General features: G+C 46.8%; 1 protein-coding gene across 1 annotated transcript; it reads left to right on the top strand.

Annotated features, from left to right (window-relative positions):
- The first annotated feature begins 27434 nt into the window (after window positions 1-27434).
- Window positions 27435-32705, top strand: LOC119291907 (probable serine acetyltransferase 2). The gene is made up of 10 exons (XM_037570713.1): window positions 27435-27848; window positions 28853-29050; window positions 29156-29215; window positions 29295-29390; window positions 29470-29494; window positions 30068-30162; window positions 31009-31175; window positions 31892-31965; window positions 32160-32219; window positions 32306-32705. Exons 1-10 carry the CDS (start codon window positions 27624-27626, stop codon window positions 32320-32322), a joined length of 1017 nt encoding a protein of 338 aa, XP_037426610.1. The 5' UTR covers window positions 27435-27623; the 3' UTR covers window positions 32323-32705.
- The last annotated feature ends 37878 nt before the right edge of the window (window positions 32706-70583 follow it).

Below are 70583 nucleotides of genomic sequence, written 5' to 3'. Positions count from 1 at the left end.
AGTGTAGGGATCAAGGCAATGGGCGCGGGGAAGTTCGGGGAGGTCCGTTGAGGAGGAGGACGCAGACGACGGGCGACGTGGGAGCAGGCTGGTGGGGAGGAGGAAGCAGGCTGGCGGGGGAGCTCCGGGCGCCGACGCGGTCCACAGGCAGCGGCGGGCGACGATGTCGGGCATCGAGCGAGGGAGAAGGGGATCGGGCTCCCGATCCAGATCCAGCGGGGGTGGGGGAGAGCGAGTGGGGAGTGGGGGGTGTCGATTAGGGTTTCCCCCCTCGTGGGGATAAGGCAGGGGCAGGTGGGTCGGCTGGGCCAGGTGGGCCGGCCTGGCCGGTGAGCTGGGCCGTCTGGCCCAGTTGGCCAGGGGGCCTTTTTATTCTTTTTAGTTTTGCTTTGTTTTCTGTTTTTGTAGTTTCTTTTCTTTTTATTTATTTTCTTTCCTGTTTTAAATCATCTTAAATTATCTAGGCACTTTATAATAATGTGTTTATTACACCATATTTACTTAAGCAAAATATGGCACCGCCCGAACATTTTTGTTTTAACTTTTAAAAACTTTTGTTGTTTGCCATTAATTTAAATTTGAATTTTGAAGCATTTTTGAATTAATGCGAGATTTAAAAACAGTAACCGTGGTGACGTGGCATCGTTAACGTGGGATTACTGTAGCCTAATTATCCGGGTGTCACAATTCTCCTCCACTACAAGAAATCTCGTCCCGAGATTTAAGCGGTGGAGTAACGGGGGAAGGTGCTGGTAGCGAAAAACCTAATGAGTCTTCTCAGTCTTGGCTGCCCTTTTGAAGAGGTTGATCCCTTTCGTTGTTGTCCTCATTTCTCTACTTCAAGTCACCATGATCAAGTCATCATCCTTTCTCCCGGGGTATCCAACGTACTTACGAATAGGTAAGGGGCAGCTCGGCTACGACAGAATGCTTATGAGGGAAAACAATCTGGGGTTAACCCATGAATGAGCACAAGATTATCTCCCGAGTTGAACATATAAAAATACAACGAGAGTAAGGTACGAAGGTACAATAAGAGGTTCCCAGCGGATAGATAGTTGCTCGAAGTCTGAACCAGAGTGAGAAAGGGGTTTAGAGCGGCAAGAGTAAGTATTGCGTCTGATACCAGAACAGATTACTAGGCATGTGGCCCGTGAATTACATACGAAGTCAAGCTCGAGGAATAACTTTGACAACAGGGTGTGTACAGGAGAGTCAGGTTTCGATCCTGTGGAACTTGTGGGTTATGGGCCCACCATGTGGGTTAAAGTAGGAAGGGCGGTGACATCTTGCACGGACATGATAGCAAGGCATGTCAAAGGGTAACCGGTCAGTTATGTTGACTGCATCGTTGGTACCAAGGGCGAGGGACGAAGAGAACCATTTTCCTGCTCGTTGAACAAGGCGGACCAATAGGCAAAGTTCTCATCCATCGGTGGTTACCGGAATGCTATCAACAAATGCAACAGGGTCTTACTGACCCGGTTGTACACCAAGGTGTTTACAAAAGCAGAAGAACATTACTGTTTAGATCATATGGATCACAAGGAAGGTTAAACAAATTAATGGAAAGAAAAATGTGTTTAAACACATATTTCAGGGGTATATCCTTCCCAAGGACAAGTAGAGGATGATATCCATGACATGATATAATGTAGAAAACCCTTTAGGTAAGGGGAGAGAAATTTTATGAAATTACCCATGCAACGGTGTTTGGATAATTGAGCAAGAAACATTTAGCATTGGGCTTCAAATGTTCTTGTTGAAAATCGAAGTACCATAGACAGGCTTCGAGATAGCATTGACATGGTCATCAGGTGAAGATCAAACTTTGGAAACACAAAGGATTCATCGAAAACAACTTATAGGAAAGTCTTACAATTTCCTCATGGAAGAATGGATAGCCTTGCTCAAAAGGACTCTATAACAATAGGGCCTCGGGCCAGGTGTGCTAGGCATGACATCACCTTACCGGGTCATATAAAGGCCAATGTCATATCTCATGGAAATATGTTCCAATCGTCATATCTGGCCGAGATTCAGATCTGATTGGTGTCAGGATAACTCAGACTCAGGATGCTTGAGAAGAAAGGTGCAACACAAATTGTTGAATGACATTGTAATATTCTCAGGAATTGTACTATGGAAGCGAGTTCCGAAACAAGAGGTCATCAGTAAACCAACGAGAGGATGAGGAGGAGGCTGATGGACTCATCGACCATTCATTGAGATTTCCAAAAAGATGGATTGCCACAATTATGAGAACAAGGACATAACATTTGTCAGATCAAGTGATATAATGAGGTATGCTCGAGGAAAACATACACAATTAAATATTGGTTGAAAGGTGCACCCGAAATATGGTTGGGTTGAACGACCAATGTTAGAATGGTGATTCAATAATTAATAGTCTAAGAATGAAATGTCGACCATTAACTTCAAAGCAATAAGGTTGCTAGAAGTTTTTAAAATTACTAGTCCATTTGTCGGTATTACTTTTAGGAACAACAGGGGACCAAGAAAAGAATGGTGATGGTGATAAGTATCACTTAAATCAAGAATTCTCAAGAACTGGTGAAATTCCCACGACATCCTTGACATAAAAGATGGCAATATTCCAAGGTAGAACATGACACAAGCTGGGTAGAAAGGAACTCAAGGTAATACACAAAACATGAGCAAGTTTGTGTTGGAGGGAGGGCATTAACGTTGCCGATGATAATACAAACCATCGAGGGGCAAGGATGGTATTCCCCATCAAGAATTCAATAGATATTTTGGAAGAGCTCAGAATGTTGATGATCACGACACCTTTTTCGGAAGATTCCATGAGGCTGCCATTGAATAACGACGACATCAAGCAAAAGGAATGGTGAAGCAAAAGACCACTGGAACCACGGATACGACACAACCTCGGAATCAAGTATTGTTGTTCAAGACAATAATATATGACAAGGAAGATCGACGTAAGCTTAGCTCAGTGTCAAAAAGTGTGTTCCGGGAAGAAGAAACAGGTAGCACAGTTAAGATTTAGCACGATAATGATATAGCCGATCAGGCTAGGAATGACATGATCGGGTACAAACTCGTAAGTAAAGAATATCAATAGGAGTTGTTGAGCCATAATGCGGACTCGGTTCAGTTATCGGTGTCTTCGAGTGTTTAATAACTCGGAGCCCGTGAAAAATTGGAATCGGTGAGAATGTAGCACTTGATGAAGAACTCATAAGAAGTTATGCAGTTCCATGATAATCTCGAGATACCAGGGGGTAACACTCGACGTCAGATCAAAGTAGAGTTTGGACTAGGGTATTGCTTTGCAGAAGACAAGTGATCAAACTTGCACGAGAAATGGAATCAAGGAGAAACATGGTCGGAACCACGTCCACAGATACAAGATGATCTTATAACAAGGGGATAATTATTTTAAGAGAAGCTTCCATGATCAGGTATACATCATGTCCATGGGCATGAACACATGGTTCAAGGTCGACTCCCACTTGTTCAACGCATAACCTTTCATTCACCTCTCGTATTTCGAAAATGACATTAGTTGTTAAAGGTTTTTACCTGGTGCAATACCAGATAAGTATGACCCGTGAAATCTTTCGGGTTCACACAGATTAAGGAAGGCATAGGTTCAACCCATCGGGGCATCTTAGGAGTATATACCACACATTTCGAGAATAAATAACGCAAACTCGATAGTAGAGTATGCTTGAGAAAGCAAAGGATACAATTTACCAAAGGAATTATGTATCCGAGGAAAGGCTCACAAGCTTATTGAATATGAAGGATGTTGTCGGATAAAATCCGACAAAAGGTTCTGGTGGTCCACAAGGGATCTGATGTGAGCATCGGTACTCAACCAGAGGAAGAAAGAATGCAAGGAGGTCAGATTATAGAAACAATTGTCTAACTCAAAGCTCAATTGCAAAGGAATTATGATTTCCAAATCCAGGGATCAGAAGCAACGCTCTGATCAAGGATGGATAAGTTGAGTAGGCTTAGGGGTACAATCGATGGCAATTTGATTGGTCAAGATCCAGCTCATGTTCGAAAGTAGCCGAAAATATAATTTATAAGGATCAACTGATGATTGCGTGCATTCGCACACATATAGAATCAACGGACACAAAATGATAGTGATAAAGGATGCCAATAAGATTTCTAGACTTATGGGATTAACCATAATGAAAGCAAGCAAGAATTTCAAGAGCAAATGTCCGCCGAAGATTTTCGGAAGATCGAATGGTATTTTCGAGACTATTGTGAAACACATGAACGACTAGGGATGAGGGGATACTCGGCAAGTGCGAGGAATTATCCGTTTGGGTATTCAGGTGACAAAGAACAGCAAGGCAGTAAGCTCAAAGGATTATCGAAACAACGACGAGTGTTTCGGGGTATCTTGTAATAACAAGACCAACTGGGGATGAATGTAAGAATAACAACTGCAAGTAGTTATCCATAAGGGTTGACGGTGGAAGGGAATTGCACACGCGATGAACACAAGTTCTCGGGTTAATAGCGTAGAGTATCTTCAGGGTCTTCACGTGCAACAGACGATCATCAGTAATAAGAGGCTCTCCGGGTGAAAGTGATAACGAGATCCTAATGTTAGATTTAGTAAAATTCATTTAACCCGAATAGAAGAGAGTTCAGAGTCCCAGAGTAAAGGTTGAGGAATAAAAGATCCTACTACCACCCAATGGCGACGTAGGCCCGTAAGCCGCAGAACCATGTTAGTAAAAGTTTTGCAATGACTAGACTCAACTTCGACCAAGGAGTGTGGAAGGGGGATTCCTACAGGCAGTCGGCTCTGAAACCAACTTGTGATGCCCCCGATTCAATCGTACACTAATCATGCATGCAAATGTGTACGATCAAGATCAGGGACTCACGGGAAGATATCACAACACAACTCTAAAAGTAAAATAAGTCATACAAGCATCATATTACAAGCCAGGGGCCTCGAGGGCTCGAATACAAGTGCTCGATCATAGACGAGTCAACGGAAGCAACAATATCTGAGTACAGACATAAGTTAAACAAGTTTGCCTTAAGAAGGCTAGCACAAACTGGGATACAGATCGAAAGAGGCGCAGGCCTCCTGCCTGGGATCCTCCTAACTACTCCTGGTCGTCGTCAGCAGCCTACACGTAGTAGAAGGCACCTCCAGTGTAGTAGGAATCATCGTCGATGGTGGCGTCTGGCTCCTGGGCTCCGACATCTGGTTGCGACAACCAGGTAGAAGGGAAAGGGGGGAAAGATGGAGAAAAGCAACCGTGAGTACTCATCCAAAGTACTCGCAAGTAAGGAGCTACACTACATATGCATGGGTATATGTGTAAAGGGCCATATCGGTGGACTGAACTGCAGAATGCCAGAATACGAGGGGGATAGCTAATCCTGTCGAAGACTACGCTTCTGGTAGCCTCCGTCTTGCAGCATGTAGAAGAGAGTAGAGTGAAGTCCTCCAAGTAGCATCGCATAGCATAATCCTACCCGGCGATCCTCCCCTCGTCGCCCTGTGGAAAAGCGATCACCAGGTTGTCTGTGGAACTTGTTTGCGTGTGTTTTATTAAGTATCCAGTTCTAGTTGTCATAAGGTCAAGGTACAACTCCGGGTCGTCCTTTTACCGAGGGACACGGCTATTCGAATAGATAAACTTCCCTGCAGGGGTGCACCACATAACCCAACACTCTCGATCCCATTTGGCCGGACACACTTTCCTGGGTCATGCCCGGCCTTGGAAGATCAACACGTCGCAGCCCCACCTAGGCCTAACAGAGAGGTCAGCACGCCGGTCTAACTCCTATGGCGCAGGGGTCTGGGCCCATCGCCCATTGCACACCTACATGTTGCATGGGCGGCCGAAAGCAGAACTAGCCCCCTTAATACAAGAGCAGGCTTACGTTCCAATCCGGCGCGTGCCGCTCAGTCGCTGACGTCTAGAAGGCTTCGGCTGATACCACGACATCGAGTGCCCATATCTTTCCCGCGTAGTTGGTTAGTGCGTATAGGCCAGTGGCCAGACTCAGATCAAATACCAAGATCTCGTTAAGCGTGTTATTATGAAGCAACCACGAACGCCAACCAGGGCCAGGCCCGCCTCTCGCCTAGGTGGTCTCAACCTGCCCTGTCGCTCCGCCACATAGTAACAGACGGGGGCCGTCGGGAACCCAGGCCCACCTCTACCAGGATGGAGCCACCTGTCCTTTCAGCCCCCTTATCCGAATCACTTGCGGGTACTCAACGAGCTGACCTGACTTTAGTCACCATCTGTATAGTATGTATGTATAATATATACCCATGATCACCTCCCGAGTGATCACGGCCCGATAGTATAGCAAGGCAGACTGACAAGAATGTAGGCCACAGATGATAAACTAGCATTCTATACTAAGTATTTAGGATTGCGGGTAAGGTATCAACAGATGTAGAAACAATGTCAGGCTATGCATCAGAATAGGATTAACGGAAAGCAGTAACATGCTACACTACTCTAATGCAAGCAGTATAGAGGAGAATAGGCGATATCTGGTGATCAAGGGGGGGGGGGCTTGCCTGGTTGCTCTGGCAAGAAGGACGAGTCACCAAAACCGTAGTCGAACTGGGGGTCGCCGGCAGTCTCGGGGTCTATCAAAAAGAAGTAACAGAGAGGGAACACAATAAATAACAGAGCAATCAAAGCATCACAAAGCGTAACAAGACAATACACGGTGTTTTGTGTGCCCTAACGCGGTAGTAGGTGATACCGGTGAAGGGGGGAAACATCCGGGAAAGTATCCCCGGTGTTTCGCGTTTTCGGACAGATGAACCGGAGGGGGAAAGTTGCGAGTTCGATAGGTTAGGGATGTGTGGCGGACGAACGGGCTATGTATCCGGATTCGTCTCGTCATTCTGAGCAACTTTCATGTTGAAAATAATTTAGTCCGAGTTACGGATAAAAAGATATGATTTTCTAAAGATTTACTAATTTCTGGAATTTAATTAATCCTTAATTTAATTCGAAATTGGATTAATGACATCAGCATGATGTCATGTTGACATCAGCAGTCAACAGAGATTGACTGAGTCAAACTGACAAATGGGGCCATTGACTGGGTCAACAGCACATTCAGCAGGTCCAGTCAGCAGTCAACAGTCCTGTTAACTTAGTCAAACTTACGCGTGGGTCCCACTTGTCATATTCTATTAGTTAATGAGCAGTAGTTAATTAGGTTAATTAGTCATTAGGTTAATTAATCATAATTAGTTAATTTAATCAGACTTAATTAAGTTAATTATTTATTTATTTTTGTATATATTTTAATTCTTTTTTTATAAACGTTCTGGGGCGGGGCCCATATGTCATAGGCCCAGGGGGCCTTAACGGGTTTTGGGCGCTGGGGCGACGGTTGTCGCCCGAACGGGCGCGGTTGCGGGCGCCGGGTCGCTTGGACCCGGGCGCGCTGGCTTGTCGACAGCCATGGCGGAGGGGCTCCGGCGAGCCACCTCAGCAGCGGCGGATGGAGCCACGGCGGCCGTTTGAGCAGAGGCGAGGCAAAGCAGCAGTGCAGGCGAGGCCACGTGCAGCCGACAATGGGTGCGAGGCAGTAGCAGCAACACGCACACGGGAGGGACAAGGCGCGACCGGGCGGCAGTGGGCGCACGGGAGGGAGAGTAAGCGGCCGCGCGGGAGGGAGGGCGCGGTCGCCACGGGCGTTGGGCGCCAGTGAGGCGCCGGTGCGGGCGGCAGAGCACGGCTAAGCGCACACGCGCGTGAGCAGAGGCAGGGGGGTCGCGGTGGCCAGCGAAGGGTGGCCGTGGGCGCAGTCCCGAGCGGCGCAGCGAGTGCGGGTCGGGCGCGCGCGCGCGAAGGCACGGGCATGGGCGCGACGGGGTCAGGGCGATCGCGGGGCGAGGGAGAGAGAGGAGGCCTGGGCCTCACCGGGAGTGTAGGGATCGAGGCAATGGGCGCGGGGAAGTTCGGGGAGGTCCGTTGTGGAGGAGGACGGGGATGACGGGCGACGTGGGAGCAGGCCGGTGGGGAGGAGGAAGCAGGCCGGCGGGGGAGCTTCGGGCGCCGACGCGGTCCACTGGCGGCGACGGGCGACGGCGTCGGGCATCGAGCGAGGGAGAAGGGGATCGGGCTCCCGATCCAGATCCAGCGAGGGTGGGGGAGAGCGAGTGGGGAGTGGGGGGTGTCGGTTAGGGTTTCCCCCCTCGTGGGAATAAGGCAGGGGCGGGTCGGCCGGCTGCGCCAGGTGGGCCGGCCTGGCCGGTGAGCTGGGCCGTCTGGCCCAGTTGGCCAGGGGGCCTTTTTATTCTTTTTAGTTTTGCTTTGTTTTCTGTTTTTGTAGTTTCTTTTCTTTTTATTTATTTTCTTTCGTGTTTTAAATCATCTTAAATTATCTAGGCACTTTATAAAAATGTGTTTATTACACCATATTTACTTAAGCAAAATATGGCACCGCCCGAACATTTTTGTTTTAACTTTTAAAAACTTTTGTTGTTTGCCATTAATTTAAATTTGAATTTTGAAGCATTTTCGAATTAATGTGAGATTTAACAACAGTAACCGTGGTGACGTGGCATCGTTAACGTGGGATTACTGTAGCCTAATTATCCGGGCGTCACACATGGTGTCATGCCGGTGACGAAGGTGATCATGCCGCGCCTCGAAGATGGAGATCAAAGGAGCAAGATGATATTGGCCATATCATGTCACTCTATGATTTGCATGTGATGTTTGTCATGTTTACATCTTATTTGCTTAGAACGACGGTAGCATAAATAAGATGATCCCTCATAAAATTTCAAGAAAGTGTTCCCCCTAACTGTGCACCATTGCGAAGGTTCGTTGTTTCAAAGCACCACGTGATGATCGAGTGTGATAGATTCTAACGTTCGCATACAACGGGTGTAAGCCAGATTTACACATGCAAAACACTTAGGTTGACTTGACGAGCCTAGCATGTACAGACATGGCCTCGGAGCACAAGAGACCGAAAGGTCGAACATGAGTCGTATAGCAGATACGATCAACATGAAGATGTTCACCGATGATGACTAGTCCGTCTCACGTGATGATCGGACACGGCCTAATTGACTCGGATCATGTATCACTTAGATGACTAGAGGGATGTCTATCTAACTGGGAGTTCATTAAATAATCAGATGAACTTAATTATCATGAACATAGTCAAAAGATCTTTGCAAATTATGTCGTAGCTTACGCTTTAGTTCTACTATTTAGATATGATCCTAGAGAAAATTTAGTTGAAAGTTGACAGTAGCAATTATGCGGACTAGGTCCGTATACTGAGGATTGTCCTCATTGCTACACAGAAGGCTTATGTCCTTAATGCACCGCTCGGTGTGCTGAACCTCGAGCGTTGTTTGTGGATGTTGCGAACATCTGACATACACGTTTTGATGACTACGTGATAGTTCAGTGCGTAATGTTAAACAGTTTAGAATTGGGGCACCGAAGACATTTTTGAAACATCGCAGAACATATGAGATGTTCTAAGAGCTGAAATTAGGATTTCAGGCTCATGCCCACGTCAAGAGGTATGAGACCTCCGACAAGTTTCTTAACCTACAAACTAAGGGAGAAAAGCTCAATAATTGAGCATGTGCTCAGATATTCTGAGTACTACAATCACTTGATTCGAGTGGGAGTTAATCTTCCAGATGAGATAGTGATGGTTCTCCATAGTCATTGCCACCAAGCTATTAGAGCTTCGTGATGAACTATAACATATCAGGGATAGACATGATGATCCTTGAGCAATTTGTGATGTTTGACACCGCGAAAGTAGAAATCGAGTAGGAGCATCAATTGTTGATGGTTAGTAAAACCACTAGTTTCAAGAAGGGCATGGGCAAGAAGGGATACTTCATGAAACGGCAAATCAGTTGCTGATCTAGTGAAGAAACCCAGGGTTGAACCCAAACCCGAGACTAAGTGCTTCTATAATGAGGGAACGGTCACTGAAGCAGAACTACCCTAGATACTTGGTAGATGAGAAGGCTAGCAAGGTTGATAGAAGTATATTGGATATACATTGTATTAAATGTGTACTTTACTAGTACTCCTAGTAGCACCAGGGTATTAAGATATCGGTTCGGTTGCTAAGTGTTAGTAACTCGAAATAAAAGAGCTACCGAATAAACGGAGACTAGCTGAAGGCGAGGTGACGATATGTGTTGGAAGTATTTCCAAGGTTGATATTATAAAACATCGCACGCTCCCTCTACCATCGGGATTGGTGTTAAACCTAAATAATTGTTATTTGGTGTTTGCGTTGAGCATAGACATGATTGGATTATGTTTATCGCAATACGGTTGTTCATTTAAGGAGAATGATGGTTACTCTGTTTATTTGAATAATACCTTCAATGGTCTTGCACCTAAAATGAATGGTTTATTGAATCTCGATCGTAGTGATACACATGTTCATGCCAAAAGATATAAGATAGTAATGATAGTACCACCTACGTGTGGCACTGCCATTTGAGTCATATTGGTATAAAACGCATGAAGAAGCTCCATGTTGATGGATCTTTTGGACTCACTCATTTTTTTTGAAAAGTTTGAGACATGTGAACCATGTCTATTAGTATGTACGCATGAAGAAACTCCATGCAGATGGATCATTTGGACTCACTTGATTTTGAATCACTTGAGACATGCAAATCATACCACATGGGCAAGATGACTGAAAAGCCTCGTTTTCAATAAGATGGAACAAGAAAGCAACTTGTTGGAAGTAATACATTTTGATGTATGCAGTGTAATGAGTGCTGAGGCACGCAGTGGATATCGTTATGTTCTTACTTCACAGATGATTTGAGTAGATGTTGAGTATATTTACTTGATGAAACACAAGTCTGAATTATTGAAAGGTTCAAGTAATTTTAGAGTGAAGTTGAAGATCGTCGTGACAAGAGGATAAAATGTCTATGATATGATCATAGAGATGAGTATCTGAGTTATGAGTTTGGTATACAATTAAGACATTGTGGAAATTGTTTCACAACTAAAACCGCCTGGAACACCATAGTGTGATGGTGTGTCCGAACATCATAGTTGCACCCTATTGGATATGGTGCACACCATGATGTCTCTTATCAAACTACCACTATCGTTTATGGGTTAGGCATTAGAGACAACCGCATTCACTTCAAATAGGGCACCACGTAATTTCATTGAGATGACAGCGTATGAACTGTGGTTTAGAGAAACCTAAGCTGTCATTTCTTAAAAGTTTGGGACTGCGAAGCTTATGTGGAAAAGTTTTAGCCTGATAAGCTCAAACCCAAAGCGGATAAATGCATCTTCATAGGACGCCCTACCTCCTATTTCAGACCCGGAAGCAAAAGTGATTGTTTCTAGAAATGGGTCCTTTCTCGAGGAAAAGTTTCTCTTGAAAGAATTGAGTGGGAGGATGGTGGAGACTTGATGAGGTTATTGAACCGTCACTTCAACTAGTGTGTAGCAGGGCACATGAAGTTGTTCCTGTGGCGCCTACGCCAATTGGAGTGGAAGCTGATGATATTGATCATGAAACTTCGGATCAAGTCACTATCAAAACTCATAGGTTGACAAGGATACGTACTACTTTAGAGTGGTACGTAATCCTATCTTGGAGGTCATGTTGCTAAACAACAATGAACCTACGAGCTATGGAGAAGCGATGGTGGGCCCGGATTCCGATGAATGGCTCGAGGCCATAAAATCCGAGAGAGGATCCATGTATGAAAACAAAGTATGGACTTTGGAAGAACCAATTGATGGTCGTAAGGCTATTGGGTGCAGATGGATTTTAAAAGGAAGACGGACAATGATGGTAAGTATCACCATTAAGAAAGCTCGACTTGTCGTTAAGATATTTTCCGACAAGTTCAAGGAGTTGACTACGATGAGACTTTCTCACTCGTAGCGATGCTAAGAGCCTGTTGGAATTATATTAGCAATTACTGCATTATTTATGAAATCTTGCATATAGGATGTCAAAACATTGTTTCCTCGACAATTTTCTTGAGGAAAGGTTGTATGTGATACAACCAGAAGGTTTTGACAATCCTGAAAGATGCTAACAAGTATGCAAAGCTCCAGCAATCCTTCAAAGGACTGGAGTAAGCATCTCGGAGTTGGAATATACGCTTTGATGAGATGATCAAAGATTTTGGGTTTATAAAAGTTTATGAGAAACTTGTATTTCCAAAGAAGTGAGTGGGAGCACTATAGAATTTTTGATGAGTATATGTTGTTGACATATTGTTGATCAGAAATGATGTAGAATTTCTGGAAAGCATATAGGGTTATTTGAAAAGTGTTTTCCAATGGAAAACCTAGATTAAGCTGCTTGAACATTAAGCATCAAGATCTATAAGGATAGATCAAGATCGCTTGATAGTACTTTCAAACGAATACACACCGTGACAAGATATTGATGGAGTTCAAAATAGATCGGCAAAGAAGGAGTTCTTGGCTGTGTTATGAGGTGTGAGTATTGAGTAAGACTCAAGACCTGACCACGGCAGAAGAGAGAGAAAGGATGAAGGTCGTCCCCTATGCTTTGGACGTAGGCTCTACAGTATACTATGTTGTGTACCGCACCTGAAGTGTGCCTTGCCATGAGTCAATCAAGGGGTACAAGAGTGATCCGGGAATGGATCACATGACAGCGGTCAAACTTATCCTTAGTAATTAATTGACTAAGGAATTTTCTCGATTATGGAGGTGGTAAAAGAGTTTGTCGTAAAGGGTTACGCCGATGCAAACTTTGATACTAATCTGGATGACTCTGCGTAGTAAACCGGATTCGTATAGTAGAGCACTTATTTGGAATAGTTCCAAATAGCGCGTGGTAACTGCATCTAGAAGATGACATAGAGATTTGTAAAGCACACACGGATCTGAAAGGTTCAGACCCATTGACTAATAACCTCTCTCACAAGCGAGATATGATCAAACCCCATGGGTGTTGGATTCATTATAATCACATAGTGATGTGAACTAGATTATTGACTCTAGTGCAAGTGGGAGACTGTTGGAAATATGCCCTAGAGGCAATAATAAAATGGTTATTATTATATTTCCTTGTTCATGATAATTGTCTATTGTTCATGCTATAATTGTATTAATTGGAAGCTGTAATACATGTGTGAATACATAGACCACAACATGTCCCTAGTGAGCCTCTAGTTGACTAGCTCGTTGATCAATAGATGGTTATGGTTTCCTGACCATGGACATTGGATGTCATTGATAACGGGATCACATCATTAGGAGAATGATGTGATGGACAAGACCCAATCCTAAGCATAGCACAAGATCGTGTAGTTCGTTTGCTAAAGCTTTTCTAATGTCAAGTATCATTTCTTTAGACCACGAGATTGTGCAACTCCCGGATACCGTAGGAATGCTTTGGGTGTACCAAACATCACAACGTAACTGGGTGGCTATAAAGGTGCACTACAGGTATCTCTGAAAGTGTCTGTTGGGTTGGCATGAATCAAGACTGGGATTTGTCACTCCGTATGACGGAGAGGTATCTCTGGGCCCACTCGGTAATGCATCATAATAATGAGCTCAATGTGACTAAGTAGTTAGTCGCGGGATCATGCATTATGGAACGAGTAAAGAGACTTGCCGGTAACGAGATTGAACAAGGTATAGGGATACCGCCGATCGAATCTCGGGCAAGTAACATACCAATGGACAAAGGGAATTGTATACGGGATTGATTGAATCCTTGACATCGTGGTTCATCCGATGAGATCATCGTGGAACATGTGGGAGCCAACATGGGTATCCAGATCCCGCTGTTGGTTATTGGCCAGAGAACGTCTCGGTCATGTCTGCATGGTTCCCGAACCCGTAGGGTCTACACACTTAAGGTTCGGTGATGCTAGAGTTGTTATGGGAAATAGTATGTGGTTACCGAAGGTAGTTCGGAGTCCTGGATCTGATCTCGGACATCACGAGGAGTTCCGGAATGGTCCGGTGGTGAAGATCGATATATTGGACGAAGGGTATTGGAGTCCGGAAGTGTTCCGGGGGTACCAGGCTATGGCCAGCATGACCGAAAGGTGTTTCGGGAGCCCCAACAAGTGTTGGAGGGCCTCATGGCCAAAGGGGGAGGGGCAAACCAGCCCACTAAGGGGTGGTGCGGCCCCACACCCTTTCACACGTTATTTGGGGAGGTGGGGCGCCTCCACCTGGCTTGGGAGGCAATCCCCCACTTGCTTGGCTTGGGGGGCAAGTCTCCCTAGGATTTTCCCTAGGGAGATCCAATCTGCTTGGCCGCCGCCCCCTAGGGGAAACCCTAGGGCGCCTCCCCCTCTCCCCTTTCCCCTATATATAGTGGAGGGGTGGGAGGGCAGCCTCACCTCTTCCCTAGCGCAGCCCTCTCCCTCCTCCAACACCTCCTCCTCCTCCATAGAGTTTAGCGAAGCTCTGCCGAAGAACCACGAGCTCCATCGCCACCACGCCGTCGTGCTGATGGAGTTCTCCCTCAACTTCTCCTCTCCCCTTGCTGGATCAAGAAGGAGGAGACGTCCCCGGGCTGTACGTGTGTTGAACGCAGAGGCGCCGTCCATTCGGCGTTTAGATCGGAATCGACCGCGATCTGAATCACTGCGTGTACGACTCCACCAACCGCGTTCTTGTAATACTTCCGCATCGCGATCTTCAAGGGTATGAAGATACACTCATCCTCTCCCTCTCTTGTTGCTAGAATCTCCATAGATTAATCTTGGTGATGCGTTGAAAATTTTGAATTATTGCTACGTTCCCCAACAAATTCGGCCCTAGATACTGCATCCAGAAGAGCTTATCCGTAGTATTCCCCCATTCGGCTCAGTAAAATTGGGCGGCATCAGATATGCTACGCGGCAGCTCCGCAAATACCCCTGTATACATCAAAACTCAAGTTATCAGTTTTGATTTTCTCATCTCCGATACTCGCTTTGTACAGAAAAAGCCTCACCAGCCGCAATCTTCCTTACCTCCTAGATTTCCTTCAGGGAACCTTGTGTTTCCCCCTGGGCATCACTTGCGGCTCGGCGAGCCTGGGAGAGTTCGGATTCTTTCCCTGCTAAACTCTGCTCCAAGGTCTCGCATTTCCGCACGACCTCTTGAAGCTCTCGCTCAGCCTCAATAACTCTAGCCTCGTGTTTCTCACGAAGAGCCTGCTCTGCGGCTACTTTCTTCTCGGCTTTAGCCACAACCCTCCTGAGAGTCTCAATTTCAGCCATCGCTCCTAGAGCACATTATAAAAATATTTCCATCATGTACACTTATTCATTTGTGCTACATAAACAAGGTTTCTACATACCTTGATTATTCTCCAGCTGTCTCTTCACTTGGCCAAGTTCTCCTTCGGCCCGCTCCAGACTATACCTCAGTCCGGATACTTCCGCAGCTTGAGAGGTGGCAGTCGCTACAAATGCCTGCTAGTTAAAAAGAGTGATAAATGTCATCAAATGAGTCTCCTGCGAACATGAATTTGATCCTCTGTCCGGTTCTTTCTTTCTCCGAACAGTGTCTCAGGGGCTACTATCTATACCATGACACTCTCCCAAAAACTCATAAAACATACCTCAAAGCCTCTTATGAGGCTGATACAGGATTCATTTAGCCCACCCTCAGTGGATTGAATCTTCTCAATCACCGCACCCATGAGGGCACGGTGTTCATCAACGATGGAGGCACCCTTCAGCGCCGCTAATAAAGTATCCGGCACCTCTGGTTGGACGGAGGTAGCCGGTGGAGCAGGCATACCTCCTCCAGTTTACGGAGGTTGTTTTTCTGACTCGAGGACCGTATGGGTCTCTAGAATCATGTCCGGCTTGGGTCCGGATTCAAGATGACCCCTGCCGTCGACACCAACGGGAGCTTTCTCTCCCATGTGACCAGGCCCCAAAGTATGGCCTCCTGGTGCCGCCTTTGCGACCTTCTCCTCTCCTCCATGGCCTGGGTCCTTTTGGGACGAAACCTCAGTTTCAGTCCTACGTTTGGAGAAAGGAGGCCTCCGGGGGTGTCCCTCTCCCCATAGCGTCCGATCCCAGCAGATCTTCTGACGAGGATTGTTCGGCGTAGGGCTTCACCGGACTGAAAAATAAAAGCATGGCTCAAATTAGAATGTGATGCCATGACAAAGTTCGGACGCATCAGTGTGTTTGGATTTTATACTTACGAGTTCACCAGGGGCTCGGCCCGGGGATCCCACTCCGGGCTGCTATCGGTGGCGCCGGTGGACTCCTCTTGAAGAGGAGTTTTTCCCCTCTTAGGCGAATTGGCCTCCAAGGAGTTGGAGGCCGTTCTTTTCTTCTTTCCCCTTCCGGGAGATTCGTCCTCCTCCTCCCCGTCCTCTTTAGAGGAAGAATGGGCATTGGAGTCTTCAGATTTTGTGTCCGGGGTACCACGGTGATGGAGGTTGCCCCTGGTCTTCTTGGCCTCCTTTTCGGTCTTCTTCTTCGGCGCCTTATATGGCGTCGGGACCAACATCTTCATCAGAAGTGAGCCGGCCGGTTCTTCTGGCTGAGGGGCTGGACAGTAGATCCGCCCCGCCTTCTTCGCCCAGCCCTAGGAAAATGATAGGAAATATGTTAAGTATTTTCCTGAGGATGTACGGATAGAACACATGAGTTGTCAAACATTTAGTTGCTTACCAAACTTGCAGGGCGGGACAGTTGGTGCCCACGGTCCTCGGTGGAGTCCAGCCACGGTTTGCCGGACTTGAAAAGCACCTTCCAAATGTCCTCGTGCGTAGAGCCAAAAAGCTCTAGCAGGGTCTGGTGCTTGGCCGGGTCGAACTCCCATAGATTGCAAGCTCGATGTTGACATGGTAGAATCCGGCGAACCAACATCACCTGGACTACATTGACGAGCTTGATGCTCTTGTCTTCCATGTCTTGAATGCACGTCTGGAGCTCTGATAGCTCGTCAGACGAAGCCCAGTTCAGGCCCTTCTTGTGCCAGGACGTAAGTTGCAGGGGGGCACTGGATATGAACTCCAGAACGGCGGTCCACTCCTTGCCATGCGGCTCGGTGATGTAGAACCACTGCTACTGCCACTCCTTGACGGAATCATTGAAAGTCCAGAGCGGCCATGTGACGTTGGGCATCTTGCTCACCATGGCACCTCCGCATTCGGCATGCTCGCTGCTCACTACCTTGGGCTTTACATTAAAAACCTTTAGCCATAAGCCGAAGTGCGGCGGGACACGGAGAAAGGCCTCGCACACGACTATGAATGTAGAGATGTTGAGGAAGGAATTTGGGGATAGATCATGGAAATCAATCCCGTAGTATTACATGATGCCGCGAACAAATGGGTGAAGGGGAAACCCTAGCCCGCGGACAAAGTGAGGGAGAAATACCACCCTCTCTTGGGGTTCCAGGCTGGGGACGATTTGTCCCGTTGTCGAAAGACGGTGGCTAATTCTCTTGGCCAGATACCCGCCCCCCGAAGCTTTTTGATATCCTTCTCCCGGACGGTAGAGGCCATCCACTTGCCTCTAGCTCCAGATCCGGACATCTTCGGGAAAGCCTTTTTGGGCGGAGAAGAGGAGCGCTTGGGCACTAGGGCTCGAGCGGAAAGGAATGGATGAGTAGAGAAGGGCGTGGGTGAAAGGGACGATTCTTATCCCCTTATAAAGGCAGCAAACATCCTGCGCCTCCCCACTTGCCCGTTAAAATCGCTTATTCCCCAAATGCCATGTTTGATGGCACGGTCGGGTTACCCATGTCTGTATTGATGAGGATCCCGTGATAAAGGGACACAATCTCTGCTTCGATAAGACGTGCAGATAAAACCGCTTCACGATGTGTGCGATGGCTGGTTGTGAAAAACGGTTTTCATAATGACCGGACCGTGGCGTGATGTTGTAAAAAGCTGTCAGCAGATTAGATTTGTGGAATATTATACTCTCTACGATGGCATGTGGAATTTATTTTGCAGAGCTGGACATGATTCTTGTGTTCTAATTCTTCTATGGAGTATTCAGAGAAGGAACCCGCCTTGCAATGCCGAAGACAATTTGCATGTCAGACTCATCGTCATTGAAGTCTGGTTCAGGGGCTACTGAGGGAGTCCTGGATTAAGGGGTCCTCGGACAACCAGACTATATACTTTGGCCGGACTGTTGGACTATGAAGATACAAGATTGAAGACTTCGTCCCGTCTCCGGATGGGACTCTCCTTTGCGTGGAAGGCAAGCTTGGATATTCGGATATGTATATCTCCTTCTCTGTAACTGACTCTGTGTAACCCTAGCCCCCTCCAGTGTCTATATAAACTGGAGGGGTTAGTCCGTAGGACAAAAAATAACAATCAGAATCATAGGCTAGCTTAGGGTTTAGCCTCTATGATCTCGTGGTAGATCAACTCTTGTAATACTCATATCATCAAGATCAATCAAGCAGGAAGTAGGGTATTACCTCCATCGAGAGGGCCCAAACCTGGGTAAAACATCGTGTCCCCTACCTCTTGTTACCATTAGCCGTAGACGCACAGTTCGGGACCCCCTACCCGAGATCCGCCGGTTTTGACACCATCCTTCTTATCCGCCAAACACTTGGGGCAGTTCCGCTTCCAGTGACCAGTCCCTTTGCAGTAGAAGCACTCAGTTTCAGGCTTAGGTCCAGACTTGGGCTTCTTCACTTGAGCATCAACTTGCTTGCCGTTCTTCTTGAAGTTACCCTTCTTCCCTTTGCCCTTTTTCTTGAAACTAGTGGTCTTTGTCAATCATCAACACTTGATGCTCTTTCTTGATTTCTACCTTCGTCGATTTCAGCATCACGAAGAGCTCGGGAATCATTTTCGTCATCCCTTGCATACTATAGTTCATCACGAAGTTCTACTAACTTGGTGATGGTGCCTAGAGAACTCTGTCAATCACTATCTTATCTAGAAGATTAACTCCCACTTGATTCAAGCGATTGTAGTACCCAGACAATCTGAGCACATGCTCACTGCTTGAGCTATTCTTCTCCATCTTTTAGCTATAGAACTTGTTGGAGACTCCATATCTCTCAACTCGGGTATTTGCTTGAAATATTAACTTCAATTCCTGAAACATCTCATATGGTCCATGACGTTCGAAACGTCTTTGAAGTCTCGATTCTAAGCCGTAAAGCAGGGTGCACTAAACTATCAAGTAGTCATCATATTGAGCTAGCCAAACGTTCATAACGTCTGCGTTTGCTCCTGCAATAGGTCTGTCACCTAGAGGTGCATCAAGGACATAATTATTCTGTGTGGCAATGAGGATAAACCTCAGATCACGGACCCAGACCGCATCATTGCTACTATCATCTTTCAACTTAGTTTTCTCTAGGAACATATCAAAATAAACATAGGGAAGCAACAACGCGAGCTATTGATCTACAACATAATTTGCAAAATACTATCAGGACTAAGTTCATGATAAATTAAAGTTCAATTAATCATATTACTTAAGAACTCCCACTTAGATAGACATCCCTCTAATCATCTAAGTGATCACGTGATCCAAATCAACTAAACCATAACCGATCATCACGTGAAATGGAGTAGTTTTCAATGGTGAACATCACTATGTTGATCATATCTACTATATGATTCACGCTCGACCTTTTGGTCTCAGTGTTCCGAGGCCATATCTGCATATGCTAGGCTCGTCAAGTTTAACCTGAGTATTGTGCGTGTGCAAAACTGGCTTGCACTCGTTGTAGATGGACGTAGAGCTTATCACACCCGATCATCACGTGGTGTCTGGGCAGGACGAACTTTGGCAATGGTGCATACTCAGGGAGAACACTTTTATCTTGAAATTTAGTGAGATATCATCTTATAATGCTACCGTCAATCAAAGCAAGATAATATGCATAAAAGATAAACATCACATGTAATCAATATAAGTGATATGATATGGCCATCGTCATCTTGTGCTTGTGATCTCCATCTCTGAAGCACCGTTATGATCACCATTGTCACCGGCGCAACACCTTGATCTCCATCATAGCATCATTGTCGTCTCGCCGACTATTGCTTCTACGACTATCGCTACCGCTTAGTGATAAAGTAAAGCAATTATAGGGCGATTGCATTGCATACAATAAAGCGACAACCATATGGCTCCTGAGAGTTACCGATAACTCGGTTACAAAACATGATCATCTCATACAATAAAATATAGCATCATGCCTTGACCATATCACATCACAACATGCCCGACAAAAACAAGTTAGACGTCCTCTACTTTGTTGTTGCAAGTTTTACGTGGCTGCTACAGGCTGAGCAAGAACCGTTCTTACCTACGCATCAAAACCACAATGATAGTTCGTCAAGTTAGTGTTGTTTTAACCTTCTCAAGGACCAGGCGTAGTCACACTCGGTTCAACTAAAGTTGGAGAAACTGACACCCGCTAGTCACCTGTGTGCAAAGCACGGCGGTAAAACCAGTCTCGCGTAAGCGTACGCGTAATGTCGGTTCGGGCCGCTTCATCCAACAATACCGCCGAACCAAAGTATGACATGCTGGTAAGCAGTATGACTTGTATCGCCCACAACTCACTTGTGTTCTACTCGTGCATATAACATCTACGCATAAAACCTGGCTCGGATGCCATTGTTGGGGAACGTAGTAATTTCAAAAAAATCCTACGCACATGCAAGATCACGGTGATGCATAGCAACGAGAGGGGAGAGTGTTGTCCATGTACCCTCGTAGACCGAAAGCGGAAGCGTTAGCACAACGCGGTTGATGTAGTCGTACGTCTTCACGAGCCGACCGATCAAGTACCAAACGTGTGGCACCTCCGAGTTCAGCACACGTTCAGCTCGATGACGTCCCTCGAACTCTGATCCAGCCGAGCTTTGAGGGAGAGTTCCGTCAGCACGATGGCGTGGTGACGACGATGATGTTCTACCGACGCAGGGCTTCGCCTAAGCACCGCTACGATATTATCGAGGTAGATTATGGTGGAGGGGGCACCGCACACGGCTAAGAGATCCAAGGGATCAATTGTTGTGTCTATGGGGTCCCGCGCTCCTCCGTATATAAAGGGGGGAGGAGGAGAGGTCGAACCAAGGGGAGAGGTGCACCCTAGGGTGGGCAATCCTAAGTAGGTTTGTCCCCCCCCCTTTCCTATTCCAAGAAGGAGAAGGGGAAGGAGGAGGTGGAGAGAAGGAAGAAGAGGGGGGGGGGCGCCGCCCCCTTCCCTTGTCCAATTTGGAATGGGGGCAAGGGGGGCCGCGCGCCACCTCCTGGCTGCCCTCTCTTGTCAGGACCCCGACTCAATGCCACACCGATCTATCATGTAACACCTCATATCACTTTGCAGCCTCACGCACGGTATTCCCACGGGTGTCGCCTTACCAGGCCCGGGACCGTTTGCGCCTTTTGGCACACGTATATGATAGTGTTGCTAGAACCCATATGACAAGGAGCCCGGGCTAACATGGCTAGTCGTGAACCCAAAGTGGCACTAACTTACAGGGACATGCATACATGACCCAGCAACGAACGTGTCGGTCATTAGCGAGTGAATCCGGGCTGTAGCAACTGGGCTAGCAGGACTCCGGTAAACCAGGCTATAGCAGGCTAACAGGACTCCGGTAGACACCGCATGACATTTCCCCGAAGGGACAGACACAGGAACGAAGAAGGACACATGCCGGCCAGCCTAAGTGTTCTGGAGCAGTAGCAAGCTACCAAGGCTCAGTGGAAGCACTAGGAGACATTTCCCCGTAAGAGAGGCTACCAAGGATAAACAACTAGATAGTCAGATCCCACACATACCAAGCATTTCAATAACATACACACAATATGCTCGATATGTGCAAATACAACATGACATCACAGCATGATTCTACAACTCAAGTATTTATTCATTAGGCTCCAAGGAGCGAGATATTACAAACATGGGTCTCATGACCCAACATTCAGAGCATACAAGTCAAAGCACAAGCGGAAGCTTAACATGTCTGAGTACAGACATCTACAAATGAAAAGGGCTGAGAAGCCTAACTATCTACAAGATCCTGTTGAGGGCACAAGATCGTAGTTGAGGTAACAAGCTAAACGTCGAAGTCCACGCGGAACTACTAGTGAGACGGAAGTCTCTCTGCAAAAACATAAAATAGGCAAACGTGAGTACAAATGTACCCAGCAAGACTTACATCAGAACTAACTACATATGCATCATTATCAACAAAGGGGGTGGTGGAGTTTATCTGCAGCAAGCTAGCTTTGACCCGTTGGCTATCCTGAACTACGACTGCAAGTAACTCTTTTGAGGTGGCGCACACGAGTCCGCATATTCACCATATCAATACACCACGATGGATCCGCTCCCGTCTCTCTACGAGAGCGACATCCATAACACTCACGCTTATCTTGCGTATTTTAGAGTATCAACTTTCACTTGTCTATGAACTGTATAGGCAACCCAGAGGTCCTTTACCGCGGACACGGCTATTCGAATAGATGATGCTAACCCTGCAGGGGTGTACTTCTTCACACACGCTCTCACCACTTATCACCGTTTACACGACATGTACTCGGCAACCTTCAAGTGGAAGCCCAGCGAGGGTGTCGGCCACGGCCTACCTAAACACTCAAGTCTCTAGTCCAGGTTATCGCCTATTCAGGTTCCATTCGCAGGGAGTCCGGCTGAGGTTTCCACATACGGCCCCGAACGATGTGTACAGGGTTCCGCAACACCAAACGGGCGCCCGGAATACCCGGCCACGTGCCTATCGCATCACAGCCCACCCCTCAGGCCAGCGTTGCGCACGGCCTCCAGCATACTACAAACACGAGAAACTACTTGCAACTCCTGGACAGAGGACAAGGGTGGTTAAGAAGCCGAGAGGGGCACTTAAGCATTCCAATGTGTGGTCGTAACTGTTCATGGATCACAAACACAGAACTCAGTTCCTGAGGACGGTTTCAATGAGACAACCCACCATGTACTCCTACATGGCCTCTCACCGCTACCTTTACCAAATCGTGTTCATACACTTAGCTCACACACAGTAGGACATGTTCATCACCATTCCAATTCATCCCCGATGAATCAGACCTGACACAACTCTAAGCACAACAGGCATGACAAACAAGCATGAATGAGTAGGCACAATAGGGCTCAAGCAACTCCTACTCATGCTAGTGGGTTTCATCTATTTACTGTGGCAATGACATGTCATGCAGAGGAAAAAGGGTTTAACTACCGCAACAAGTAACAGATGAATCGTTGTTGTCCTAATGCAATAAAAGAGAGCAGGAGCGAGAGAGTGGGATTGTAGCAGAATGAACAAGGGGTTTTTGCTTGCCTGGCACTTCTGAAGATATTATAGTTCTTCATCAGTGTCATTGATCACATCGACGAAACATACATCTACTGAGGGGGAACAACCACCAACAAACAAGAGAGAACACAATCAATGCAGTGCAACAATATGATGCATGTATGTGACATGGCAAGATGCTATGGATTGAGTTAATGCAGCTAAAACCAAAAGGGTTTGAGTTATTTTGAACCCAAGGGTCAAGTTCAAACTCAAACTATGAATTTATTAAGTGCATTATCATGTTTTGATATAAACAGCAGGTTTAAGTTGCTTAAACATGCATGAAACCAGTGCAGATGGATAGATTGGATTTTTCTGATCATTTTTCATATATAAATTATTTCATTTGGAGTTACAGATAATTTTCTATGAATTTTAGAAGTTTAGGGCATTTTCTAGAATTTTCTGAATTGAATTAAATCCAGAAAATACTTATTGCGTCAGCATGACATCACCCTGACGTCAGCAGGTCAACTGGGTGCCTCCAGGTCAAACATGGGGGGGGGGGGTCCGGTAACCCCCAGTACTCTGGTATATGCCCGAAACCTCCCGGAACCATTCTGGTGTCCAAACATAGTCATCCAATATATTGATCTTTACGTCTCGACCATTTCGAGACTCCTCGTCATGTCTGTGATCACATCCGGGACTCCGAACTACCTTCGGTACATCAAAACACATAAACTCATAATATAACCGTCATCGAACTTTAAGCGTGCGGACCCTACGGGTTCGAGAACTATGTAGACATAACCGATACATGTCTCCGATCAATAACCAATAGCGGAACCTGGATGCTCATATTGGCTCCCACATATTCTACGAAGATCTTTATCGGTCAAACCGCATAACAACATACGTTGTTCCCTTTGTCATCGGTATGTTACTTGCCCGAGATTCGATCGTCGATATCTCAATACCTAGTTCAATCTCGTTACCGGCAAGTCTCTTTACTCGTTACGTAATACATCATCCCGCAACTAACTCATTAGTTACAATGCTTGCAAGGCTTATAGTGATGTGCATTACCGAGTGGGCCCAGAGATACCTCTTCGAGAATCGGAGTGACAAATCCTAATCTCGAAATATGCCAACCCAACAAGTACCTTTGGAGACAACTGTAGAGCACCTTTATAATCACCCAGTTACGTCGTGACGTTTGGTAGCACACAAAGTGTTCCTCCGGTAAACGGGAGTTGCATAATCTCATAGTTATAGGAACATGTATAAGTCATGAAGAAAGCAATAGCAACATACTAAATGATCAAGTGCTAAGCTAACGGAATGGGTCAAGTCAATCACATCATTCTCCTAATGATGTGATCCCGTTAATCAAATGACAACTCTTTGTCTATGGCTAGGAAACATAACCATCCTTGATCAATAAGCTAGTCAAGTAGAGGCATACTAGTGATACTCTGTTTGTCTATGTATTCACACATGTATCACGTTTCCGGTTAATACAATTCTAGCATGAATAATAAACATTTATCATGATATAAGGAAATAAATAATAACTTTATTATTGCCTCTAGGGCATATTTCCTTCACTATGCTCTCCCAAATCACCCCTCGAAGGCTAGGGAAGTCGTGGTAACAAACGGGGATGAAATCCATAAAGAATCCCGTCATGAGAGGCAACTTTCGGTGCTGTCTGGACTCCATACGGGTGCCCAAACGACCAGCAGCGGTCGCATGAAACATCATCTTTTGGCCTGACCTCTTCTGGTAAAACAATCGTCATTTCTTCATACGAACTTGGAATCTGACGTTCTTGGGCTCGATTGATTTGTATGAACGACATTGATCCATTTCTAGTTTTAGATCTTGATTTGGAGCACTTTAAAAATTGACTTTTTCCACCTTCGAAATGGCTAAGTCTAGGGTCCTGGGTGTCCATCATTTGAAATCCTTTCATCGTGCAAAGTGCTGGGGAAGTACATATCACCTACATGACACACAACGACAAAGAAAACTAATAAACACTAACAAAGAATAAATATTATGCAATGCTCGCGGTGAAAAGAGTAAAAACTAGAAATCATGCATATGGACATATAATTGACCCAATGGGACATGATATAACTTGATACATAGCGATAATGTGCAACAAATGATCTCTAAAGATGCGTAAAATATGGAGCCATCACTAGGACACCCCTGATGTCCGGAATCCTCCCAGAAATCCGACTGTCTATGTCCAAAAACCATGTTGAAATGCTCGTTGTGCTCGTTGGATGTCCGACACTTTGCCGGATATCCGTGGGCCTAAGATTGGCCAGATGTCCGGGCCCTGCATTGACCATGTTTTTTGTGTTTGTGTGCACACTTGACAGCCGTTGGATGTCCGGCCGCCGTCCAGAGGTCCAGCCCGTCACAACCACTTAGTAAAAACCGGCTAGTTTTCGAGGCTTGCTATATATACCCCTTTACTAATCCGATAGAGGGTTGACCACTTCGTCCAAAAGAACCCCATAACACCTAAGTGCCCCCTCTTACTTCTCCTACACTAAATCTTAGATCCCGGAGAGATTCGTAAGAGTTCTTGAGAGATTTTTCAATCAAGTGATAGATCCACTCCCTCTCCTCTTGTGACCAAAGGAGTTCATGATTTGAGCAAGTCTTGAGCATTTCCCCTTGATCTTGTTACTCTTGGAGGTTGGAGACTCCTAGGTAGTAGGAGTGCTCTGATGAGGAATCAACTTGTGATTTGCCCCTGGAAAGTTTGTGAAGGTTTGGAGGCCGCCTCAAGGTCTACCAATAGTGGTTCAGAAACGCCTTCGTGGTGTTGTATCAAAGGGAGAATAGGGTGAGCCTTCGTGTCATTGGTGTACCTTCGTGGTAACATCCACCTCTCTAACGGTGACTAGCTCCCCTCCAAGGAAGTGAACATCGGGATACATCCTTGTCTTCGTGTCGTCGGTTATCTCTGACCCTAGCCACTACTTGTGGTTTAATTTGGTCTCTTGATCTTGCATTCACTATATATTCTTGTCCTCATTATATTGGGTTGCCTAGTTCGCTCCAAGGAAAGTTTCGATTTAATTGAGTTTTTGTAAGATTTGATTTGATCTTATTGAGTTGACGCAAGATATTGTTTTGGTAAGATTTGATTGAGTTGGTGCAGTATATTATTTTGATAAGATTTGATTGAGTTAATGCATTGCTTGGTTTTCATCAAGATAAGAAGAAAAGTATCGATTTAGTTTAGATTATTCCAAACCAAGAAGGCTGAAGAGGGAAAACCAACTTACAAGGGGCGGAGTGAAGACCCCTTCGCTCCCGCCTCCTGTGACCAAGGCTCTTAGCTAGGCCTACCTCTCGTCGGCACTTGCGCTGATCCGCCTCGTCTCGTATGATTCATTTTCTTAAGATGTAATAAGGTTCTCCTCGCCTAGTACCTTTCCCGGCGGTGCTACTAGCGTCGTTGGAGGACGTGCGAAGGTGTGTCTCCGGCGGGTCTCGTGAGATCCGGTCGGAGTTTATCTTCAGTGGACTCGCTTGGATCCGGTCGTCATTCACCTACATAAGTGTGTCTGCAGGTTGGATCCTTCCGATCTACGATCCTCTTCATCATCGGCGGTTGTTGTTCTGTTGTGCTGGTCTCGTGATGCCTACTACAACAATGTTTGCCCGGCTCTGATGAGGGTGGGGTAATGACGACGGCGCGCCTTGCTGTACTCGTAGTCGCCGACCTGGATGTAATTTTTACTCCCGGTGTTATTTGTACTCATGAATAGATCGAAAGTTTGAAGATTTGAAAATAGAATGAAACGCCTCCGAGCTGCAATGCAACGGGCAGGCCCGAGCAGGAGAGAGGCGCCGCGGGCGTTGCACAAGGCCACCGTTGGTTGTGCGGCGCGTTGCGCATCCACGGTCCCACACAGCAGTCGTGGCCGCCGTTCCGGCACGGGTCCGGGCGGGCGGGCCCCGTGATCGTGATCCCATCCTCTCCTCCCCCACGCGCCGCAAAATTCCCAGGAGAGGACGGACCCCGACCAAAAGCGCAAGCCTCCAAACGCTCGCCCCGCCGCGCCGCGCCACACCACACCGCCCAGCCACCCACGCCCGGCCCCTCACCACCACCGTCCCTTGCTGCCGGTCCCGCCTCGCCGCTCCCCTCTGCTCCCAACCGCTCCTTTCCTTCCTTCCTTTTGCCGCTCGCCCCACACCCCCGCGCCTCCCCGCCCCGCTCCGGCGCCGGACCGCCGCGGCGCCGGCGGCCAAAACCTAGATACGTCTCCCGCCGGGAGCCCCGGCGCTCGCGTCCGTCCGTATCCATGTCGTCGTGCGAGTGCCTCGTGGTCGAGAAGGTGTCGGAGGACCACGCCGGCGGCGGCGGCGAGGCGGCGGGGGAGCGGCGGGGCGGCGGCCGGGCCCCGCGCTCCGAGGCCATGTTCCCCATCTACGTCATGGGGAGCTCGCGGGCGCGGGCCGTGCTCCTCGACCCCTCCGCCGCCGGGGACCCCATATGGGAGGCCGTCAAGGCCGAGGCCAGGTCCGAGGTGAGCGCCGTCCATGGCATCCCGCCGCTCCATCGCAGATTCGCTTATATACGTTTCGCCGTTTTTTTTATTCGATCGCTGTATTTTTGCTCCGGTTGCACCTTTGTGGTGAATTTGGGGCTGGAGTGAGGAGGAAAAGCTGCGTTTTTTGGGCGGTGGTTTCCTGATCTCGTGACCTTTCTCGTGTTTGCTGAGGTTCAGTTGACTGAATTTTGGTTTCAGACGGCAAAGAATCCAGCAGCTGGATTCTCTTCTTTCAAGTCACTTCTAGCTTTTTTTCTAGCCTTCGAATTTAATGATCAAAATACCGCAACTGGACTTAAATTTTATCTCCTCTTCTGCGTCATTAGCTATTTCTAGAGTTCCAATTTAATGAACAACTGCAACTGGATTCTCTTTCTCTCTTGAGCTACCTTTCTCTAGCGTTCGAATTTGCTTGCACGTATATATGTCTGCTCTGTGTCTGAGTGACTGATTGAAGTTCAGTTCGATAGTGGTGTATTACACATATGGTCTTGATAATTTTATTGTTTAAATATAGTTAGTTGATGTGGTAAAAGTGCTTGGACTTATTGTTCTTCTGAACTAGATATTGTGTAATAGTAGTACTAGTTGATAGTTCAGTTCACCTAAAGTAATTTATGGAGGCAAAAGTGCAATCAATTCAAACTATGCGGATTGCGGTGTGAGCTAGAAGCCTCAGTGCGTTTCTATGTTGTCACTGCTTCAGAGGTCAACTCTGGAAAAGGAAAACATTTCAGGCAACTCACATCTGATGATGCTGAAATCTGACTGTCTTGTAAAGGTGTGTGAAGTGCCAATGCCAATAAGATGCAGGAACCGAAAACGTTTTGACTCACGTCCGACATCCGAGCTTTATTGTCGCGAAGCTATGCTTTCGAGTGTCATTGACTCTTATACTCTTCTTGTCTTATTGCAAAACTTTGCATCATGTTTACTGTTAGTTTTACGTGATGACTGACGGCAGTATCCGCATTTCGCAGGCAGAGAAGGAGCCTATTTTAAGTAGCTTCTTATATGCGAGCGTATTATCTCACGACTGTCTGGAGCGGGCGTTGAGCTTTGTCCTTGCAAACAGGCTTGAAGATCCAACCTTGCTTGCGACTCAGCTAATCGACATTTTCAATGACGTCATGATGAATGACGTAGATATACGCCGTTCCATTCGCCTTGATGCTCAGGTGAGTGCATCATTGTCCTATTGAGGTGTCGTGTTCTGTGTGTGCATGTTAATTTGTTCCGTATCACACTATCGTTGCATTAATGGTCTCCTTGTCTAAATTTAGGCCTTCAAAGGAAGAGATCCTTCCTGTGCACAATATAGCTGGGCCCTATTATACCTAAAGGTGACTACAAATTCATGCTATCATATCGTTCATATCTGGAAAAGGTAACAAGACTCATGTTGCTTGCAAACTGCTACAGGGTTACCATTCCTTGCAGTCCTACAGGATAGCTCATGTATTATGGAATCAAGGGCGTAAGGTTCTGGCGTTGGCGCTGCAAAGCCGTATCAGTGAGGTGAACCTTGATTTCTTAAGAAGCAGTTTTTTAGCATACATTTATGTTGGAGTAACATGTGCTATCCTTCTCTTTTCAGGTTTTTGCAGTGGATATACACCCAGGTATATCATTGGTGTATCATATATCTGTACGAAATTGTCTTATGTTTCCTGCTGATGTGTTTAATAATGGGGTTGCTCTTTAGCTATATGATGTTTGGCTTTTCCACTCAAAAAATAGCTACTTCATGTTTACCTTCTTCTATTACCTTCGCGGAAATGCGTTTTGTTGCCTTTACTAGTGCATATGGTGTCTGTTGCTTGGGAATATGTATGTATGTTATGTTATCCTAGTAAATATCTTAACCTGAACCAAGGTTTGTCTTTGTAATTGTGTTCATTTTTTGGGAGCATAGAAGCATTGCTCATGTTTTAATCATTTTCTAAAGCTTGCTTATGTATGAGTCTGCAATTATTTATCAATTTATGAATTTATAAGCATCAAATCCTTAAATATATCCTCATGCTCGGATGATATTTGGGGGCTGGGGCCTGTCTCCCCTGAAAATTAATACAGGTTTTGCTTTTGAGTTTTGAAAAGTAAAACTGTCATCTTAAGTGGTGTCTTTGTTATATCGTGGTATGATATGGCATTTTAGTCTGTTCTCTTAACATTCTTTAATGCTAAATCTGCAGCTGCCAAAATTGGAGAAGGAATATTGTTGGATCATGGAACAGGTCTAGTCATTGGTGAAACTGCTGTTGTTGGCAACTGGGTTTCATTAATGCAGGTGACATGCATCACCCTGTTCTTGCTATTTCTGATTTTAACATGAATCATTACTTTTCAATATAATTTTGAATTCCATCCACAATTTAACTTCTTTTTCTTCTTGCCTGGCTGTTAGCTCTGTCACATATCTTGTTTGCTATAGTTTTAAATTGTCCTTGTGCAAATAATTGAATATTTCTTTCATTTGCTTTTATTATACTAAATAAATGGATAATATGATTCAGGTAACGAAATATCTACACGCACATCATTTTCAATTCTTTTGTTGAATATTTTGTTTTTGTACAACTATGAATCATTCAATTCACATCAGGTGAATATCTTACGATGTGTTTCGTTGGGCTGAAAAATCCCACTTCGATTGCAATGCTTCAGGAAACAGTAGCAGCCGTTTTGTTCAGCCATTCTGTTTTTGTTACGATGCTATCGTATACAACACTTCACATCCCCAAAAACGTCCGATCCCGACCACATACGGAACCCCCTCTGTTCCGTATTCGTTCGCGCCCCAGACCAAACAAACACATATTCAGGAGAATTGATACCCAAGCGGAACCAAACGCTAGACTTGACGAAATATTTCAATTTTTGCTGTATGAGATAATATAAGAGAAGGTAGCAAAACATAAGGGGTGCTTGTTTCACGCTTTCTTACCATTCATGCTTATTTTCAGTTTTGTAAAATCTATTATGACGAATGTAGTCCTCCCTTGGTTTGAACTAAATATATACCCTAAGTATGGCGTTCCTATGTGTGTTCCCGTGATGTTTCCTGTTTGGTCAAAATTTAATTATAGAAGGTTCCTAATTGTTCACCAGCTTACCAGGTAGGCCTTTGCTACAGGGTGTTACGCTTGGAGGTACTGGAAAGGAACACGGAGATAGACACCCCAAGATTGGTCAGGGTGCTCTTCTTGGAGCTGGTGCTACTATCCTTGGCAACATAACTGTTGGCGAAGGTGCCATGATTGCCGCTGGTTCCCTTGTTTTAAAGCATGTACCGCCTCACAGGTTAGAAAGAAGTTACTTAATTAAATTCTTAAATAATGATGCTGCAATGCCAAATTTTGTTAGTAATGAGCATCAGTAGATATGATATATATTTTCGTTCTTGCAATGCAATTTCTTTAGAAAGACAGCAAACAAGAAGAATACATGATCTGAATACTGTTGCTTAGTGTAGAATACTGCATTTGCTTTACTAATTGAGCTACTGAATGCTACACCTTGAATATTTCCAACAAATGCGGCATTATAAGTATTTGTAGTTTTTAAAGGAGCGCCCTTTAGGATACTGTTTTTTCATGGTCATCCGGTTTCCCTTCAAGTAGGATAACGAGGTCTAATTATGCTTATCATTAGTAAATAGTCGATTTTATTCCCTTTCCAACTTGAATATATTCACTTGTAGCCTGGTGGGCCTGACAAGGGTCTATAATATTCTCTGAGTTAAAGAAGTTCACTAGTGGTTTTAAAGTAGGAAGGAATATATGCATTATTTTTTTAATGCATAGGCTGAAGCTTAAAGCCTGCGACCCAGTACACGTCTAGATATACTAATGATGGCTCAGTCTGTTTTGTGAACATTTAGTTTCTTAACATTTGCCTCCATTGTTATTGTTTGTTAAGTTTTCCTTTCCCTATGTCTTTCATAAGTAGTCTTGCACCGTGATTATTATCTGCTTTATGTTGATCATTGTTTTGACACTTTGTTTTGTGTTTAAAAGTATGGCGGTAGGAAATCCTGCGAAGGTAGTTGGCTATACAGAGAAAGAAGATCCTTCGTTAACTATGAAGCATGGTAAGTGTGTGCATAGTTGTTGCTTGTATTTTCAAATGAGTTCAATGAATGGGTGGCCAGGAGTAACTAGCCAGCCAAATGATGTAGCAGTGTAAAGATTCAATCCCTGTCCGTGGTGCCAGCCGGTAGAACCATCGGCGCTCGTTCCTCGTGCATACATTTTTATTCCTTATTCTGTTCTTTTTTCAATGCAGATGCAAGGAGAGATTATTTCGAGCATGTTGCCGGCAGTTTTCCTGATGGTAGATCCAACGGTGAGTTTTACCGATATTATCTGTAACAAGTGTACACTTCAGTTATGCATTTCTTTTACAGCAACATACCCGTGTATTCTTCACAGGAAGTGTCGTGAAGTAAAAAAAGAAACTTGGATGTGAGTGGCAACACAAGAAGCAATGAATTTTGGGACATCTCTACATCTTGGAGCACGTGCGACGACGCACGAGTGGTGCTTCCCCCTGCCCAGCAACCCTCTTGTGAGACTATGCAGTTGGGCCTGCCAAGGGTCTCCGGAAGCTCCCCAGATGTATTTATCATGTGCCCTTAAACTGATGCAATAATGTGAAGATGTTTTCTGTAAAAACTGGAAGGGATGGTACAGATATAATTTGTAGAGATCTCCAGCGGCAAGCTGTAGATACCTCAGATCAGTGCGTGTGACCACAACTATGTGAGCCGGCTACACTTTTCTGGATGAGCATCAAAAGAAAGTAGTTATGCGTGGCCTGGTTGTCCCTGCATTTAAATTTCTATTTTGCGATATGTTGGCGTACTTAAATCAGATCCCCAGGTAAACAGGCCGAGTCAAGCCAATTTGTTTTCCTTCAATAGAGGCAAAAGATTCGTCTCTGATTAAGCAAAAGATAGTTGCCCGGTTAATTGATGGAAAGCTGGATGAGAACTCTCACAAGTACTCCCTCCATCTCATAATGTAAGACGTTTTTTGACACGTTTTTTGACACTAGTATAGTCCCATAATGTAAGACATTTTTTAACACTAGTATAGTCTCAAAAAGCGTCTTATATTATTTATATTATGTGATGGAGGAAGTAGATCACACGCGGACTACTCATAAAGTATAAAGCCCCATGACTGAAAGGGAACATTCTCAACCCGCAACTATCGACCACAAGCCTCCACACTTGTACTCCTTCCGTTTTTAAATATATAAGCCTAAAAAGATTCCAATACGTATTACATACAAAGCAAAATGAGTGAATCTACGTTTAAAATTTATCTATATACATTCGTATGCAGCCGGGCTTATATTTATAAACGGAGGGAGTACATCTTAAAGTAAACCCCAACAAGGGTACCTTGGTTGAAGAGAACGGACATCATTAAATTCACAATGACAAGCCAAACCATAGGGATGATCCAAGAAACCGAGGACTACCCATTAAGCAAAGAAGCTGAGGACTATCCATTAAACAACCACAAACGCCTACACAATGACGCCACACTTCTGGCTCCTGAAAGACCTCAACCTTCTTGATTTTGCCCCCTTTCTCGTCAGTAGGCAAGCAATCGACTTGACAAATACTCCTACAAGACCTGCCACCTTTAAAGCCGGATGAACAAGTCACAAAGCTCTTTCGTGAATAGATCCTCAGAATTTTGTGCCAACTCACCTACCTCGATAATCTTGTCACACACAAACACCGCCTGCCAAATGGTCATAGACGAGTGAGTGAGAACTACATCTAAACCACCATGGTCCACAAAGGTGAGTGACCGTCTGGGCTCCAACGGTGGTGGTGAGGGTGACGTGGGCACCGCAGAGGCCCCTAGCGAGCCCATCTCACTTGGAAGCACCATCGATAAAGGCAAATGGGCTCCCTATATAGCTTTTGCAGCTCAGGTATAATCGGTAGTATTGGAGCCACAACATCAGCGATGACTTCACTCCTAGAAGTGGTTGGCAACACAGGCGGGTCTAGCACGAGGAAAGAAACCTTCATAGATGGTTGCCTCCACCCCTCTGTAAAACCAACTTGAAGCCCGGGCATTGTCGGAGTAAATGACCACGGGTAGCCTTATCTGCTCCCCATGGCGTTTCAACACATCGGGGCCGGTTGCGCCCCTCAAGCACTCAAGACAAAGGGCCGCCTTCTTGTGGCCGGCTGGTCCAAGCGGCCGGCTGCAGGAAGGCGACAAGGCCCAAAGAGCGGCCCCAGTGTGGGCCGACTCCTAGTAGGCGGCCACCAGAGTGGTCGACTCCTAGCAGGCGGCCCACCCTTGCGCCCTCAAAGTTTGCACCCACATAACGGTGATGAGACGGGGCATGGCTACAGTGCAGCCTGCCACCCCTGAATCCCGAAATGGGCGCGGCCACAGTGCAACATACCGGGCGACCATCCCTAGCCCGGCGCGGCACTGTTGCCACGCTGACCATGACATCATCCTAGGCAGAGCTGCCATACTCCCACGACGAGCTGTCGGTACGGTCCGTAGGCAGCGGGCCCTACTTATCAGTGAGATACCAGAAGGCGGCATGCCCAGACCAGTCGACGCAGGGGGAGGGCCGGCTGCCGGAGCCGGCCCTCCCCTTCCCTACAAGTTTGTGCGCCATTAACCAGATAAGATGGGGTGTGGCAACAATGAACGCCCACAAGGCGGCAGCACTATAGCCACGCTCTCCCCGACCAAGCCATCGTCATCAGGGGCAAGGCTATAGTAATGAGCAGCCGACAGGGCCCACAGGCGGTGGGCCCAACCTGTCAGCCGAGAGCCTGGTAGCTGGCGGGACCCACCAGGTGGTGGGCCCCAGCGGCCGGCGGAGAAGCCGGCGGCCGCAGACACTGATGGCTTGGGCCTAGCCCAGCTGGATTACCATTATACCCCTGGGGGGTAGGCCTATATAAACCCTCCAGGGCACCCATGCAAAGGGTTTAGCCTCTTAGACCACCACACATCCACGTAGAGAGAGGGGTCGAGCTAGCCTTGCCCTTCTTCCTCCTCTAGCCGAATAGCTCAAGGAGCAAGCTTGTGGCCCTTGTTGATTGAGTGATCATGCGGAGACCCCGCAGAGCAGGACTAGGGGTGTTATCTCCTAGGAGAGCCCCGAACCTGGGTAAGATGCGTCAAGCGTGCATGTTTACGCCTTATCCCGTTTCCAGGCACCGGCGACGTCTTACTAGCTCCCCCAATGATTAGCCATCCTTTGGCATATGTCGCACCAACCACCCGACATTTGGTGCCCACCGTGGGGCTAGGTGCACCGTCGTGCGAAGACCTGCTTTGGACGGGAACCCTGTTCCTTCCTGGCGAGCGCAGGCAGCCCGACACGCACATTGGCGTTTGTGCCGACACGCTGCATGGCGTGGAAGCCGTGCGCGGCGAGCTGCCTCGCTGATCTCATCGGTGAGATCTGCCTCTCCGACGAGCCCGCGCAAGGCGTGGATGCAGCCAGCTCCGAGAGCTGCCTCATCGACCTCCTTGGCAACCTTCACATCGCCAGCGAGCCCACCTCCAACTTGGAGTCGATCGGCTCCACCGACCCGATGCTTGTCGACTCCGACACGGCATCCCTCGACGCCTTCCCCACCAACGTGGTGGTCATCGATGACCCGCTCCCTCATGACGACAGCGGCGGCAGCACCGTCACTAAGGTGCTCGTCATCAGCCATGATGGAGCGTCCGGCGCGGACGCCCCGGACCCGTTGCAGGCGACGATGCGAGACCTGTCCACACCCATCGTAGGCGACGCCGACGCCGAGACGCTAGAAGCCCACCGCCTTGCGCTCATGAAGAGCGGCAAGAAGCTAGCCACCATGAGACGTCTCATAGAGGCCTACCAGCGCGAGGTCGATCGTGCCGTCTGTGGCACGCTGGCTGCTGGCGGGCCTAGCCAAGTGGGTGTTGTCAAGCAATGCGGCGCGACCATCGCCAGCATGTTGGGGGCCGACCGCCCGATCTACGCCACTCCCATCGAGAACCTGCGTGCTGCCTAGGCGGTAGCAGACGAGCTAGAAGGCCTGGACGGTGACGAGCGTCGCTGCGTGACGAAGCACGTCCAACAGCTCATCGACGCGGCTGCCGTGCAGCAAGAAGCCGGTGCACGTACCGAGAATCCTCCCTCCACAAAGAGCATGGTGCGACCACCCGGACACCGACTGCAGGCGACGCCCGCGGCCGATGAGACAGTGAGCCGGCGGCTAGCCGCAGTCGGACAGGCTTCTCCATTGAGCGCAACCAAGATGGCCGCCCACGAGCTGTGGAACGGAGGGACGACTGTCCGCCTCCCCCTCCACCGTGCAGGGAGAGGTATGCCTCCCCGCCGCCTGTTGAGCACCCGACGCTCAGTGGCCTGGTGGGCCGCCGCGAAGGAGTCAGAGAAAACGATGCCCGCCATTGGATCGACCGCCTGGCATGATCCCTGGCACTAGAAGAAGAAGATGCGATTGATCCGCCTTGTTTTGGCCCCCGCATCCAGGACGAGCCCTTCCCCAAGGGGTTCTCGCTCCCAAGAGATACGCCCAAGTACAACGACTCCGTGAAGCCGGAAGACTGGTTGGTCGACTACACCACCGCGGTCAACATAGCAAACGGCAACAAGCGTGTTGCCGTGAAGTACGTCCCCCTCATGCTCCAGGGCACAACGCGCACTTGGCTGAACAACCTCAAGCCCTATAGCGTCAATAGCTGGGTGGACTTCACTGAAGTCTTCGTTCGCAACTTCACCAACACTTATGACGACCCATAAGTGTAGGGGATCTATCGTAGTCCTTTCGATAAGTAAGAGTGTCGAACCCAACGAGGAGCAGAAGGAAATGATAAGCGGTTTTTGTAAGGTTTTCTCTACAAGCACTGAAATGTTAGGTAATAGATAGTTTTGTGATAAGATAAATTGTAACGAGTAATAAGCAATAAAAGTAAATAAGGTGCAGCAAGGTGGCCCAATCCTTTTTGTAGCAAAGGACAAGCCTGGATAATTTCTTATAATGAGAAAAACACTCCCGAGGACACATGGGAATTATCGTCAAGCTAGTTTCATCACGCTCATAAGATTCGCGTTCGGTACTTTGATAATTTGATATGTGGGTGGACCGGTGCTTGGGTACTGCCCTTACTTGGACAAGCATCCCACTTATGATTAACCCCTATTGCAAGCATCCGCAACTACAAAAGAAGTATTAAGGTAAACCTAACCACATCATTAAAAATATGGATCCAAATCAGCCCCTTACGAAGCAGCGCATAAACTAGGGTTTAAGCTTCTGTCACTCTAGCAACCCATCGTCTACTTATTACTTCCCAATGCCTTCCTCTAGGCCCAAATAATGGTGAAGTTTCATGTAGTCGACGTTCACATAACACCACTAGAGGAAAGACAACATACATCTCATCAAAATATCGAACGAATACCAAATTCACATGACTACTAATAACAAGACTTCACCCATTTCCTCAGGAACAAACGTAACTACTCACAAAGCATATTCATGTTCATAATCAGAGGTGTAATAATATGCATTAAGGATCTGAACATATGATCTTCCACCAAGTAAACCAATAAGCATCAACTACAAGGAGTAATCAACACTACTAGCAACCCACATGTACCAATTTGTGGTTTTGGATACAAGATTGGATACAAGAGATGAACTAGGGTTTGAGAGGAGATGGTGCTGGTGAAGATGTTGATGGAGATTGACCCTCTCCCGATGGGAGGATCGTTGGTGATGACGATGGTGATGATTTCCCCCTCTCGGAGGGAAGTTTCCCCGGCAGAACAGCTCTGCTGGAGCTCTAGATTGGTTCCGCCAAGGTTCCGCCTCGTGGCGGTGGAGTTTCGTCCCGTAAGCTTGCCCATGATTTTTTCCAGGGTAAAAGCCTTCATATAGCAGAAGATGGACACCGGAGGGCCACCAGGGGGCCCAGGAGACAGGGGGCGCGCCCAGTAGGGGTGGGCGCGTCCCCCACCCTCCTGGCCAGGGTGTGGGCCCCCTGAGGTGTTTCTTTCGCTCAATAATTCTTATAAATTCCAAAAATAAGTTTCGTGGAGTTTCGGGTCTTTTGAGCAGTGTAGAATAGGCTTCCAATGTTTGCCCCTTTTCCAGCCAGAATTCCAGCTGCCGGCATTCCCCCTCTTCATGGTAAACCTTATAAAATAAGAGAGAATAGCCATAAGTATTGATATATAATGTGTAATAACAGCCCATAATGCAATAAATATTGATATAAAAGCATGATGCAAAATGGACGTATCAACTCCCCAAGCTTAGACTTCGCTTGTCCTCAAGCGGAAGCCGAAAATCAAAAAAATATGTCCACATGTTTAGAGATAGAGGTGTCGATAAAAATAAAATACGGACATGAGGGCATCATGATCATTCTTATAACAGCAACATATATAGATTTTGTCATATGAATTCTTACGCTCAAGTAACAATCAATTCACAATGTCAAGTATGGTTTAGAAACTTCATTGAAGGCTAACAAACTATAATCTCAGTCATTGAAGCAATTGCAATTTATCGTAACATCACAAAGAGTCAAGAATAGAGCTTTTCAGCAAGTCCACATACTCAACTATCATATAGTCTTCTACAATTGCTAACACTCACGCAATACTTGTGGTTATAGAGTTTCAACCGGACACTGAGAAAGATAGGGGCTTATTGTGTTGCCTCCCAACATATTCACCTTTAGGTGATGTCAACAATAATATTCCATGCTAACGAACATCCAATTGGATATATATATATCATGATCTTTCAAACACGAGGGGCTTGCCAAAGGATAAAATGAAAAAGGGAAAGGTGAAGATCACCTTGACTCAAGCATACAGTAAAAACATAAAGTAAAATATAGGCCCTTCGCAGAGGGAAGCAGAGGTTGTCATGCGCTTTTAGGGTTGGATACACAAAATCTTAGTACGAAAGGACGTCAGTTTATATTGCCACTTGTGTATGGACCTTTATTATGCAGTCCGTCGCTTTTATTGCTTCCATAACAAGATCATATAAAGCTTATTTTCTCCGCACTAATAAGTCATGCATATTTAGAGAGAAATTTTTATTGCTTGCACCGATGACAACTTACTTGAAGGATCTTACTCAATCCATAGGTAGATATGGTGGACTCTCATGACAAAACTGGGTTTAAGGATATTTGGAAGCACAAGTAGTATCTCTACTTGGTGCTAGGAATTTGGCTAGCATGAGGGGGAAATGCAAGCTCAACATGTTTGGAAGGTCAATGACAATATACTTTAACTGAGATGTGAGGAAACATAAACCATTACGTTGTATTCCTTGTCCAACGTCGAGTCTTTTAGCATGTCATACTTAATGAGTGCTCACAATCATAAAAGATGTCCAAGATAGTATATTTTTATGTGAAACCTCTCTTTCCTTATTACTTCCTATTAATTGCAACGATGACCAAAACTACGTTTATCAACTCTCAACAACTTCTATGCCTCATACTTTCTATGTGTGAAGTCATTACTATCCATAAGATCAATATGAACTCTTTTATTATTTTTATTATTTTTATTCTTTCTATTTTCCTCAAGATCATAGCAAGATAGCAAAGCCCTTGACTCAACACTAATCTTTATTATAGATAGCTTATGGACTCGATTACATAAAGATATCACAAAGCAAAACTTAAAACTACTTGATATCAAAACTTCAATCTACTAGATCAAGATACTACTAAAAAGGTCGAACTAAATAAAACGATAAAGATAGGAGTGTGATGGTGATACGATACCTGGGCACCGCCCCCAAGCTTGGCAGTTGCCAAGGGGAGTGCCCATACCCATGTGATTATGTCCTCGGAGGTGATGGAGGTGGTGATGATGATGGTGGATAATCGCACATCGAGCGTAAAAGCTCCTCCAACTTGCGGATAATGTCCTTGAGTCCGGCGATATGATCCTTCAACAAAATATTCTCCTGTGTGAGATACTTATTCTGTATGCGAGCTAACTCAATCATCTTGAAAGCTTCAATCTCAGTTGGAGTAAATAGGTTAGGTAAGGGTTGAGGGATGTCTTCTTCTTTCACTGCCGGGGCTTGAACCTCCATGGCCTTCTTGATCCCTTCATCCTTGTTGATCTCTTCCGGTTCTTCTCTTTTCAGCTCTATCTTCAATAGCCAAGCATCCTTGTCTTCATTGTTGAAGGAGGGTGACGCCATGGTGCTCTAGGTCTGTAACAGAAAATAGCTCGAAACGAAAACAGAGAATATTTGCATGATACAGTGGTCAAAACTTTCGGGAGATTATATAATGAATTTTTACCGACCAAAATACATAACGTGTAAGAAAACGGAGTCCGGGAGGCACACGAGGTGTCCACGAGACAGGGGGCGCGCCCAGTAGGGGTGGGCGCGCCCTCCACTCTCGTGGAGGCCTCGTGTCCTTCCCGGACTACTTCTTTCTTCCTAAAATTCTTAAATATTCCAAAACTGATAAAAATTGCCTTTAGAATTGTTTTGGAATTGGTTTACTTACCGTACCACATACCTATTCCTTTTCGGAGTCTGGAACGTTCTGGAAAGTGTCCCTTATGTATTCCTCCGGGGTTACGGTTTCAATAATATTAGTCTCAACATTGATAGGATTACCTGAAATATAATGTTTAATTCTTTGACCGTTCACCACCCTCGGACTTGTGCCTTCGAAGTTGTTGATTTTTATGGCACCAAAAGGATAGACCTCCTCGATAACGTAAGGACCTTCCCATTTAGAGAGAAGTTTTCCTACAAAAATCTTAAACGAGAGTTGAATAATAACACATAATCACCTACATTAAACTCACGCTTTTGTATCCTTTTGTCATGCCAGCGTTTGACTTTTTCTTTGAATAGCTTGGCATTCTCATAGGCTTGGGTTCTCCATTCATCAAGTGAGCTAATATCAAACAACCTCTTCTCACCGGCAAGTTTGAAGTCATAGTTGAGCTCTTTGATATCCCAATATGCTTTATGTTCAAGTTCTAGAGGTAAATGACAAGCTTTTCCATAAACCATCTTATACGGAGACATACCCATAGGATTTTTGTATGCAGTTCTATAGGCCCATAATGCATCATCAAGTTTCTTGGACCAATTCTTTCTAGATCTATTCATAGTCTTTTGCAAAATTAATTTGAGTTCTCTATTGCTCAACTCTACTTGACCACTAGACTGTGGGTGATAAGGAGATGCGATTCTATGATTAACATCGTACTTAGCAAGCATCTTACGGAAAGCACCATGAATAAAATGTGAACCACCATCAGTCATAAGATATCTAGGGACTCCAAACCTCAGAAAAATAACTTCTTTAAGCATTTTAATAGAAGTGTTATGATCAGCACTACTAGTTGGAATAGCTTCTACCCACTTAGTAATGTAATCAATAGCAACTAAAATATGTGTGTAACCATTAGAGGCAGAAAAAGGTCCCATATAATCAAAGCCCCAAACATCAAACGGTTCAATAACAAGAGAATAATTCATAGGCATTTCTTGACGTCTACTAATATTACCAATTCTTTGACATTCATCACAAGACAAAACAAACTTACGGGCATCTTTGAAGAGAGTAGGCCAATAAAAACCGGATTGCAATACCTTATGTGCAGTTCTGTCTCCAGCGTGGTGTCCTCCATATGATCAGGGTGACACTTGCATAGGATCTGTTCCTGTTCATGCTCAGGTACACAACGTCTAATAACACCATCTACTCCTTTATAAAGGTGTGGGTCATCCCAGAAGTAATGTCTTAAATCATAAAAGAACTTTTTCTTTTGTTGGTATGTGAAACTAGGTGGTATAAATTTAGCAACAATGTAATTAGCATAATCAGCATACCAAGGAGCAGTACGAGAAGCATTAATGACCGCTAATTGTTCATTAGGAAAGCTATCATCAATAGGCAGTGGGTCATCAAGAACATTCTCTAACCTAGACAAGTTGTCTGCAACGGGGTTCTCAGCTCCCTTTCTATCAATAATATGCAAATCAAATTCTTGGAGCAAGAGAACCCATCTAATGAGTCTAGGCTTATCATCTTTATTTTCCATAAGATATTTAATAGCACCATGATCGGTGTGAATAGTAACTTTGGAATCAACAATATAAGGTCTAAACTTATCACATGCAAACACAAATGCTAAGAATTCTTTTTCAGTAGTAGCATAATTTCTCTGGGCAGCATCAAGAGTCTTACTAGCATACTGGATAACATTCAATTTCTTATCAACTCTTTGCCCTAGAACAACACCTACAACCTAATCACTAGCATCACACATAATTTCAAAAGGTAAATTCCAATCAGGTGGCTGAACAATAGGTGCAGTGATCAAAGCTTTCTTAAGTATTTCAAATGCTTCTACACAATCATCATCAAAGACAAAAGGAATATCTTTTTGCAATAAATTAGTCAGAGGCCTAGAGATTTTAGAAAAGTCCTTAATGAACCTCCTATAAAAACCGGCATGACCAAGGAAACTTCTTATACCTTTTATGTCCTTGGGACATGGCATCTTTTCAATAGCATCAACTTTAGCTTTATCAACTTCAATACCTCTCTCAGAGATGTTGTGCCCCAAGAAAATGCCTTCATTAACCTTAAAGTGGCACTTTTCCCAATTCAAGATGAGACTAGTGTCTTCGCATCTCTGCAAAACTCGATCAAGGTTGCTCAAGCAATCATCAAAAGAGTATCCATAAACGGAGAAGTCATCCATGAATACCTCACAAATCTTTTCACAAAAGTCAGAGAATATAGCTATCATACATCTTTGAAAGGTAGCGGGTGCATTACATAAACCAAAAGGCATACGTCTATAAGCAAAAGTACCGAAAGGGCAAGTAAAAGTAGTTTTTGATTGATCTTCTGCTGACACAGGTATTTGGGAGAAACTAGAATAACCATCTAGAAAGCAGAAATGTGTATGTTTGGATAGTCTTTCTAGCATTTGATCAATAAAAGGTAAAGGGTAATGATCTTTCTTAGTAGCTTTATTTAATTTACAGAAATAAATTACCATCCTATAACCTGTAATAATTCTTTGCGGAATCAATTCACCTTTATCATTAGGAACAACAGTAATACCTCCCTTTTTAGGGACACAATGGACAGGGCTTACCCATTGTCGGTGTCAAAACCGGCGGATCTCGGGTAGGGGGTCCCGATCTGTGCGTCTTAGGCTGATGTTAAGAGGAAGCAAGGGACACAATGTTTACCCTGGTTCGGGCCCTCTCGATGGAGGTAAAACCCTACTTCCTGCTTGATTAATATTGAAGATATGAGTAGTACAAGAGTAGATCTACCACGAGATCGTAGAGGCTAAACCCTAGGAGATAGCCTATGATGGTATGATTGTAATTGTGATCGGGCTTCTAAGAACCATCCTCTCCGGTTTATATAGACACCAGAGAGAGCTAGGGTTTACATGGAGTCGGTTACAAGGAAGGAAACATAATATCCGGATTGCCAAGAATGTCTTCCACGCAAAGGAGAACCCCATCCGGACACGGGCCGAAGTCTTGAGTCTTGTATCTTCATGCTTCAATAGTCTGGACGATGTATATAGTCCGGCTGTCCGGATACCCCTAATCCAGGACTCCCTCAGTAGCCCCTGAACCAGGCTTCAATGACGGTGAGTCCGGCGCGCAGTCTTGTCTTCGACATTGCAAGGCGGGTTCCATCTCCGAATACTCCAATGTACCTATCACGACGAACAGTGTCCGGCATCTCATCAATGTTGTACTCCTTGCTTCACTGCCTCAATAATGACCATTTCCACGTGTCGAGCGAATGCGAGGAGTCGAGGCATCTTTGCATTTGCCACCCCCAATCCTTCGGGCCAACCGTCTATTTGAAGAGACGGGGATTCCCAGATCCAAACCCCACTCCCCCTTGAGCAAGCATCCACCAGAGCGCCCCAGAAAAACCATTCCAACATGGCCGATCATCGCAGCTCTTCTGCTCGCTCCCCTTGCCCCAAGCCAGGGGACTGGGGAGAGTATTCAGTTTCTCATAGCCATTTGATAAAGTTACAAACCCAATGGCTTCTCCCACCGGCGTTCGCGGTCCCCGTCCGAGCCGGAATAGCCACCTATAACGGCAGAGAACAAGCGGAGAAATCCCCTAATCCGTCTCCAGAGGAGCGAATATGCCTCATTCCGCATCTGTTAAGGGGCATCGGGTTCCCTATTCATCCATTCCTTCATGGGCTCCTGGAGTTCTACGGCCTCCAGTTGCACAACCTTACCCCAGCCTCCGTACTACATATAGCAGGGTACGTCGCTCTTTGTGAGCTATTTCTAGGCTGCGAGGCTCATTTTGATTTGTGGAAGAAGCTGCTCTGCCTTGTCCCTCGTAACCAGGGAGAGTCCTTATGTCAAGTGGGCGGGGCCGACGTATGGCGTATCACTGAGACCGGATACCTATCCGGCACTCCCAAGAAGGCACCAGAGAACTGGGCCTTAGAGTGGTTTTATATTGACGACGTCCCCCTTCCGGATCCAGTCCGGACAGGACTCCCCAAGTTCAGTAATGCCCCGCTAAGGGCACGTCTAAGCTGGCGCCCCCGAGGCCCCCAAGAAGAGGATACTAGGGAAGTACATTTCCTGATGAGCAGGATAAAGTTAATGGCCAAATCCGGGCTGACGATAGTCGAGGTCATGGAAATATGCATACTGCGGGGAGTGCAGCCGCTTCAATATCGGGGCAATCCCATGTGGCATTTCAATGGGACAGACGATGCCACCCGTTGTGGCCGTAAGGGTCCGAACTCCGCCACCGCTCTGGCAAGGATACTGTCCGACCTATATAAAGGAGAAGAGGAAGACTTCCTCCATATCAAACCGCGGGACGGATTCTCCATGTACAATCCCCCGAACTGGGTAGGTCATCATTTATTTTCTCGCTTCACTTATCGTAGCGTTCTTTATTAAGGTTACCTGCCTCGATATTTCCGAGCAGGACCTGAGGAGGGCCATAGAAGGAATCTCCAGCCCTTCCCCGCAGCCAGAGGACCCCGAAAGGGCCCTGGATCCAGGACTTGAAGAAGACCCGGATGCGGCCGTGGAGCTTGTCGACGGGATATTTTATCGGGCGAGCCGTGACGGCGCCTCAGTGGCTATTACTGCCGATTATCCCGGACTACTACCTTCGTCGCGTGTAAGCCAAGCCGAAGACTCGATACTCCGAAGAGGACTCTTTCCTGATGCCACGCCTTAGCCCTGAAGTGTCATGTTTTCGCAGAGGCGATGTTCGGAGCACAGGGCCGAGCCCCTAGGGACCCGTCAGCCACAGGCGTCCGGATTGGGCAGGCTCAAGAGGAAGGCGGTTAGGGCCGACACGCCTCTACAGAGGTAAGGAAACAACCTGTCATGTAATCATTGTTATTTGAAGTATAAAAGCGCCCTTTACACCCTGGCAGGAAGAGGAGTATCCGGACTATATCCAGGGATCCTGCCAACCATGCCTCCACCAGTCGGGCTCCAGAACCGACTTCAAGAGAGGAGGCGGACGTAGGGCCGATGCCGCATAGTCCTTCGACAGAGGACGCAGATATGCTCTCTGCCACGAATTCCGAAGTAGAGAGCGCCATGAATCACCGGCGTCGACGGGCCGTACTTTGCAGCAACATCTTTTCCGAAGAGGCATTTAATGCTTTCAGTTCAGGAGACGCCTACATCCGGGCTGCTCAAGGTGGGCTTGCCCGGGCGACGGACCAGTATACCAAAGATATACGAGTAAGAAAGTTTGATAAGCATGTATAGCAGTAGCCCCTGAGACTTGAAACGGTTGGAAGAACAATTTTAAGTATCAATTTATGCGCGGGTTCTTGTAGATAAGAATGAGCAATTGTCTCGGGAGATAGAGGAGTGCAAGACCCAACTGAGGGCCACAATTGCCAAGCTAGAGGAAACCCAGAAGGCCTCATATGGTAACATTTATCTCTATTGTACAAAAATGTACCAGTTAGCAACGAGCTGGTATGACAAATTTAACAGAAAATTCTGCAGATAACCCCGGAGTAAATTCGGAGGGCGGGAGGGATGACGAGTCGCATCTCCAGAGGCAACTAAAGGTCAGCGAGCGCATTCTTACGCAAGTTAAGCAGGATAAGAATATTCTCCAAGATGCCAATGTTCGGTTGGACGTGGAATTGAAAGACGTCCGCGCGCAGCTGGCGGACTCCGTGAAGGAGAACAAAAGGCTTCGCCACGACATTTATGGTAAGTGCCTAGACAAACTGTAGCATAGTTCGGCGAGGAATCATATTGAAAGTGTTTTGCTTGTAGGAATGCTGACGGGTCGCCCTGAGGAGGAGATGCCCGCATCTGCAGGCGATTTACTGCAAGACCTCTCACAGCTGCACGAGTGAGCTCGGCAGGTGATGCAGGGCGTTGCGCAGGCCTTGTGGCCATCAAGCTTCCTGCCGAATGGCATGGGGGAGCTTGTGGACATGCTTCAAGGAGCACGGCAGCGCTTCCGGCTGTGGAAGATGTCAGCCTGTCAGCAGGGTGCAAGGGAAGCATGGGCTATGGTGAAGACGCGCTACACCAAGCTGGACCCGAACCATATGGCCGAAGTCGGCCCGGCAGGGCCAAATGGGCAAGAAATTCCCGTGAGTCTGGTATATGACCAGGTGGCGTTAGCCGCAAAGTATTCTCAACAGGATTGTAAGCTAGATAACCTGTTGCATGGTATAGAGGAGGAATATAGTCAGTCCAAGTGACTGTGTAATTCAATGGACATAAGTAGCCCCTAGCCGGATTAAAATCATTTGTCATGGTGGACCTTTTCGCTTCAGCCCCCGGATCCTACAATCTGGGGTGTGTCCAAATACCCGCTCGGTTATACAAAACCGGAGTATGCGTGGAGACCAGGCGTAGGGGTCATAAGTGCTTGAACAGACAAGTACCCAACTAGTTATGTTATATTACATGGATAGTAAGAAACATCTTCCAGGAGAATAGTTACTTTAGGGGTTCCTTTCCCTGGGTAGGCATGCGACAAGGCACATGTCCGAACTGCGAACCAAGGCGGAGGATACAAAACTTCTGGGGATTTATGTTATGATAAATGAAGACATCTTTTGTTCACCGACCGAATATTCTCTTAAGGAAACTAGCTTTCGGCTTCATCCAGTCTGAGGTACACATCCGGCTCAACAGGCAGTAACAATCACAGAGGTGCTCCCCTTATGCCCTAGCCAAATTAACGGACGTAGGGCATAAACACAGGAGACAGGCAACCCAGCTTGGCCACATCTTAAGTCATATCGATGCATATAATGGTGAAGAAAAGGCACACATGGAAAACACATGTGTGATGGGCAAAAAGCCTTTTAGAGTAAGTTATGTTTAGCTTCCGTACAGGAAGCCCCCAGGTATTGCTTACACACATAGTGCGGCCGGAATAATCCGGAAGTCCGTACTGTATTAAATACTTTGTGTGAAGAGTAAAAGATCGAGAAAGGAAGAGGGAGGGAGCATAATTAAAAAGGAGGGGTAAGGAGACGAACATCGAGTTCGGCGGTAGGCGTAGAATCTCCGGAGTCTGGCCGCGTTCCATGGGTTCGGCTCGAGTCTGTTATCGGCCGCATTACGTAAGTGGTACGCTCCTCCGGTGAGAAATTTGTCGATGACGAAGGGACCTTCCCACTTGGGTTTGAGCTTGTCCTTCTTCTTCTTCGGTAAGCATAGAACGAGTTCACCAATATTAGAAGTTTTGGCCCGCACTTCTCTGCTTTGGTATCATCGAGCCTGTTGCTGATAGAATGCGGAACAGGCCTTCGCGGCGTCGCGCTCCTCCTCCAGGGCGTCCAAGTTATCCTGCCAATCTAACTCGGCTTCCTTCTCTTCACACATGCGTACGCGTGGCAAATCATGTATTATGTTGCAGGGTAGTACTACTTCCGCGCCATACACCATAAAAAATGGTGTATATCTGGTGGTGCGATTCGGCATGGTCCGTAGCCCCCAGAGCACGGAGTCGAGCTCCTCGACCCAATGAGTGTCCCACTCTGTCAAGGATCGCACTAGTCTGGGTTTGATGCCGCTCATGGTGAGACCGTTTACCTGTTCGACCTGGCCATTTGTTTGAGGATGGTAGACGGAAGCATAGTCGAGCTTAATGACCATTTTGCTGCACCAAGCTTTCACTTCATCAGCTGTGAAATTTGAGCCATTATCGATGATGATGCTGTGGGGGACACCATATCAGTGTACGACCCCGGATATAAAGTCTATTACTGGTCCGGATTCGGCCGTTTTCACTGGTTTGGCTTCTATCCATTTGGTGAACTTGTCTACCATGACCAATAAGTATTTTTTCTTGTGGCTTCCCCCTTTAAGGGGGCCAACCATATCCAGCCCCCAGACCGTGAAGGGCCAAGTTATGGGGATTGGTTGGAGAGCGGTAGGGGGCATATGACTCTGATTGGCAAAGAGCTGGCAACCGACGCAGTGTTGGACAAGGTCCTGAGCATCTGCTCAGGCCGTCGGCCAATAGAAACCTGTACGGAAGGCCTTGCTGACTAGTGCTCGAGCCGCAGCGTGGTGCCCGCCCAGTCCGGCATGGATTTCAGCCAAGAGCTGCCGCCCTTCCTCTTCGGAGATGCACCTTTGGAGCACTCCGGTCGCACTTTTCTTATAGAGTTCCCCTTCCTGGACTTTGTAAGCTTTAGAACGCCGGATGATGCAGCGTGCTTCATTTTGATCTTCGGGGAGCTCCTGCCAATTTAGGTAGGCCAAGAAAGGCTCAGTCCACGGGGTGATGACATCCATTATTTCATGGGCTGACGATGTTATTTCGGGGATAGAGCCTCCGATTATGGCTGGTAGTTCGGAATCTGGGGATGTATTCAGATCCGTGCTGGTATTGCCGGACTCCCCTTCCCATACCACGGATGGCTTGAACAGCCTTTCCAGGAATATGCTAGGTGGGACAGGGTCGCGTTTAGCGCTGATGCGGGCAAGGACATCTGCCGCTTGATTGTTTTCTCGAGCCACATGGTGGAATTCAAGCCCCTCGAACCGAGCTGACATTTTAAGGACGACATTATGGTAGGCCACCATTTTTGGATCCTTGGCATCAAAGTCCCCGTTTATTTGTGATATAGCAAGGTTTGAATCCCCGCGTACCTCTAGGAATTGAATGCCCATAGAGATTGCCATCCGAAGACCATGCAACAGAGCCTCATATTCGGCTGCATTGTTGGAGTCTGTGTATAATATTTGGAGGACGTATTGGACCGTGTCTCCGCTGGGAGACGTCAGGACTACACCTGCTCCCAATCCGGCCAGCATTTTAGAGCCGTCGAAGTGCATGATCCAGTTAGAGTGCGCGCCGTACTCTTTAAGGAGTTCGGCTTCCGTCCATTCGGCGACGAAGTCAGCTAATACTTGCGACTTGATAGCCCACCGAGGCTTGTATATTATGTCGAACAGAAGGAGCTCGATGGCCCATTTAGCAATCTGACCCGTGGCATCGCGGTTATTTATTATATCGTTTAGTGGTACTCTGGAGGCCACCGTAATCGAACACTCTTGAAAGTAGTGTCATAGCTTTCGGGATGCCATGAAGACCGCGTATGCTATTTTTTGATAGTGTGGGTATCAGGATTTGCATGGGGTGAGGACCATGTATACGTAATAAACCGGCTTCTGTAGCGGGAATTTGTATCCGTCAACCTCTCGTTCGACGACGAGTACTACGCTTACAACTTGATGTGTTGTAGCTATGTACATCAGCATAGATTCGCCGATATTTGGCGCTGTTAGGACTGGATTATTGGCCAATAAGGTCTTTATTTCATCGAATTCGGCCGCGGCTGCATCTGTCCACACAAAGTGTTCGGTGCACCGAAGAAGGCGGTAAAGAGGCAATGCCTTTTCTCCTAACCTGGAGATAAAGCGACTCAAAGCAGCCACGCATCCAGCTAGTTTCTGGATGTGTTTGAGGTCTGTTGGTAGAGCCAACTACGACAAAGCTCGGATTTTTGTCGGATTAGCTTCAATTCCTCTATTGGAAACGATGAAGCCCAGCAGTTTTCCAGAGGGGATGCCAAAAACGCATTTCTCTGGATTCAGCTTGATGTCGTATGTTCGGAGTTTGTCGAACGTAAGTCTCAAGTCATCTATTAGGGTTTCGACATGTCTTGTTTTTATGACTACGTCATCCATGTATGCCTCCATTGTTTTGCCGATTTGCTTTTCCAGGCATGTTTGAATCTTGCGTTGGTAGGTTGCGCCGGCATTCTTAAGCCCGAAAGGCATAGTGTTGAAGTAGAAAGGGCCATATGGCATTATGAAAGCTGTTGCAGCTTGGTCGGACTCTGCCATGTTTATTTGATAGTATCCAGAGTATGCGTCGAGGAAACACAGTGAGTCATTTCTTGCTGTGGTGTCGATGATTTGATCGATGCAAGGGAGGGGAAAGGGATCCTTGGGCCAAGCCTTGTTGAGGTCTTTGAAGTCGACGCACAGGCGCCATGATTTGTCCTTCTTTGGTACCATTACCAAGTTTGCCAGCCAATCCGGATGTTTGATCTCTGATGAATCCGGCCTCAAGTAGCTTGGCTAGTTCCTCCCCCATGGCTTGCCGTTTGGGCTTTGAAAATCGCATTAGGGTCTGTTTAACAGGTTTGTATCCCTTTAGTATGTTAAGGCTGTGTTCGGCCAATTCGCGTGGGATGCCCGGCATGTCCGATGGGTGCCAGGCAAAAATGTCCCAATTCTCGCGTAGGAAGTCTCGCAGTGCGGCATCCATAGCAGGGCTCAACTGTGTCCCGATGGAAGCTATCTTCATGGGGTCCGTTGGGTGGACTTGGAATTTGACTATCTCATCTGCGGGTTTAAATGAGGTGGACTTGGGTCGCTTGTCGAGTATCACGTCGTCCCTGTCCACGGTGGCGCGCAGTGTTGTTAATTCTTCTGCTGCTAGGGCTTCGGACAAGGCTTCCAAGGCTAGTGCTGCGGTTTTGTTTTCGGCGCGAAGTGCGATGTCCGGATCACTAGCTAGAGTGATGATTCCATTGGGTCCGGGCATTTTAAGCTTCATGTACCCATAATGGGGTATAGCTTGAAAGCTTGCAAATGCGTCCCGCCCTAGAAGGGTGTGGTATCCGCTGCTGAAAGGAGCCACTTGGAATGTGATTTCTTTGGACCTGTAATTCTCTAGGGTGCCGAATACCACATCGAGTGTGATTTTCGCCGCACATCGTGCTTCCCGACTAGGGATAATTCCCCTGAAGGTTGTGCCGCTTTGTTCAATGCAGCTTTTGTCGATTTCCATCTTCTTAAGTGTTTCTTCATAGATTAAGTTTAATCCGCTTCCGCCGTCCATGAGTACTTTAGTGAGCCGAAAGCCGTCCACTATTGGGTTAAGGACCAGAGCGGCTGGTACCCGGACGGACTGGAATTGGGGTTCGTCACCGGCATTGAAAGTTATAGCAGTGTCGTTCTACGGATTTATTTTTGCCACATGGAAGATTTCCGCGGAGCTTTGATGAGCTCGCTTGCGCCTATTGTTTGAGGCGAAAGTCTCAAAGACTGTCAGTACCGTATTGTGTTCCTTGGCGGGATGTTGTTCTGCTTTATGGCTTTCAAGGAGATCCTCGCCACTTTTTGCTACCCGCCGGAGTATCCAACATGCCCTAAGGCTGTGGGTTGGTGTTGCGTCCGGCGTACTATGGAGCTTACATGGCCCATTGAGCCATTCTTCCAATACGGTTCCACGCCCTGGGGCGGATTTTGGTTTCTTGGGAATTGAATTGGTCGACTTACAAGAGTTCAGCCGTTTAGTTCGGACAAAGGTTCTGGTGAGGGCCGTACTATCCCAAAATTCTGTTTGGGTCTTCCAGGCGCTTTCTATCGCACAGTACTTCTGTACTATGGTTGCTAAGTACGCAAAGTGTACTACGTCACGACGACATATGGCATTAAGGAGTCCTTTGTTCGTGCAGTTTTTGCAGAAAAGTGAGACTACGTCCTCCTTGTGGCAGTCCTCGACCTTGTTAAGCGCAAGGAGGAATCTGGCCCAATAACGGTGTACCGTCTCCAGGGGCTCTTGCCTGATGAGGGAGAGACGGTTTAAGTCCGAGCGAGCGTCGCTGGCTGAATCCAGATTTTGATCCGATCTAACACCCGGGGGCACGGAAGGTTCTGATCCCGACAGTTCGGGATCCGGAATATCAACCAATCTCTTCGGCCCGATGCCCGATTCTAAGTTCGGGACCCGGTTCATGTCTTCCTTTGAGTAGGTGTTCGGCTTACTGAGTTCGGTGATCCGGACATAATTCGTCCTCAAAGTTGGGGGACGACCCGTGTGTGGTTCCTCCACCACTGCTATTTCATGGGTGACCAACGGGGATCTAATGTCCCTTTGGTTGGGTCTAAGCCCAATCTGGTCATAGTCCGTAGCGACTCCCAAAGCGGCGATGCGATCCAAGAGCTCATTAAGAGAGGAGAGCTCTATCGGATCCATCTGTTCGGCAAGCTCCGAATTGATACGAAGGTTATGCGTGATGACCCGAGAGGCCATCGTTGGCGCGACAGCCGATGGGGCGGCCATAATGAAGCCACCAAGTCGGAGAGTTTGGCCTACAGCCAGCACTCCCCTAGTGGTGATGTCGTCCTTGACAACGAGACGAGCCATTGAGCCTTGCGGCGACGACACAGAGGAACTCTCAATGAAAGCACCAATGTCGGTGTCAAAATCGGCGGATCTCGGGTAGGGGGTCCCGATCTATGCGTCTTAGGCTGATGGTAACAGGAAGCAAGGGACACAATGTTTACCCAGGTTCAGGCCCTCTCGATGGAGGTAAAACCCTACTTCCTGCTTGATTAATATTGAAGATATGAGTAGTACAAGAGTAGGTCTACCACGAGATCATAGAGGCTAAACCCTAGGAGCTAGCCTATGATGGTATGATTGTAATTGTGATCGGGCTTCTAAGGACCATCCTCTCCGGTTTATATAGACACTGGAAAGAGCTAGTGTTTACATGGAGTCGGTTACAAGGAAGGAAAGATAATATCCGGATCGCCAAGCTTGTCTTCGACGCAAAGGAGAATCCCATCCGGACATGGGACAAAGTCTTGAGTCTTGTATCTTCACGCTTCAATAGTCCGGATGTATATAGTCTGGCTGTGCGGATACCCCCTAATTCAGGACTCCCTCACCCATTCACTATCAGCAACTGGATAAATTATACCTGCCTCGAGGAGCTTTAGTATCTCCTTTCTTACCACTTCTTTCATCTTGGGATTCAATCATCGTTGAGGATCTCTAACTGGTTTGGCACCTTCCTCCAAACTAATTTTGTGTTGACATAACGTGGGACTAATGCCCTTGAGGTCATCCAGAGTATATCCAATAGCAGCATGGTGCTTCTTCAGAGTTTTCAATAATCTTTCCTCTTCCTACTCTGAAAGGTTAGCACTAATAATAACAGGATATATTTTCTTTTCATCAAGATAAGCATACTTAAGATTATTAGGTAATGGTTTGAGTTCAAACACGGGATCACCCTTGGGTGGAGGGGGATCCCCTAGAATCTCAACGGGAAGTTTATGTTTCAGAATAGGTTCCTGTTTAAGGAATACTTCATCTATTTCCCTTCTTTCATTCATAAACATATCATTTTCATGGTCTAGCAAATATTGTTCTAACGGATCAGTAGTAGGCACGTCAATAGAAGCAAGACCAATTATTTCATCTTTGCTAGGTAATTCTTTATCATGGGGTTGTCTACGAAATTTAGCAAAATTAAACTCATGAGTCATATCATCCAAGCCAATCGTTACAACATCCTTTTCGCAATCAATCCTAGCTTTAACAGTGTTCAAGAAGGGTCTACCAAATATAATGGGACAAAAGTCATCTTGTGGAGAACTAAGAACAAGAAAATCAACAGGGTATTTAACCTTCCCACACAAGACTTCAACATCCCTAACAACCCCAACTTGTGAAATAGTATCTCTATTAGCAAGCTTGATAGTAACATCAATACCTTCCAACTCAGCGGGTGCAATATCGTGCATAATCTCTTTATATAAGTCATAGGGTATTGCACTAGCACTAGCACCCATATCACATAAGCCATGATAACAATGATCTCCTATTTTAACAGAAATAACAGGCATACCTACAACGGGTCTATGTATCTTAGCATCTGGTTTTGTAAAATTAGCAGCTTCATCATAGAAATAAATAACATGCCCATCTAAATTATCATCCAAGAGATCTTTAACCATAGCAATACTAGGTTCAACTTTAATTTTCTCAGGAGGTGTATAAGTTCTAGTATTACTCTTATGAAAAACAGTTGAAGTTGTAGCATGATCCTTTATCCTAACAGAAAAAGGTGGTTTCTCAACATAAGTAGTAGGAACAATAGGATCATTATAAGTGATAGTCTTTTCTTCAACTGTAATAGGTGCAACTACTTTTACTTCAATGGGAGGATTATATTTAAACCACTTCTCCTTAGGGAGATCAATGTGAGTAGCAAAAGATTCATAGAAAGAAGCTACTATCTCAAAGTCAAGTCCATATTTAGCGCTAAATCCATGAAAAGCATCGGTATCCATAAAAGATTTAACACAATCAAACTTAGGTGTCATACCTAACTCCTTACCATCATCGGAACCCCAATCTTCAGAGTTGCATTTAATTCTTTCCAATAAGTCCCATTTGAATTCAATAGTCTTCGACATATAAGAACCAGCACAAGAAGTATCGAGCATGGTGCGATCATTGAGAGAAAGCCGAGCATAATTTTTTTGAATAATCATTTCTCTTGAGAGCTCATGATTGGGGCATGAATATAACATTGACTTAAGCCTCCCCCAAGCTTGAGCGATGCTTTCTCCTTCGCGGGGCCAGAAATTACATATGTAATTACGATCACGATGAACAGAATGCATAAGATAGAACTTCTGGTGAAATTCCAACTTCAATCGTTTATAATTCCAGGATCCCGTATCATCACATAGCCTATACCATGTCAATGCATCTCCCTTCAAAGATAAAGGGAAGACCTTCCATTTGACAACATCATCGGGAATACCTGCAAGCTTAAATAATCCACAAACTTCATCCACAAGGATAAGGTGTAAATCGGGATGCAATGTTCCATCTCCTGCAAATGGATTAGCTAGCAGTTTCTCTATCATACCCGAAGGAATTTCAAAGTGAACATTTTCAGTAGGTTCAGCAGGTTGAGGAGCAACTCTTTGCTCTACTGGTTGGGGCGAAGATGCCCCAAACAAGCCCCTCAAAGGATTAGTTTCCATAGTGACAAGTAACAGAAAATTTCAGCACACTATATAAATGTTTCCTTACCAAGTTCCACTCACCAAAAGTGCTACACTCCCCGGCAACGGCGCCAGAAAAGAGTCTTGATGACCCAAAAGTGTAGGGGATCTATCATAGTCCTTTCGATAAGTAAGAGTGTCGAACCCAACGAGGAGCGGAAGGAAATGATAAGCGGTTTTCAGTAAGGTTTTCTCTGCAAGCACTGAAATTGTAGGTAATAGATAGTTTTGTGATAAGATAAATTGTAACGAGTAACAAGAAATAAAAGTAAATAAAGTGCAGCAAGGTGGCTCAATCCTTTTTGTAGAAAAGGACAAGCGTGTACAATTTATTATAATGATAAAAATGCTCCCGAGGACACATGGGAATTATCATCAAGCTAGTTTCATCACGCTCATATGATTCGCGTTCGGTACTTTGATAATTTGATATGTGGGTGGACCGGTGCTTGGGTACTGCCCTTACTTGGACAAGCATCCCACTTATGATTAACCCCTATTGCAAGCATCCGCAACTACAAAAGAAGTATTAAGGTAAACCTAACCACAACATTAAACATATGGATCCAAATCAGCCCCTTACGAAGCAACGCATAAACTAGGGTTTAAGCTTCTGTCACTCTAGCAACCCATCATCTACTTATTACTTCCCAATGCCTTCCTCTAGGCCCAAATAATGGTGAAGTGTCATGTAGTCGACGTTCACATAACACCACTAGAGGAAAGACAACATACATATCATCAAAATATCGAACGAATACCAAATTCACATGACTACTAATAGCAAGACTTCACCCATGTCCTCAGGAACAAACGTAACTACTCACAAAGCATATTCATGTTCATAATCAGAGGTGTAATAATATGCATTAAAGATCTGAACATATGATCTTCCACCAAGTAAACCAATAAGCATCAACTACAAGGAGTAATCAACACTACTAGCAACCCACATGTACCAATTTGTGGTTTTGGATACAAGATTGGATACAAGAGATGAACTAGGGTTTGAGAGGAGATGGTGCTGGTGAAGATGTTGATGGAGATTGACCCTCTCCCGATGGGAGGATCGTTGGTGATGACGATGGTGATGATTTCTCCCTCCCGGGGGAAGTTTCCCCGGCAGAACAGCTCTGCCGGAGCTCTAGATTGGTTCCGCCAAGGTTCCGCCTCGTGGCGGCGTAGTTTCGTTCCGTAAGCTTGCCCACAATTTTTTCCAGGGTAAAAGCCTTCACATAGCGAAAGATGGACACTAGAGGGCCACCAGGGGCCCAGGAGACAGGGGGGCGCGCCCAGTAGGGGTGGGCGCACCCCCCACCCTCCTGGCCAGGGTGTGGGCCCCCTGAGGTGTTTCTTTCGCTCAATAATTCTTATAAATTCCAAAAATAAGTTTCGTGGAGTTTCAGGTCTTTTGGAGCAGTGCAGAATAGGCTTCCAATGTTTGCCCCTTTTCCAGCCAGAATTCCAGCTGCCGGCATTCCCCCTCTTCATGGTAAACCTTATAAAATAAGACAGAATAGCCATAAGTATTGATATATAATGTGTAATAACAGCCCATAATGCAATAAATATTGATATAAAAGCATGATGCAAAATGGACATATCAACTTACAAGCGGGCACCCAAGCCTCGCTAGCTCTCTCTGTGTGTCCAAGGCCCCGCCGAGTCCAGTCGCGATTACCTAACTCGGTGGGCCGAGCTCTGCAACTCCTGCGAAGGGGTGCACGAGGTGCAAGCCATGGAGTACTTCACCGCCGGGTGCAGAGAAGGCACCCTACTCAAGCACCGACTCCTCTACAACGAGCCGGCTACACTCGACGAGCTGCTGATCATAGCAGACAAGTATGCCACTGCCGATTCCTCTATGAAGTCGGAGCTTCAGGTGGACGCCTCTGTGAAGGTGCTCCCTTCGGCTCCCAGGATGCCGGCTGGCGACATCAGTCGGCGCTCATAGTAGAACGACAACAAGTGCAAGGCCCCAATGCCGGCTCCCACCAGCCGTCAGGTGGCGACAGTCGAAGATCAACAGCTAGAGGGGCGGCCTATGCCCAAGCGTCAGAAAGGCGGCAAGCCGGCCTGGTAGCCCGCCTTCTCCTATGAGCAAACCCTTGATGCACCCTGCAAGTTCCATAGCGGCGCGAAGCCATCCAATCACACCACCTGGAAGTGCCACTAGCTCACCCCAATCTCCAAAGGCGAGGGGTTGCTGCCTCCTCCGTCTGCTGGCCCGCCGCCTCCATATCCTTAGCAGCCGGCGGGCCGCCCAGCAGTTGGCGCCATCTAAGACGAGTTCCCTGAAGAGCATGAAGCCTATGTTGTCTTCACAAGTCAAGCTGATGACAAGCGTAGCCGGCGCAGGCAACACCAAGAGGTCAATGCTATCGCCTCCAAGGTTCCAGAGTTCATGCACTGGTCTAAGAAGCTCATCAGCTGGAGCCGAGCTGGTCACCAGGAGGTGATGCCTTCTCCCGGTTCCTATGCCTTGGTGTTGGATGCCAGCTGTGCAACAGAGAGGCGGGCTACTCGTTTCTCCCGAGTCTTGACAGATGGCGGTAGTAGCATCAACATCTTTTACCGCGATACCATGGAGAAGTTGAACATCAAGACGAAGCAGCTCCTGCCTAGCCGGACCATCTTCCATGGCATTGTGTCGGGTCTTTCCTACTCACCAATCGGCAAGATCAAGATAGATGTCCTCTTCGGAGACAAATATCACTTCCGCCACGAAGCAGTTTGGTTTGAAGTAGTGGACCTAGAGAGCCCCTATCATGCACTACTTGGTCGACCTGCTTTGGCCAAGTTCATGGTTGTGCCCCACTACACCTACCTCAAGATGAAGATGCCAAGTACCAAGGGCATCATCACCATAGTCAGAGACTACAAGAAGTCGGTGGCCTGTGCCGCAGCCAGCAGCCGGCTGGCCGAGTCTCTCGTGATCCCTGCAGAGAAGAAGCTCCTTGACCGGGTTGTGGCCATGGCCGGCAAGCAGCCGGACCTGTCCCCAGACCCCAAGGAGTTGGAAACCCAGGGCTCTTTCCAGCCGGCCAAAGAGACCAAGAAGATACCCTTGGACCCGGACCACCCAGAGAGGTTCGCCCTTATGGGAACAAACCTTGACAGCAAATAGGACATGCCAGGTGTTCTGAAGGATTTCACAGAGCACAAGCTACATGTCAGAGCAGATGCAAAACCATTCAAGCAACCCCTCCGCCGACTGTCGGAAGAGAAGAGAAGAATTGTTGGTGAAGAGATAGCCCGGCTCCTAGCAGACGGCTTCATTATGGAAGTGTTCTTTCCAGAATGGCTAACCAACCCAGTCCTTGTACTGAAGAAGAATAACAAGTGGCACATGTGTATTGATTACACCAGCCTCAACAAGGTTTACCCCAAAGATCCGTTTGCTTTGCCTCAGATTGATCAAGTGATAGACTCCACAGGCGGATGTGAGCTGTTGAGTTTTTTGGATGCCTACTCAGGTTACCATCAGATCAAGTTGGACCCGGCCCACTGCCTGAATACCACCTTCATCACACCATTCAGAGCCTTCTGACATTCGCCTTGAGAAATGCTGGTGCCACTTTTTAGCGTTGCATGCAGAAGTGCCTCCTCAAGGAACTCGGCAGAAATGCCCATGTCTATGTAGACGATATTGTGGTGAAGACGGAGAAGCGCTGTACCTTTTTGGAAGATATCAAGGAAACATTTGACAACCTGCGCCATTTTCAAATCAAGCTCAACCCAGAAAAATGCGTCTTCGGGGTACCAGCCGGCCAGCTCCTTGGCTTCCTGGTCTCTGAACGCGACATTGAGTGCAACCCTATGAAGATCAAAGCCATTGAGAGGATGGAGATACCCACCCGACTGTGAGATGTCCAGAAGTTCACCGGGTGCTTGGCATCCCTCAGTCGTTTCATCAGTCGGCTGGGAGAGAAGGCTCTTACCCTATACCAGCTCATGAAGAAAACCACTCACTTTGAGTGAAATGACCAGGCGGATGAGGCATTTCACCAGCTGAAAAAGATGTTGACCACGCTGCCTGTTCTAGATGCTCTGACCGACAAAGAGCCCATGCTCCTTTACATTGCCGCAACCAGCCGGGTGGTCAGCACAGTCATCGTGGTTTAGCGCCCAGAAGACGGCAAGGCCCAGCCGGTCCAGAGGCCTGTGTATTATTTGAGCGAGGTACTGTCAGCCTCAAAGCAGAACTACCCCCACTACCAGAAGATGTGCTATGACATGTACTTCTCCGCCAAGAAGCTCAAGCCATACTTTCAAGAGCACCCCATCACGGTTGTTTGCACCGCCCCGCTTGCCGAGATCATAGGCAGTCAGGATGCATCAGGCCGGGTGGCCAAATGGGCCATCGAGCTAGTGTCATACACCATCTTCTACCAGCCCCGCAGCATCATCAAGTCCCACCATCTTCTACGAATTGGCTCCACTCGGCAGGCCATACCAATCGGCGTCTCCCATCAAGCCTTTACCGGAATCAGATTCCATCTTCGTGCCGGCTGCTCCCGAAACAGTCGGATCCGGCTTGGGGACTTCAGCAAGCGGCTTGGGGACTTCGGCAGGTGGATCGGGGACTCCTGCAGCCGCACCCGGCCCGAGGACTTCAGAACCCGGATCGGGGACTGCAGCAGCCGGCCCAGGGACTTCAACAACACAATAGGTAGTGGTTGACTCCAACCCGCCACCTCCCAACCCAACCGCCCTAGTCAAAGTGGCCGTGCTGACAGTAGAAGAAGTCGCAGCTCCATCATGGGCGCAACCCATTCTCAACTTCCTAGTGAATAGAGAGCTGCCGACTGATGAGATCTTGGCCCGACAAGTTCTATGACGAGCAGGAGCCTACATGATAGTGAACAGAGAGCTCATCAGGCGCATCGTGACTTGAGTCTTCCAGCGTTGCGTAGAGCCGGAGAAAGGCATGTCGATCCTCAAAGATATCCATCAAGGTGAATGTGGCCACCATGTAGCCTCAAGATCACTTGTGGCCAATGCTTTCCGCCACGGTTTCTTCTGGCCGACTGCTTTAGAAGACGCCAAAGACTTGGTCAAACATTGCAAAGGGTGCCAAGTATTCAGCTCCAAGCAACACTTGCCGGCTTCTGCACTCAAGACCATCCCCCTCACCTGGCCCTTCGCCGTCTGAGGATGGATATGGTGGGTCCATTCAAGACAACGCTAGGCGGCATGAATCATTTGCTTGTTGACGTCAACAAATTCACCAAGTGGATTGAAGCAAAGCCAATCAAGAAGCTAAATGGGCCGACTGTTGTGACCTTCATCACAGATATCACCGTCGGGTGCGGCGTACCACACAACATCATCACCGAGAATGACATGAATTTTCCCAAAGGAGCATTGGCCCGTTTCTGCACAACGTGGGGCATCCGACTGGACTTAGCGTCCGTTGCCCATCCGCAGTCAAACGACCAAGTCGAGCGAGCAAATGGCCTCATCCTCTCCGGCATCAAGCCCCGACTGGTCGAGCCACTGGAGCGTTCGGCCGGCTGCTGGATCGACGAGCTATCGGCCGTCCTCCTGCGTACCACTCCAAACAAGTCAAACGACTTCACTCCTTTCTTCCTTGTGTATGGTGCCGAGGCTGTCATCCCAACTGACATTGAGTTCGACTCACCTCACGTCACCATGTACACGGAGGCGGAGGCGAAGGAAGCATGAGAAGACAACGTCGATCTGCTGGAAGAGGGCTGACTATTAGCACTCAGTCGGTCCACCATCTACCAGCAGAGCCTGCGCCGCTACCACAGTCGGAAGGTCAAGCCAAGATCCTTCCAAGAGGGAGACCTTGTGCTCGGGCTGATCCAGCGAACAGCCGGCCAGCACAAGCTCTCAGCCCCTTGGGAAGGCCCCTTCATCATCAGCAAGGCCCTGGGCAACGACTCCTACTATCTGATTGATGCACAGAAGCCCAGGGTGCGCAAGAGGGACGACTCCGACAATGAATCAGAGCGCCCATGGAATGCGAATCTACTTCGAAGATTTTACAGTTGATGTAGTATGTACCACGCTATATTTTGTATTAAGTACAAGACATCGGGTCCCTCGAGGAGCACTCGGGGACTTCCCTCTTTTATCTATATGATAAGTTCTATGCCTATGAATCTGTTACTAATTTTTTTTCGCCTTGCACCGGGTTCGACTAGTCGGCCCGTGGGCTTGCCGCCTTGTATTATGTTAGTGCTACGTGTAGTCGGACAAGTAGTGTGCCAGCATCTAAGCCCTTTCTTGCTGCAAACCGCAGCTCGCAGAGCGGCTGTTCGGCTGGCAAGAGTCATGTCAGGACCCCGACTCGATGTCACATCGATCTAGCCTGTAGCACCTCATATGACTTTGCGGCCTCACGCACGGTATCCCCACGGGTGTCGCCTTACCTTTGCCCGGGACCGTTTGCGCCTTTTGGCTCACGTATATGATAGTGTCGCTAGCATCCATATGATAAGGAGCCCGGGCTGACATGACTAGTCGTAAACCCAAAGTGGCACAGACTTACAGGGACAGGCATCCATGACCCAGCATCGAACGTGTCGGTCATCAGCGAGTGAATCCAGGCTGTAGCACTGGGCTAGCAGGACTCCGGTGAACCGGGCTGTAGCGGCCTAACAGGACTCCGGTATTCATCGCGTGACATTTCCCCGAAGGGACAGACACAGGAACGAAGAAGGACACATGCCGGCCAGCCTAAGTGTTCCGGAGCAGTAGCAAGCTACCATGGCTTGGTGGAAACACTAGGAGACATTTCCCCGTAAGAGAGGCTACTAAAGATGAACAACTAGATGGTCAGATCCCACACATACCAAGCATTTCAATAACATACACACAATATGCTCGATATGTGCAAATACAACATGGCATCACAACATGACTCTATGACTCAAGTAATCTATTCAATAGGCTCCGAGGAGCGAGATATTACAAACATGGGTCTCATGACCCAACATTCAGAGCATACAAATCAAGCACAAGCGGAAGCTATCATGTCTGAGTACAGACATCTATAAATGAAAAAGGCTGAGAAGCCTGACTATCTACCAAATCCTGCCGAGGCACAAGATCGTAGCTGAGGTAACAAGCTAAACGTCGAAGACCACGCGGAAATACTAGTGAGACTGAAGTCTCTCTGAAAAAACATAAAATAGGCAAACGTGAGTACAAATGTACCCAGCAAGACTTACATCAGAACTATCTACATATGCATCATTATCAACAAAGGGATGGTGGGGTTTAACTGCAGCAAGCCAGCTTTGACTCGGTGGCTATCCTGAACTACGACTGCGAGTAACCTTTTTTTTGAGGTGGCGCACACGAGTCCACATATTCACCATATCAATACACCACTATGGATCCGCTCCCGTCTCCCTACGAGAACGCCATCCATAGCACTCACGCTTATCTTGCGTATTTTAGAGTATCCACTTTCACTTGTCTATGAACTGATATAAGCAACCCAGAAGTCCTTTTCCGCGGACACGGCTATTCGAATAGATTAGGTTAACCCTGCAGGGGTGTATTTCTTCACACACGCTCTCACCACTTACCGCCGTTTACACGACATGTACTCGGCAACCTTCAAGCGGAAGCCCAACGTGGGTGTCGGCCACGACCTACCTAATCACCTAAGTCTCTAGTCCAGGTTTATCGCCTATTCGGGTTCCATCCATGAGGAGATCCGGCCGGAGTTTCGCTCACAGCCCCAAACGATGTGAACAGGGTTCCCGAGACACCAAACGGGCGCCCGGTACACCGTGCCACGTGCCTACCGCATCACAGCCCACCCCTACGGTCAGCGCTGCCCACGGCCTCCAGCATACTACAAACACAAGAAACTACTTGCAACTCCTGGACAGAGGACAAGGGTGATCAAGAAGCCGAGAGGGTCCATTGGTTTCGGGCCCAATGCGTGGTAGTAGCTGAATCATGGATCACAAACACAGAACTCAGTTCCTGAGGACGGCTGCAATGAGACAACCCACCATGTACTCCTACATGGCCTCTCACTGCTACCTTTACCAAATCGTGTTCACACACTTAGCTCACACACAGTAGGACAGGTTCACACGCCTCTGATTCATCCCCGATGAATCAGACCTGACTCAACTCTAAGCAATAGCAGGCATGACAAACAAACATGAATGAGTAGGCACATCAGGGCTCAAACAACTCCTACTCATGCTAGTGGGTTTCATCTATTTACTGTGGCAATGACAGGTCATGCAAAGGACAAAGGGGTTCAGCTACCGCAGCAAGTAACAGATGAATCGGTGTTGTCCTAATGCAGTAAAAGAGAGCAGGAGCGAGAGAGTAGGATTGTATCGGAATGAACAAGGGGGTTTTGCTTGCCTGGCACTTTTGAAGATAACATTGAGTCTTCATCAGTGTCAACGATCACATCATCGGTATCACGTCTATCGAGAGGGGACAAATACCGGCAACACAGAAGGGAACACAATCAATGCAATGCACAATATGATGCATGATCATGACATGGCAAAATGAATGTGTTTTGAGCCAATGCAACTAGCAACAGATTAAATGAAGTTGGTTTGAATACAAGATTCCAATTCAAACTCCATATGTGATTATTTAAATGCCCTTTATTTGATTTGTGCCAAACAGCAGCTATAAGTTGTTCTAACATGCATGAAAATGGTACAGATGGATTCCTTGAATTTTTCTGATAATTTTTCATATATAAATTATTTAATTTGGAGTTACGGTTAATTTTCTATGAATTTTAGAAGTTTATATTCATTTTCTGGAATTTCAGAATTAAATTAAATCCAGAAAACATTACTGCGTCAGCATGACGTTGGCATGATGTCAGCAAGTCAACAGGGGCCGGCTCGGGTCAAACCTGACGTGTGGGGTCCACACGTCAGTGACACAGGGGCTAATCCCGCGTTGACTCGGGCTTTGACCCGCTACGGGGCCCGCTGTCAGTGTCACAGGGTTAGTTAGCAGGGTCATTAGCCCCTAACGACGACGCCACGTCAGCACGCCGGAGACCAGCCGACGACGACCACAGAACACGGCGGGGCACGCCGGACTTGCGCTAGAGGCGTCAGTTTGGTGCGCTGAGGGCACCAGGAGATGGCCCTTGCTCCCGCGCATCCAGAGGACCGAGTGGGAGGTCGTGGGGTCGCCGGAACTCATGCCGGCGACGAGCTTTGGCGGTGATGGTGTTCGGTGGTGCTCGGGCGCGTCGCTACGGTGCATCAGTGAGCAAATGGAGAGGCTGGGCAGCACCTGCTAGACATGGGGAGCACTAAGAGCAGCTCAGTGAGGCCAGGGGAGCACGGAGGCTATGCGTGCAGCAGCAATGGCGGACGGTGGCTTCGGTGCTCGTGGGGAACGGCGCTACGGCACGGAGGGGAGCATGCTGAGTTAGGGGAGAGGGTCAGTGACTCACGGCGATGACGAGGGGACGCTCGGCGAGGTCGGGGACGGTCCGGAGCCGGCGAATTTGACGAAGATGGCCGGCGGTCCCGAGGTTGAAGAAGGCATCGAGGGCGGTGTTGTGGCACGTCCGGGGCCTCGTGGCTCGTTGAGGAGGTAGAGGGAGGACCGGCGGAGCTTCCTGGGGCGTCGGTGAGCCGTGGGGTGGCCGGTAGCCACGGTGGCTCTCGTCGGTGGCGGCGGCTCCGTTCGGTCGCGGGAGGGGAAAGAGAGGAGCGAGGGGGAGGGAGGTCCAGAGAGCGAGGGAGAAGTGAGAGGGGGTCGGGGCTGCGTGGCGTCGCGGGAGGGACCAGGGAAGGAGGAGGCAGCCAGGCAGGGAGGAGGTGGCCTCCTCGGCCGCGCGCGTGCGAGCACGCAGCTGCTCCCACTGGCAAGAGGAAGACGACAGGGGGGAGTAGCGGTGGCGGGCTGGGCCGGCTGGGCCGGTTCTGGTGGGCTGCACGGGTGAGGCCAGGTAAGTCCTTCTCTCTCTCTCTTTTATTTTTTTCTTCTGTTTTGTTTTATTTAATTTCGTTTTGCCACTGTTTTGAATTTTAAACAAATTCAAACAATGCCAAAAACTCCTCTGAATAATTTTATTTGGCTAGATGGACTTTTCCAAAAGCTCATAAAATATTTCAGGGGTATTTGAAATTATATTCTAATTATATGAATATAATTCAAATTCAAATAGCTAATGATTTAAATTCAAAGTCCCAAAAATAAATCCTTAAAAATGTTCAATATTTTGGTTGGGACCAGAACCCTTACCAAAAATTATCAAACATTTAAGAAGAGCCTTTTGGAGCAATGAATGAGATTTCTAGGGTTTTTGCCCCTCTTTTATTTAGGGTTTTGAGGCTTCCAATATTCCTCAATTCAAGTTTCAAAAATATAAACATGATGCACACATGAAGCTAGCCTAGAGCAATGCCAGAAGCTAGGGATGTGACAACTCACCCCCACTAAACAAGAATCTCGTCTCGAGATTCAGGCGTAGGGTAGGATGAAGGGGAAACGCAGACTAGTACAATCTTCACGATCCAGGGTGCACTTCAGTTGAACGTTGATTCATTCACCATCATTGTCTTGATGTCTTGTTCTGAGAAATCCTGCCAACATGACATGGAGGGAAGAAGGAGACTCTAGAAGGGTCGATCTTCTTGAAGATCGAACAACTCACGGAATGAGACATAGGACCATCTCTCGGGTTGAGACACGAGATACACATCAAGAGGGGTGGAAAGAAACGGATGACGAAGGTTCACTAGGTGGACAACAATTCCACACTTAAGAAGGTGGTAATCGGTTGTCAACGTAGCGAGGAGTTGAGTTGCCATGATACCACAACGAGACACCTTCGGAACCGTGACTCGTAGATACCTCCCCTTAAGTGGCAAAAGAATTACCTTTGATTCAGAGATCATTGAAACTCTTTATACCAGCTTAAGGCAAATCATAATCGATCATTTAGAGGGGTTCGGTAGAATGGCATACTCAAACTTGGATGATGTGGATTACCTTGTTGAAGACAACGTAATGGATGAATTTTGCTTATCACCGGAAAGGGAAGAGACCCATGGTAGAATGGCACATTGACGGTGCAAGCTGGGAACAAAATGCAAATGCTGGGAATGATTCTGGTAACTGGGGAAGAACCCAACAATAGAGAGTGAATTCACTGTTGGAGTGGTTATAGCATAACCGAGGAAATCTGGGGCAATCCCAGCTAGTGCCGATGATAAGACGTAGCGCTTGTGCGTGCTCTCAAGAACTTGAGCATTTCCACAATCATCAAGGTTTTATCAACAACCGCGTCAAGGGTGCTGACAACACAACATACTACCATGATGAATAGCGATGGACGATGCAGATGCGAAGGAGGATAACACTTTCTCATATTTCACCTTAGCGAGGCCAAGCAAATAAAATCTGGATGATCGACCGAGAGACATTTAGCACTCCGCTTCTAATGTTCTCCTTGATGTGCTAGTATAACCCATTCATAGATATGGTTTGATATCTAAAACATCAAGTAAAAGGTCGGACTTAGGGAACACAAAAATCCATAGGGGCAACTAGGGAGTAAATCCTACGAAATCCCTATGGGGGGGGGGGTGGCCAACTTCCTCAAACAAGATACTATAATAATAGGTCTACCGGATGGGTGTGTTGGCCACGACATCCACCTTACCGGTTATCGAGAGACCAATATTATAGTTCTTAGGGAAATGTTCCAACCATCATATCTGCCTGAGATTCAGCTCTGGTTGGTGTTAGGATATTCCAGGCTCATCGAGTCTTAGGAAGAAAAATGAAAGTTTGCAACACAAATCGACGAGATGACGTTGCGGGATTCTCGGGAGATGAACTACGATAGCAAGCTCCAAAACATGAGCTGGTTCTGCTACAAACATGTGAACACGTTGTCCCAGACAAGCATGACCACGTGGTAGTCTTATAATAAAACACTACCGAGTTCAGGAGGGGGAACCATCAACGAGGGTATCGAAGTTCTTTCATAAGTCTGGATTGGCTCTTATGAAGGAACTCCTTCTCCTTGAACAAATCAATCAGTGGCTTGGTGTGCTAGGGATACATATAGATTGAAGGTTGCAAGTCTTCAAACCACAGCATTCTTCGCACGTGTGCATGACTGATTTGGAATGATTCCAAAGAAAGCAACATTGACTTTCTCGAATCCACGGCGGCAACTTGCATCAGATGCACATGAATTAAAGGAAGTCACTACCTTCATCCAAACATATGCTTCATGAGCTAGCATGAACAAATGCTTTCAAAAGTTTCCAACACTAGCTTAATGTTCAGCAAAATTATGGAGAAGACAAGGATGTTGTCAATGGGCACAACAACAATTCATCTGGGTTTCCTTTTAAAAGGAATTCCATAGTTAAGTGAACAAGTGATAGCATTGGTCAGACCCAAAAGATATAATGGTGTATGCTCGAGGGATCAACCACGAATAAGACAACATTACGAGCATCGTTGGTACTGATTTGATTTGACGATAGCCCACACTCAAATCAAAGGATTGATAAGACAATAGGTCCAGCAACTGATCACAAGGACCAATCGATGAAGATATCATCTTTCTTCAACACACACTACACAAGAATATCCCTTTGGAACGAACTAAGTCAGACAAGCTTTTATCTTTCAACTCTCCAAGTTGTTGTCTAGCTTAACCAACTAGCTCAGGGATATCTAACACCGATTCTTGGAGAGAAGGTGGTTCACAAGAAACCAACTTGATCACGAACTCAACATAGCGGTCAGGTGACAACCCGGTAACACCTCCAAGAAGATATTTGGAAAGTCACGAACCACCGGTATGTTACTAAGCTCGAGAACAATCTTGCTTTTGAGGGCAAGACGATATGATCAAATGAGTGAGGACTTGACAAGATCCTAACTCATCAATCGAAGGGTGCACCGAAATAAGGACTAGGTAGCACGATCAGTCTTAGAAGGATGATTCGAAAACCAACATACTAAGAATGAAATTATTATCCTTTAACTACCAAGCAACAGAGTTGCTAGCAGTATTGATTTCACACATCACAATTCATTTGTCGGTATTCCGGTTGCATCAACACGAGGGCCGAGGAATGAACAGTGATGGCAAGAAGTATCACTGTACCAAGAGTTCATGGAATGGTGTGCAATTCCTATAACAATCTCGATATAAAATATGTAATACTCCAAGGTAGAGCAGAACCAAAAGCTGGATTGGCATTTGATCTGCGGAATACAACTACTTTGACCCAATCCTAGATATGGAAGAGGTACTGGAGTTTGTTTCTCCTAGTCATTCCGGAATAGAATGGCTTGACAGACCACAAGAGTCATAGGCATCGATGAACGAACACACGCATACTCTTGACTATCAATTGATAGACGAGGGTCAGAATGCAACTAAAGAGAACAACTCAAAGGAACATATAACTTTCTGAGTTGTGGATGCATAGATTAGTATGTCGAACCAAGTTCAACATATTTCTTCCGGATAACCCATGCAGAAAGGTAGAACTGGCAGAGTCACGATTTATGAATGGAGAACTCCTCAAGAGTACTCTAATTGTGATTTTTTTTGATCCAATAAACATCTGCCATAAGTAGTTCATGGTATTTGGAAGAAGAAGATACCACGGACTTCAAGGACTATCGCAAAGGTTACTAATATCCTAAAGGCACTAGCAATTACTATCAACATGAAGTAGGTAGAGTGAATCTCGGGTTCAGAACCCAGGAGTAGAATACCTACTACTAAGTAGCATCACGGGATGCTTCCGAGAATAAAGGCCAGAATCTTCACACTAGGACACAAATCATGGCTAGACCACTAGATGATCCCCTAAGCACTTAGGGTCATAATAATAATTCCAACATATATGTCGAGGCAATAATTACCTCAACACACCGATTAGTGTGGTTAATCTGGCCCATGGGAACATCGGAAACAGAAGGAAGGGATTTGCAAATGCATCGTACTATTTAGAAACCTGGGATGACTCGGACAGCATAACGGCTATAATTGCTCAAAAAGATTTGAGACAATCACAAAAATGGTGGCATAACCACTCAGAAGCACAATATCAAGGTTCCGAGATCAACAATTAACATACGGAAGTAGTAGGAACTGAACTGAGACTTAAATCCAACAATCTTATAAGTCTACTGATTAGTAACACGTGATCCTAATAGAAAGAAGAGATAGCCTAGTTCTTAATCCCCGCAGGAAAGATAAGATGACTCAGATCAGAAGGGCATGAGGTATAAGGAGTAAAAAGAGCCTTACGTTCCATCCCACAATCAATTCCCTTATATAACTAAAGAATTTCTAGACTCAACTTCGACCAGTTTGGCTTGGTAATCCTACAGGCAGTCAAGCTCTGATACCAACGCTGTCAGGACCCCGACTCGATGTCACATCGATCTAGCCTGTAGCACCTCATATCACTTTGCGGCCTCACGCACGGTATCCCCACGGGTGTCGCCTTACCTTTGCCCGGGACCGTTCGCGCCTTTTGGCTCACGTATATGATAGTGTCGCTAGCATCCATATGATAAGGAGCCCGGGCTGACATGACTAGTCGTAAACCCAAAGTGGCACAGACTTACAGGGACAGGCATCCATGACCCAGCATCGAACGTGTCGGTCATCAGCGAGTGAATCCAGGCTGTAGCACTGGGCTAGCAGGACTCCGGTGAACCGGGCTGTAGCGGCCTAACAGGACTCCGGTATTCATCGCGTGACATTTCCCCGAAGGGACAGACACAGGAACGAAGAAGGACACATGCCGGCCAGCCTAAGTGTTCCGGAGCAGTAGCAAGCTACCATGGCTCGGTGGAAACACTAGGAGACATTTCCCCGTAAGAGAGGCTACTAAAGATGAACAACTAGATGGTCAGATCCCACACATACCAAGCATTTCAATAACATACACACAATATGCTCGATATGTGCAAATACAACATGGCATCACAACATGACTCTATGACTCAAGTAATCTATTCAATAGGCTCCGAGGAGCGAGATATTACAAACATGGGTCTCATGACCCAACATTCAGAGCATACAAATCAAGCACAAGCGGAAGCTATCATGTCTGAGTACAGACATCTATAAATGAAAAAGGCTGAGAAGCCTGACTATCTACCAAATCCTGCCGAGGCACAAGATCGTAGCTGAGGTAACAAGCTAAACATCGAAGACCACGCGGAAATACTAGTGAGACTGAAGTCTCTCTGAAAAAACATAAAATAGGCAAACGTGAGTACAAATGTACCCAGCAAGACTTACATCAGAACTATCTACATATGCATCATTATCAACAAAGGGATGGTGGGGT

The sequence above is a fragment of the Triticum dicoccoides genome, chromosome 4B, assembly GCF_002162155.2.
Source record: "Triticum dicoccoides isolate Atlit2015 ecotype Zavitan chromosome 4B, WEW_v2.0, whole genome shotgun sequence".
In the NCBI taxonomy this organism is placed as follows: domain Eukaryota; kingdom Viridiplantae; phylum Streptophyta; class Magnoliopsida; order Poales; family Poaceae; genus Triticum; species Triticum dicoccoides.
Note: the sequence above shows the minus strand (reverse complement) of the source record. Positions and strands in the feature narration are given on the sequence as shown.

What these genes read in the sequence shown, in the direction of transcription:
- LOC119291907 (XM_037570713.1), top strand. Translation starts at nt 27,624, where the DNA reads ATGTCGTCGTGCGAGTGCCTCGTGGTCGAGAAGGTGTCGGAGGACCAC. An exon ending in GGGCCCTATTATACCTAAAG is followed by an intron (nt 29,216 to 29,294) that starts GTGACTACAAAT and finishes AAACTGCTACAG; the next exon opens with GGTTACCATTCCTTGCAGTC. An exon ending in TGCAAAGCCGTATCAGTGAG is followed by an intron (nt 29,391 to 29,469) that starts GTGAACCTTGAT and finishes TTCTCTTTTCAG; the next exon opens with GTTTTTGCAGTGGATATACA.